The sequence below is a fragment of the Nelumbo lutea genome, chromosome 5 (assembly GCF_056320005.1).
Source record: "Nelumbo lutea isolate HS-2025 chromosome 5, American lotus-T2T, whole genome shotgun sequence".
Lineage (NCBI taxonomy): Eukaryota > Viridiplantae > Streptophyta > Magnoliopsida > Proteales > Nelumbonaceae > Nelumbo > Nelumbo lutea.
The window spans coordinates 22,409,726-22,481,814 of record NC_142688.1 but is presented as its reverse complement, the minus strand read 5'-3'; the positions used below and the strand labels follow the sequence as shown (position 1 = coordinate 22,481,814).

The 72,089-nt window shown below is 37.3% G+C and overlaps 3 protein-coding genes across 8 annotated transcripts in view; 1 reads left to right on the top strand and 2 right to left on the bottom strand.

Moving 5' to 3' along the window:
• The window catches only part of HB40 (homeobox protein 40), a 2,244-nt gene extending 1,754 nt beyond the window's left edge, over nucleotides 1-490 (top strand). The window contains exon 3 of the mRNA XM_088945970.1: nucleotides 209-490. Coding sequence (XP_088802096.1) covers nucleotides 209-427 — 219 coding nt within the window. The 3' untranslated portion in view covers nucleotides 428-490. The remainder of the gene's footprint in view (nucleotides 1-208) is intronic.
• A 2,235-nt stretch (nucleotides 491-2,725) lies between these two features.
• Nucleotides 2,726-12,379, bottom strand: LOC148850951 (PPPDE putative thiol peptidase family protein). Of its 4 annotated transcripts, XM_088944392.1 has the most exons (6): nucleotides 11,858-12,182; nucleotides 9,418-9,637; nucleotides 8,064-8,328; nucleotides 6,510-6,797; nucleotides 3,514-3,757; nucleotides 2,726-3,227 (listed from the first exon to the last, which is right to left on the bottom strand). In XM_088944392.1, the coding sequence occupies exons 3-6, from the start codon at nucleotides 8,269-8,271 to the stop codon at nucleotides 3,179-3,181; spliced, it is 789 nt and encodes a 262-aa protein (XP_088800518.1). In that variant the 5' UTR covers nucleotides 8,272-8,328; nucleotides 9,418-9,637; nucleotides 11,858-12,182; the 3' UTR covers nucleotides 2,726-3,178. The 4 variants fall into 4 exon arrangements, with proteins under 4 accessions (XP_088800518.1, XP_088800519.1, XP_088800520.1 ...); XM_088944393.1 differs by lacking the exon at nucleotides 9,418-9,637 and having other exon boundaries at nucleotides 11,858-12,379; XM_088944394.1 differs by lacking the exon at nucleotides 9,418-9,637 and having other exon boundaries at nucleotides 8,064-8,321; nucleotides 11,858-12,263.
• Nucleotides 12,380-29,472: 17,093 nt separating this feature from the next.
• Nucleotides 29,473-44,088, bottom strand: JAC1 (J-domain protein required for chloroplast accumulation response 1). 3 transcript variants are annotated; one of them, XM_088944261.1, is made up of 10 exons: nucleotides 42,900-44,082; nucleotides 40,746-41,686; nucleotides 40,269-40,654; nucleotides 40,030-40,141; nucleotides 39,514-39,578; nucleotides 39,200-39,262; nucleotides 39,035-39,112; nucleotides 30,876-31,052; nucleotides 30,080-30,140; nucleotides 29,473-29,718 (listed from the first exon to the last, which is right to left on the bottom strand). In XM_088944261.1, the coding sequence occupies exons 1-9, from the start codon at nucleotides 43,376-43,378 to the stop codon at nucleotides 30,117-30,119; spliced, it is 2,325 nt and encodes a 774-aa protein (XP_088800387.1). In that variant the 5' UTR covers nucleotides 43,379-44,082; the 3' UTR covers nucleotides 29,473-29,718; nucleotides 30,080-30,116. The 3 variants fall into 3 exon arrangements, with proteins under 3 accessions (XP_088800387.1, XP_088800386.1, XP_088800388.1); XM_088944260.1 differs by lacking the exon at nucleotides 30,080-30,140 and having other exon boundaries at nucleotides 42,900-44,079; XM_088944262.1 differs by lacking the exons at nucleotides 30,080-30,140; nucleotides 39,035-39,112; nucleotides 39,200-39,262 and having other exon boundaries at nucleotides 42,900-44,088.
• Nucleotides 44,089-72,089: the final 28,001 nt, after the last annotated feature.

Here is a 72,089-nt window from a genome sequence, read left to right as displayed (position 1 = left end):
AGAATCAGATTTTTTGCTTTTTGATTTCATTTGTACTACTAAATGCATTAAGTGTTGGATACTTGGTGGACCCACAGACAATAAATAAGATTAATTTAAATTATCCTTCAAGGGTATTCTCCCTACTTGCAATATATATTTCCTCTGGCTTCCATATAACAAAATGAAAGTTGCTTAGTTTAATAATTGAGAATTTTATTGGTTACAGGTACTAAAGCTCAAGGAGCAGCTTTCTGAGGCAGAGAAGGAGATACAAAGGCTCTCAGAGCGCTCAGATAGGGTCTCAAGCAGTAGCCCAAGTTCTTCTTTTTCTATGGAAGCAGACCCACCTTTTCTAGGAGAATTTGGAGTGGAGGGATTTGATAACCCTCTTTACATACCTGAGAATTATATTCATGGCATGGAATGGGGAAATCTGTATTTGTGATTGTTGATTTTATCATGTAGATATGTATTAACCCCTCTATTAATGTAAATTAATTATCTTCTACTTCTAGGCTTCCTTCCATGTCTTCTGCTCTTGTCACTGATCAATGCGACCAGATGAAATTCTTACTACTGGAGATGATTTATCTCTTTTCTAGCTTGGACCACATTCTGTGTAGAAATGGATCCAGCAGCAAGATACAACCCACTACTTAAATTTTGAAGAATATATGGAAAATGACTCTGGTGATCTAAGCTGTTAGAGTGAAAGGTCTCATAACAAATCTGTCTTTTATTGTACGTGGAAAACGGCATCCATGTCTTTTGCTGTGTGGTGGTCCTATCCGGAAAATAAGCCATCCTCACAACTAGCACCTGAGCAGCCAAAATTGGTGGACCCATAAATATATTCACCATCTATTTTGTCTTGATTCTTAAAAAAAAAAAAAACAAATGCAAATTGGAAAAAAAAACAAGAAAATGCAAAGAACCTTGCCTTTGCTTTCCATGTACAGAAGTTTCCTTATATCAACATCTCTCACCCCACCCACTTCCATTTCCCACCAGAACTGGAAAAGGGTTTATTGTGGCAGAACAGAAGCGTATCAGTTCTTGGGTGGGCCTCAATTGAAAATGCTCCTTCTCTAAGGAGATTCTGGTATTATTGTTAGCAGGACAGCAGACTATATGGCTATCTTCAGCTGAACCTTAAATTGTAGGGATTCATTCTTGATAGGATGATGTGTTGGCTGTTGGGGCGAGTCTCTCTCTATAGTATAGCCACCCAGGATTATTTTGTTTATAGGTCGCCTGGGAACAGACACGGAAGCTTTGGAAGAAATGGTATTCGTACATGGGTCTATAGTCGTTCATATGTGTGTGATGTGAAGAAGCCTAATATACCCATGACCCATCAATCCTACACAGAAAAAGTTCCAACCCAGCACCTTCCACTTACTGGTAACAGTCAGCTTTTGCAGACACCTTGTGCTGTTGGCACCTGGTGACTGAAGTTGTCGGAACAAACTCTGTTCAATTTACAGACTCTACAGGTAGAGTGAAGAAGAGAGAAGAGACAGTACTCAAATAGTACATCTACAAGATGAAAGCTTTGTCTTTACCCCAGAAGCCCAGAACCTGCTAGCTCACTCATGAGTAAGGTACGCTACGAGCTGGAGCGTGAAAGATCAATGTTCACACGCAGAAAGCATCCATTGAATTGTATGCACCAATTAACGGAAGTGCCATCAACCCAAAAATAAGATAATAATCAAGTGCCCCGTCTGTCATTATCCTCCATTGTATAACCAAAAAATAAAAATAAAACTGAATTTGCAAATGCTATGAGGTTAGATCCATACTAATTTCCTGAAAATTACTACTTTTTTTTTTATATATATAGACATAACTAACTGCAACTAAGGGTGTCAATTGCACTGGATTTGATCCAATCCAATTCAGTCCAATGTGAGTCCATTACAAATGTACCAGGTCCAATCCAATTCAATAAATATTTGACCATTTTGGGCTGGTCCACTTCAACGTCTGGACCGTCCAATCTGTTCAAGTTTATTTTAATTTAGATTAATTCTAATCAAAACCTGGTCCTTCGGCACCTATATTCTTATCTTGTATCAATGGACTAAATATTGGCTCAATCCAACCCAATCCAATATAAATCCGTTACGGATGGATCAAATCCAATCCAATCCAATAAATACTTTGGACCATTAAGTTTGGACTAATTCAATTCAATGTCTTATTGGTTCATCCAATCCGTCTAAATTGATTTTGATTTGGACGGATCCAATCTAAAACCAGTCCATTGACACCCCTATGCAAAGGTGGATTAAGTGATATTTTAGTGTTTGGGCACACATAAAATGGCTCTAAATATTTTCCATAAAGAATGAATACTAATTATAGAAGAACGACATACCTCATTTTCCTCAAATAATCCTCTCGTCAGATATTGAATATCTTCTTTTAGCAAAAAAAAAAAAAAAGAATTTGAATATCTTGGTTCATATCTTGCAACATTAGTATATTTACCTTCCATATTCAGGTTATGTTTTCCAAGTGAAACATCCGAAGATTATCATTCATTTTCTTAGACCATTTTTTTCATTTACATGCAACTCAAGACCGCATTTAAGTTGCATGGTGGGTAGACATATTTAAATGGTGTAAGGGAGTAGGAAGAGCATCTTTTAATTGGAACTGGAGCTTGACGGGACACTACCCTGCTTTCGACCAAAATACAAACTTTCTACCGCATTGTGAAAATAATCTGAGTATATTCATGAGAAACAACTATAGCATTCAATTAACACTAATCCTGCATCCAATTCAAACCACAACGTTCCATTGGTTCGTGACAAATATCAACAGGAAATTCAGTGACATAAAACAGCCTTTTGTGTCTCTAGGCTCCACTGAAACCTAGCTAGAACCAGTGCACCACCTTAAAATGAGCCTTAATCCAAGTGTAGTACCATATAGACAAAATTTCATACGGTAAGCAGGCAGGTCTGAACCATTGGCTTCACTTTGGCCTAAGAAACTCTGGATAACTAGACCTCTGGTCCATGAACAAGCCACATAGTAGACTGGATGAACGAGAGAGAAGGTTTCCCCAACAAATACATTGAAACTTGAAACAACTTTTCACAAGCACGAAAAAACCGGAGACATTGGGAAGCCAGTAGGAACTCAGGTAACAGAGTTGCCATCCGCCGTCTGGGTTCTCCTGCTAAGAAAATGGCTTGAGAACAAAGCTGCGATCCCTCTTGCTTCTTCTCCTGTTAAGAAAATAACTTGCACCTTAAGGGTTTTAACTTTTAAAAGTAGAATACCGTTTTACAAAGAAGAGAAGATTTGCCCCAAAAAATAGGAAAGAACATTGCAGAGAGAGAGAGAGAGGGAGGGAGAGAGAAATTTCCATCCTAAAACTTTGTGGAGAAACCAAACTACCAATAATAACTAGAAGCAATGGAAATCCTCCAATTGTTCCTAGTTATGAAAAGATGGTTGTAACCATTCTATCACTCCAGATGAGGAAAAAAAAGAAAGAAGCAGCCTTCTTACCTTTCCTTCAAGGAGCCATTGTTAGATCTTCTGAACTCCCATGGTGGAAGGCACCCTTTCAAGGGTGAATGTAGAAACAATGAAGAAGTAGACAACTGCTTCTGCCGCATTGAAATTGAAGACAAGCAACTGAAGGCACTTCTCAGCCGCCTCTTTTCACTGTCATCATATTCTTGATAATTGGGATCATGCCGAACAGCAGATACCTTGAGAGCCTCAGGGAGCAAGCAACTGCAAAGTGAACCTATGCACCAAGAGAAGAAAAAAAGGCTCAAATACCAAAATCATGACCGTTGGTACATATATGATTGTTTGAAACATAGCAGCGAACAAAGCAATATGAAAAACCAATAAACAATTCACCAACAGCATAGAAGTAAATGTAGCACGCATCAGACATTCGGCCCACTGTTTAGACTCACACTTGGGAGATTTCACCAGACATTCCAACCCCCAAAAGACAAGAGAAGGTAATACCAGTGTGTGTGCATGTGCGCGCACGCACACACACACACATTCTTTCTAATGTGTTTGTCAGCCATATGAAAGAATTCAATAGATCAAGTGGAAAGAATATTAGACAACAATGTGTACTACACAGAAAATTGTAGAGTTTAACATCTTAGTGAATGATTTTATAGTTACAATGTTATAGGGCCTCTATAGTGTAGAGAAGTAAACAGTCATAGTTCTAAACTTCTAGTATTAACAATAAAAGGAAAATAGACCAAGAGAAAAGAGGTTCAATAAATTTACAAATCCAAGGACTTTATATGTAGTAAGGTTAACTTGTAACATGATGATGCTCGAGTTAGAATCAGTAATAATGTTGGCTGTTAAAAAACTCTTAAAAAAGGGAGCATGAGGAAAGCAACATCTAATAATCTTTCCAAGTTTTATGAAATTTCATTGTTTTCTTTATCAATTTTATGAAACTTCATTGTTCCTGCAGTCTTAGATTATTCGTGTAATATAGTATTTACTTGTCCCCATGTTAATACCAACGTTCAGTCAATGCATAAGTTGAGAACTTGAGATATTTATACACTGTTTGCCTCTCTTTGGATGATTAGTGAAGTTTCATTGTTGATTCGAAGAATGTAGGTGGCATTGGAATGCTAGCTCCTTTCTTGCCATCAGAACTACCAATTTTTTACTTGAGACATTAAATAACCAAAACCCAACCAACCCAATCTCCAAGCCAAATAATGTAAACCATGGAGAATGTGATGTAGGATCACCACCTCTGATACCAATTGATGTAGGACTTGAATGACCAAAGAATTGAGTCTAGAAGGATTAGGATATATTTAGAGGTGATGTTAGGACTAAAAGCAGAGATTGATTAGGTTAGACTAGTGCAATTTTTTGGTTCCTGCATCAGAATGCCAAGTAACTCGACTAGTGCCAAACCTATGGACATTCTTGTCAATGCATCTATGAAAAGGAGAGCAATATGCCAGGGACACTTTAGTGAATAAAAATGCCTTGTGTTTTATCCATTTTCAAGTGTATGCATTGATCACTAGGGTTTCACTGCTTGAGTTTTTTCTTGATAGTCAAAAAAGAATTTTATTAATTAAGTTTGATCTGAATTAGAACAAGCAAAAAGTTGGAAAGTCCCAACAGCTCATGTTTACAACAAGAATGAGTTACACGTTTGCCTAAAATAATTGCTGCCTATTAACCCCTTGATTTGATAATGAATCCACCATCCCATTTTCAGTAGCACACAAACAGAGCCAATATTCAAACATGTAAACACCATAAGCCTTACCACTACAAGTAACTTTCCACCCAATCATATGTTGACAATGATTTTTCACAAGATCAACTAGAAGGTATTAGAATGGACCACTCTTTTCTACCATGAATGCACATACTTGCATGGCTCAAGCATACTTCACCAGAAACACTTACTATGACTTGATGAGAAAAGTGAATGGAGTCATAAAAATGGTTAAAAATGCACACAATCTGAGAAATATCATTTTCCCTCCCCCTGGCAAGAGAGCATCCAAAGAAAACCTGATAAATAAAAAACACAACCATACGAAATGGCATATGTTCATTTGGTGAGGAAAGACAATTGAATGTTTGAAAGTTTGTTATCCATTTCACAGGAGACAATTGAAACAGCATTTTCCTCTTCATGAGTCAAATATGGTTCTATGAGAAATCGGTAAAAAACTTTAAATGAAAATGCAAAACAATATGCTTACCTCCATTCGTGCATGGGACATGGGAATATTTCCCTGGTAGAGAAATTGGTCAGAAAACAGCGTTTATTTATAGGGACTTTTACGGTTCAGTCCACCTCAGAATCGGTCAATTTTCCCAATGTATTTATGCCTAGCTCCCCCTATAAACACTATCCTCCCCCCCCCTGATATTGACCCAAACTGTATGATTGTATTGTGATTGTATTATGAATTCTGAGATGGAGTGAACGATAAAAACCCCTTATTTATATAATTATATTAAATAAGAATTCCATGCGGCAAAATAGTTGTATAAAGACCGTCTATGCAAGTAGAATGCTCTAAAAGAGCAAGGGGAAGACAAAAGAAAATATGGTAAATATTATTTAAAGACTTGTAATTTGACAGAAAACATGGATCTTCATAGAGCATAATGGTGGGACAGGATTCCTGTACCTGATCCAAAATGGTCGGGGTTAAGGCTGAGTTGAGTTGAGTAGAGTATGCATCAAAACAGAATAATTTAGACACCTATACACTGTTGAAAATGTTCCATGGGTGAAGAAAATATTGGAACTTTGAAAGAAGAATGTATACTCAATAGAAATATAGAACACCATGCATGGGTAAATGCAAAATAGTCTAGGAGTTTGATCACCTGTGAAAACCAATAATATAAAAAGAGTTCAAATATGAAATGTTATAAATTAAAAGAATAGGCAGAACATTGTGTAAACATTGTCAATAATCTACAACAAAGTAGCTGGTGGTATGATAAGCAATTATATCAGATACCTATTCTTGCAAGTCGATTCACCCATTTGGGAATTGGGTTCCCAGTCAGCTTGTGGCAAACATCCTTACAGAAATGGTTGCAATTCTTAACAATCAAGTGATATGTATCGCCTTTGTAGTTTGCAGAGTGGCGCTCCATGAACTCCCTGACCTGAACCGGGTCCAAGCATGTTGTCCCCATGAATATTGACTTCCTAAATTTGAATCCTGGGCATTGCCGAGGCTCCACTTCAAAGACACCACTTGTTGGGTAATCATGGGCTCCAAAGGCATATTCTACACCATGAACTAAAAACATGCACGCAGGCAATCAGTAAGTTTGTAATTCATCTTAATGAGATTATTTGAAATGAGAAGATAAAAATTGTAGAATTTTCATGAAACAGAAAAATCCCATACTAGTCAGTCGATACTCATGGTGTGTGCAGTCACCTCAGATGCTATCAACTACTCAATTAGTCAACTAATGACTAATCAACTTAATCAGCTACAAAGTTATTTTAAAGGTTACACACACTTATTGCTTTAAGCATTTACGATGGCAGTATGGCACCATCAAAAAGTAAAAGTTAACTCTTTATTTATGCAAAACAAAGGTTGTAATTCCCTATCTTAGCCTATCCAGCTTCCCTTATTGCTTCTAAAACAAAAACTGTAAGCTAAATGTTCTATTCGACTCTTTTATTGCATATAATAACTTATATATCAAATTTTGTCAATATCTTCAATTTAGAATGTATCTTTTTTTGTAGCTGACTAGTCAGCACCTAGCATCAATTGGTCATTAAATCAACTAAGGAGGCCAAAACACCCAGTTATAACTTCACCACATGACAGCACGACCTGCAAATTGGTCATCTAGCATGTGTGCTACTTAATTGATTTCTTCAGCCACATGGAGTGAATTCGTGGGACCCAGACTGGAAATCACAAGAGAACACTTTAAATTGGTCAGGTGTTTGATTTACTTGTCCACAACAGCTTTTATGTTTCACTTATAGATGGGCCCTTCCCCAAAATAAACAGTGTTCATATACCCAAACTCAAACATGTAGAAATTTAATGGGAATGATGATAATAATAAGACAAGCACACAGACAAACAAATGATGAGTATAGGAACAATGAAAAAAATATATAATTTGTGTAAATTTTATTATAGGAACAAAATATAATTTACTATAACCATATTCATAAAATTCTAAAATTGTAACATGACTCCCCAAGTCAACTTCCTGACTCCAAGTCCACTCTGATCCTGGACATGTGGAGATGAGACAAATCTCAGCAGAAACACATGCATTTTTAGTGCTTTATAAAGAACAATAGTCAAACTTTGCTAATGCAGCTGGTCCTCACTAATTGTGCTTATAAAATGGCATGAAAGATAACCAGTAACCAGGGGAGAAAATGCAGTTAGTATAATCGTTTCAAAAATCTACAGTAGATTAAGGTCACTCAAGGCTCAAATATGATCAAGAATTTATGCTAAGGACTACAAGTATTGTAGGTCACACAATTAAAAAATTATACTAATCTAGAATGCAAGTAATACCTTCCACACCAGAGTGAAAGATCCCAAGGCCTGCCCAGTAGACGTAGCCATTCATGGGTGTCAAGTCATAAACATTGAGGTAAACAGGGATGTCACCTGGACCATAGCCTGCTGACTTCACTTTTGGGAACATGCAGAAGCGAGTGGCTGCCTTGCCTCGCAGACGAAGAGGCATGATGGATTTCCAGCCTTTTGATCCTGATTTCATATTTTTCTTTCAAGGCTGAAACCAGGATATGGTCAATGCATGGTTCTGATCTGCATACTTTTGGGGAAAAAACAAAAAAAAAGAAAAGAAAAAATATTAGCCTTATGCAAACCACAACGAGAAACTCCACCACGGGAAAGGGGAAGACAAAATATAAGTATGTTTTATCAAACTTAAGGGGGCTAAGTATGCAAACCACACAAGAAATACAACCACATGAAGGACATTCCTGCAGTCCCCCTTATCCATTTTGACAAAATTATATTAGGCACCCACTACATACAACTCAACTCAACCTAAAGCCTTGCCCCAACTATATGGGAGTGGCTAGGCATCCACTATATATAAAAAAAAAGAAAAAACAATACAAATGTGACATAGATACATAATTTATGATTTGGTGAATAACAAGAGGTTGATATTCCCATCTTAATTTCAACGTAAAGGTATCTATATACAAGGTAGAACTGTATTGCTTGAATCCTAGGAAATTAATAACAGTTAACCATCCAAGCATTTAGTAAGAGTTAGCCTGAAAGTCTCTCAAGAAAAGCTGCAGACCTAGCTCTGTTTTTATCATTTGGAAGGTCAACACTTGATTTTTTGCAAGAGGATAACTCATATGTCTTGGACATAGTTTTACTTCTACTTTTTTGTAAATATTTACTTGAGATGATTTTTCCTTGTGACATCTAAAATGGCTGTGCTTTCATTTGGCAGCAAAGACACCTAAAGATGCAACTTTATTTATCATGGTGTTCTTTGTTGTTAATTATGGTTGAGTATGGACAAGAATTGTGTTAAAATGCACGAGGAAAAATAAGAATCTGTTTAGGCACTTGCCATGCAAAATTTCCTCAACCATAACCAGATAAAAACATGTCAACAGCAAGTCATTTGACTGTATGCTATAAACCCCCATGCAAATGAACTGTCTATTACTCTATTTAGCTGAAAAATACTATAGAATGCATTACAACCCTATTATCATATCCATGTTCACACCATTGGAGTACATTCGTAAAACTCAAAACCACAGAAAGGGCATAAGGATTCAACTAAAAATATTTTTTAATCTAAAAATTCAATTCAAATTTACATAAAATAAAGATTAACAAATTAATGAGCATAGCTGAATCCCCATACCCTAGCAAGATAGTTCTTTGTCTTCTGTAGTAGATTAAAACATTTACATTATCATATATGCTTTTCACCCTCCACATCGAGTTTGAATGAATTGGTACTTGACTCTTCGCTGACTTCTCCTAAACCTTTCATTCACATTATGGTCCAAGGAGATTGGCTTTCCGTTTCATAACCTTGATGCACAGAAGTAACTTCATGGTTGCTAATTTATTTATTTTTCCTGAAAGGTGTGCTTTCATGACAGTTATGTCTCCATCAATTTAGAATCTTCTCAACAAATTGTCCAAACTAACCAATTTAACATCTATCAAGGAAAAGGACAGTTGCCTTAGCCCATAAACATGATGTAACAATTATTCAGAAAAGTGAATTTACAGAATTCAGCAGGTGATCAGAAAAAAAGGTGAAACAACTAGAGATGCTACCCACGGAAATCTCCTTATAAGTTATGACATGACCTCCTTGTCTTAAAGAGTTGCCTATAACAAGTGTGTTTTCTTCCCTTACCATGTTTCAACATCTTTTAAGTTGGTATCATCTTAAGTTTCTGAAGCTGTAGCCTATTTTCTACCTCAATACTAATGTCCTTTCTCTCCTTTATATTGACACAGGATTCACTAACTGTATGTACCAAAAGTATTTTTCTAGTTGGATCCATCTCCATGAACCCTATCTTTGTCCTCCAGCAACAGCAAGAGGAATGCTCTGTTACCATATTAATTGGTTTAGTCAGATCTTTGGGGGGTCTACACTGTTTTGTCAACAGGAATTCCTGTCGACATCATCAAGAATTATATTCAAATAGATGAAAGCCATTCCAGATGTCAGAGTTGACCAACCATTGCAAGATTGACTGGCTCATGCTTATTAAAAATTACTTGATAAGGGTATCTCTGCACCTCATTTTGCATTACGAACTTAACCATTTTATAGACGTTCATTGATCTCTTGTCATAAAGCAAATCAACTTTGATTTTACCTCCCAGAAAATGCAGATTAACCTTCAACACCATTAAGAATCAGTTTCATCTTGGCAAATTATTATCAGTTACTCTTATCTCAGTCATTGTTCCCCAATAAATAGCGTTTTTCCAGCTCCCCCACCCAGCAAGGTTCTCCACAAAGGAATTACTGATCACAGAACCCAATTGAATAATTCATTCTCTGAGTTTCCAAGGAAACAGCTTCCTTTACAACATGTCATAACAGACATGAACCATCAGGGAAGCAACCAACATATGATTGGAGTTTCCTTTGATCACATTCTCCAAAGTTATTTCACCAATGAATACATGTATAGTGTGGGAGTTATTTCCCCAATTTATCAGACAAGAAAATTTTCAGGACTCTTTGCCAATGCCACCACTAACTTTGAAGCTTGATCTCAAACCACTTAAAAATTTCCTACCGTCTGTTACGCATTGGTAAGACTAATGTTTAAAAATGAACATACAGTGTAGAACTGCAGATCTTATGGAAAGAACCAATGAAATTCTGGAGTTATTGCAATGATGTAATTTTTATTCCTAATAATTAGTAACGCAAACATCTTTGGGTTTCGTCAACAAAATCACAGTGAAAAGAAAACCCTAGATCCAAAGAGGAAGCAAGAAACAAACAGTCAACCAAGCACTAAAGTACCACAACAGGAAAGCAGAAATAATCAAAGAGCATAAATAACAAAACGTTAGAATAGTTAAACGATAAAGAAAGTAAACAGAAGATATTTTTAGTAGATACCGTCCTTTTTTGCCTGCTGAAGGTGGATTTTTAGTTAGAAATTCACTCTGTCTAAATTGTTCCAGATCACTATGTGTAAATGAAATATTACTTCACAACCACAAATCTTCTTACGATAGGATACAATTTCTCATAAGTGAACTTTGAAAGGTTTCTAAATCTATCAGAAGCTAGCCTTGTTTCGCACTGCCAAACTAAAAAGTCTAGTTCAAAAAGAAGTAAAAGAATAAATGCCTAGCATTACTCCAAATGACAATGCCAAATCTTGCATTTTGCAAAGAAGCTAAAGAACTGGCCTGAAACATGCAATGTCGTATAACCCGGCATCACCAAAATTAAGGAAAGGCAAAAACAACCCAACATTAAGTAAAAAATAGAAATGTGAGTGATAGGAGAAGCACTGAGAAACTCACTTATCCCGAAATTAAATACATGACATGTTAGAAAGAATAAACAACCGAATCATGCTTCAAAACAACAGATCGAACAGATCAGAGACACTAGGAGAAGTTGATAAACAAAAAACCACTTACCTTACCCAAATACAAGAACATAAAAGGGTAAATTTAACAGAAAATTATAAAGAACAGAGTAAAGAGCCGGTGGAATTGTAGCAATGCCGCAAGAAACAGGGAGAAAGATTAAAGAAAAACAACAAGAATCCATTAAAGAAAATGGAAAACAAGAGACACCCACTTACCTGTCAGTAGAAAACGCCCATCATTGCGGCAAAGCACACGAATACCACCTTGAGCAAGCATGCAAAACCATCTTTCACAGCTGAAAACCCAAGTGAGAGCGGTGTAACTGTGCTTGCTACCCACACATTTCTGACAAAAACCGGAAACCAGATTCCAGAAACCACAACCCTTGCAGCTCAAAACAGGGAAAAGAAAACTTCCAGGAAATTGGAAGCCAAGCTACATACAGAATCTCTCTCTCTCCCTCTGTATCTGTATCTGTATCTGAGTTTGTTCTCGTGTATCATCAACTTTCGTTTATTCACTGCTTAATCACAGACTAAAGCCTTTTCTTGAAAGAGCTTTCCTTGGATTTTCAATTTAATTATTCATACTAATTCTATATGGGAGAAAGAAATTGTGTTTATTTGTTTATAAACATTATTTTATACATTTTTATTTCGAGAACCCCACCAGTAAATTTTTTAACGATGCACGGATCCTTCCCTTTCCCTCTTCTCTCTCTCCGCTAAAGTAAATCTGATTTTACTCTCTCTCTCCTTCTTTTACTTTATCCGTCCTTCCACGTGATAGAATGTTAGAAACCTCCTTGACCACCTCAAATGGCTATTGTGCCCCCATTTCTAGTGTAATTAACTAAAATACCCTCTTTTCCCTATCTGGGGTCGTTAATATCTGTCAAATCCCTACTGAAAAGACAGACAAAGCCCTGTCTATTGATGTGTGCACTACCAAAAATGGGGCGTGCCCCAATCAAATGCCCCTCTGCTTACAAATAACTATCGTCACCCTCCAACCCCTCAATTGGTGGAGGAAGCATGGCTGCACATCAATGATCAATAAATCAAAAAGGGAAAAGGAGAATGAACCCATTTATTTTCCTAATCAAACAAAGTGCCATACTGGTCGATTCCACCGAGAATTGTATGAGTTTCATCAAAGAGGTAGAATAATGACGATGGGTCCCACATCCAAATTGATCTATTTGTCATTCATGATTCATGAAGCAAGTATTTAGCAAAATTGATGGCACATTCTGTCAATAATAAATCAGATGTATATATAATAATAAATTCAGAAACAAGGATGGTCAACATCAAATGCTTGCATAAAGAGTGTACCCACACATTTAATGTTGCCTTGGATTCTTCCTTATTAAGGTATACAAATCAAAAGGGGCCCACCTCCCACTTGGGGTTTTATCAACCTCCATATTATTGTTTTTAATTAGCCATTTATGAACATGGAGATGTAAAAGAATGCAGAGGAAGATCTGGAAGTTGCTTTCAGTTGTGACAACAAGTAATCAGAATGGTGTTTGGAAATCGGAATGGCTAAAAATTTTAGCATTGGCATTTTCTCCTTTAATCAGCAACCCAACATCATAAATATCGTCACAATATTTGATGACCTGTTTGGTAAAAACAATGTCGAAGGGTTTTAAAGCGTCACTGTCATTTATTTTCCAATTATGATGTGCTCAGGATGCATGTGATAAGTCATTAGAATTAGTCTGGTATTTGCTGTTCAATATGCCATATTGCAGTATAGGCATGATATGGTAAAAACAATAGTTGAGATCGTCAGTGGGCGTCCCTCAAAAAACAGAGTACAAGATTAAATTCACATTATAGCTAGCCCGTGCTTATACCGTTCGAACAGCCTCTGCAATTTTGCATTGGGAATGTCTTTCCATGACATAAAATACATAACTACGAAGATATTCTCAATGCAAGGCCATAAAGACTATTAGAACAGGCCTTGCATTGACCCAACCCGAATTCAGACTCTCAAACTTAGTGGACCTCATGTGCACCCTCCTCAATCCCCGCACCTGAGTGTTCCTGTAGACTCAGTTTGGAAGGAGTATAAATACAAATATGTTGAGTGCAAAATTATGTATTTATATTGTATATATTTATATTTGCACTCCTTCCAAATTGAAGGGTAATGTGTAATATTTAATAATATAAAAATGATAAAAAAATAAGGATTTATTGTAGAGCCATTTAAGGAAAAGTACAAGCCGCTAGAATTGTCCATATTTTGAATTCTAATTATATATCTGTATAAAAATATTAATACATTCATCACTAAATAATGTTTGATACAAAAAATAAAATGACATTTATCTTGTCAAATTAGTTGTTTGTTTACATGAAATGACCCAAAAGATAAAATGAGAAAAAATAGACTAAAATGGTTTGGACACATAGAGAGAAGACAATCTCTACAAAACCATTAAGAACAAGTTATTTTGCTACAAGTTGGAGAGTCTAGAAAGACCCAAAAGGACATGAGTTGAAATAGTAAAAATTAAATTTACCGCCAATACTTCAATAATTGAAATGACACATGGTAGAATAGGATTTGTGTAGCCAACCCTGTATGTGGAAGTGAGAGTGACTTCAGGAATTCAGGGAGTGTTGAACTCCTAGGGTTGTCTATACAAGTCTATTCCCATTTAGAAGAGTGCATGCAATACTAAGTCTAAAACGGATAGGGTCAGAAATGAATTTATTCAAGGGAACCCGGGAATAGATCCTATAATAAAAGATAGTAGATCAAGATAGTCTGATCACATGGATAGACAAAACCTATAAGATAGTAGATCTGCATACATTTGTTGCAAGTCGAAAGGGCTAAAAGGGTTAGGATAGACCAAAAATGACATGGATGGAAGTGTAGAAATTGTTTAAGTGCTCTCAATTTAACAATGGACATTGCAATAAAAACAAATTGGTGAAATAAGCATTTCCATTGTTGATTTTGATGAAATGAGGATTACCCAGCATGACTCCCCCTAGCTTCCTCCAATTCTTTTACATGACCAATTCATACATTGGAAACACCACACATCACAGTTCTGCCAAACACCTTTCTAGATTGACAAAAGAACTTCTAGTCTTATATCATAGAAGGTGAAGAAAAACCAAATCAATCCCAACTTCTTTCGAAAAACTGAATAAAAACGCACAGGAGAAAAAAGGGTTCTTTGCTTGAACAAACAATAAACATTCTACGATATATAGCCACACTCTGGTAGCTCTGTCCTTCATGCATGTCATCTATAATGATATCGAACAGGCAATGGAACTACCCACCCAAAAGAGAAATAGTAAAGCGTGTACCTCTTCCAGGTTCAAAGAAAATATTGATACGGTTCTGTATCAATTTTCATGTATCGCTCAATTCAAAGGAATTATACTCCCTGATTCAAAGAAAATATTTTTGGGAAGTTATTTATCTGGATAAATGTTTTGTAGGAAATACTTGAAATATTTATCAGGGTAAATGCATTTATTCATATTCTTTTATTTTGCCGATAAATAAGATAATGACTGTTTTAGCCATAAAAAATTATTATTAAAATGAGCAATTTTGTCCCGTTCAATTATTGGCAACTTTTCCCTAGGTAATAAAGTTACTTATCCACGTAGGAGATGAGTATCACCGGTAAGCCTTCATCTTAAGCTTCTAGGACTATAGGCATAGACTATACTACATATATATGCTGCAATGGTAAAATGACTGGTTTCTTTGGTTAAAATAATTTCTAAGGGTCCACCTCAAATTTGAGGGAATGGCCATTCCCTCCCCCTCCCTTAGGAATGAGATACTCTTTCAACTTATTTTAATTTTAATTATGATTCTCATCTGAACCAAACAAGTTATAGGAATAGACCATACCAATTCTGATTCTAATGAATTTTGATTCTTGATGAAGGAAGATTTGGCCCGACCTCGTAATTATGCAACACGTGGCAAAAGCGACAGTTCGGCACTACAACGCGCCTAAGACGTGAGCACCAAAGGGAGGAACCAGCGGTCTGAGCTCCCTACCAGCGGTCCGAGCTCACTACCAGCAGTCTGAACTCCCTACTAGGAGCCTGAACTCTCCCTTAGGCCCCGAGCCAAACCCAAAGGGCAGTAACCCGAACTGGCCTGCCCTATGGCAGTTCGGGACACACCTCTCCGAATTGGCCTGCCCTATGGCAGTTCAAGACATACCTCCGAATTCAAGACTTCACCTCGCTCACCACTCCAGCACTTCGCCTCCAGGACGCCAAACTGAACAACCGTACCATGCCTAACACCGAGGAAGTTTGTATCCAAGGGCGGCGCACCTAACTGACTTGAGATCTGACGCTTGATAGCCGCACTTCAAACGGCCACCTACCACCGCCACTTGCCACTGCCAGATTACAGAGACGGCTCCGACAAGGAGCAGTGGCGGTTCTATCCCAACAAAAGGGATGACACCCGAACTAGCAGAAGCACAGAAGTAATCATACCTGACCTGACAAAAGCCTCGGAGTGAGTGCGCGAAGTGGTTATAAAAGGCCCCCTACCCCCAACAACAAGGTATGCAAACTTTGCACCATCTGGTTTTATCTTGTCTTTGAGAGAATACTAACTTGAGCTTCGGAGCAATCTCACCGGGTTCCCCCCCAGAGTTCCCTCATCTTCTCCGTTTCAGGCTTCCCGTTGCTCCAATCAAAGGCAAGGTCGTTGACAGTTAGGACCGGCCGAATCATGCACCATTAATTTTGATTTCAGCTACAAATCAAATAGACTTTAAAAGAAAGAAAAAAAAAACAATTGATTCATTTCTGACTCAAATTGCAATTTCACTTAGCTTATGATAGATATATATAGATAGATACTACAAAGTATTTTGGAAATGATACTAACTTGAGAACATGTAACTATGTAAGAGAACAATGATGTTTCACAATAATTTTATAATTCTTGTATACAATTAAAAACAAAATGAAATAAGTGGATTTATTTGCTTACTTTTTTAAATTTCAAGAGTCATAGTAACATGTATGTTGGGTACCTGCAAATCAAGTGCAGATTTGGACATAACCCTAACAGGTCTGAGACGTAAAGAATCCAATTACAGAATTTAATGTTTGGTGGACCCAAACCCTGCAAGTGGGGTCAGGTATGTGGGTAAATAGGTATCTCTCATCTCAGAGAAGAAATAAAATAAAATAAAGCACCCAGAGTCAACTAAAGAAACACTTACGATATGGACAGCTATTCTTAGCCCTAGCCTTATTTCTTCTCTTTTAAATTTTGAATCCCTCTTAAGCATTGTTATAGGCACTCTTGAGAAGAGAATGAAGAGATTGAAGGTGGGACCCAAACAGAAGTCAGTTGGTCAGTGTTAGTAGAGACTCTAGGGTGGGCCCTGGGGACAACGCAGAGTGCACGTGAGGCCACTGGCCATGTCATGAAGAGCCTCCGGTTGTGCGTAGGGGCCAACCCTGTGCTTCAACTTTGGGAATGATGTCGATGGACTAGCTGGACTGTGACATTCAGTAGGTGGTTTAGGTTGTTGGCCTCGTAATGAAATAAAATCAGTCCTCACAAGATTGCGCCTCACAACCTCCCATAGCACATCCTATTGTGTATTGAGAATATCTTCCGATGATATATCAGAAATGATGATATCATCATTTAGAGACATTCTCAATACCGGCAGGGATGTGATGTGGGATGTCGTGAGATACAGTATTGTGGGGAACTGATTTGAACTCCCTTCTAATACATTTGGTCATGCCTCTAATTAAAAGTATTAAACTACTTGATATCTAATCTAAGTATCAGTGCTTATAATTACATGTTTAATAAATCAAACAACCCCTTAAGTTTTAAAACTTTCAGACTTTAATCCCACTTTAGGTATATGCTGTTTGGACTTAAGATTCAGTTTGGAAGGAGTACAAATATAAATATAAACAGTATAAGATTTTGTACTCTATAAAATTGCATTTATACTCCTTCCAAACTGAGCCTAATGAAAAAAAAATGAAGCTTCTTTTTCTAAAATATATGATTAGAATTCAACATCAAGACCGAATTTTCAAACGAAAAATAAACGTGGCCTATCATTGACTTATCTTTTACCAAAAAAAGTATATCAGTGACGTATAAGGTTGGACCATTCAACCCATCAGCCGTATTTAAATGTTGGCCTATTTTTTCTTAAATATGTTGATAGACAAAAAACCATTACCTTTAGTTGAAACAAAATATTGACCCAACTAGTTGAATTGGTGAATCATTCAACTCATTCACAAGCCACAATTCAAAAAATTTGGGTGGAAATAATTTGATGATGGATATAACCCTAAATAAAATAGATTGATAAAACAAGATTCATGTAGCCGATCCGATGTAATTGGGATAAGGTTTAGATGATGATAATAATGATGTTAGAGATATTTTAAAAATAAAAGAAAAAAGAAAAAAAAGAGAGCCTCAAATATCAAAGAAAATTCAAGAGAGAGAAATGACGGCAATGAGTGATGGCCATTGTAGCAAGGATCGCAGCCCTCTCTCCTTATCTCTCTTCTTTTTCTTTTCCTACTTTTCTCTTTTTATTTCTCGTGAAGCTTGTAGTTTAACCAAAATATTTCCAATTTGTTAGTCCCTCCAAACTTTGTTTTGAAAAAATTAGGAAAGAAAAACCTTATACTTCACGATTCTAACACTTAGCCCCCACTATTAGCATTCCTTTAATTCCACAAACAGATTCTTAGGCTTAGTTTGAAAGGAGTATAAATACAAATATATAGAGTGCAAAACTTTATATTTTATATTATTTTATATGTATTTATACTATATATTTATGTTTGTATTCTTTTCAAAAAGAGACATATGTAATTGTTACATGCAGGATTAAACATTTTTAAAATCCCAAAATACCCTTATGTTATTTTATGAGACTATTTTGCTCTTTCAACTTAGTTCTTTCTCTTATCCAAAATCTCATCTTCGGCAGCAGGGGTTTGAAAACACAATAGTCCATGCTTTAGTATGCTTACTTCAGTTTATTGAGTCTAAGATGGACAATTTAATAATTTTACCTTCACAGTCAACCAGCCCGTTAATGAAATAGGGGAAAAAATAAACCACAAATGGCAATGTCGTAGTTAAAGAAAAATTTATGTCCAAAGTACATCAATAGCAAGTATGCGAATGCGAGTAAGAATCTCAAGAAAGGGACCGGGGGGGATTGACATGACAAGACATGAACTTTTGCAAGGGGACCCACGCTCGTGCCCATGGGATCCAGAAACGGCCTCGGCGTCTTGCTTGCAGTTAGTCTGCTGCTGTTACAAAACAACAGAACTCAGCCGAAAGACAAATGGAGCTTTATGGGGCCATCATCTCAAGTTCGTGGTAGTTGTTCTGTGATGTTTCCAGCGTTCACCATTCAGTTGGTTTGACTGAAGAACAGCTTCAGGTTTACAAATTTACCTACATAACGGGCCATAAAGGAAAACCATTTCCCAAGAACCGTTTCTTTGCGTCTCACTCTTTTTATTTCATCTCTTTTTCTTGGGAATCATTTGGTCAGTGTTATTCAAATTAGGGTCAACAACTCAACATTGATGTTGATGTTGATTTTGATGTTGATGTTGATGTTGGGTAAATAGTGAATTCAACTCTCAACTCAAGTTATTAGGCTCTATTCATTTGCCGGTATTTTAACGGATAAATTTGGTCAATCAGGTAATTGGAGTTCAAATCAGTCTCTCACAACGTCCCACCGTGGGAGATGTTCTCAATACATGACGGGGATGTATTGTGGGACGTTGTGGGGGCTGATTTGGTCTCAGGTAATTGACCATGATTCTCTCATTCATATGTTATTATACTGGTCCCATTATAAGTAAAAGTTTTGAATTTTTGGCCTAAAAAACATTCAGGCAATCCATTCCTTTTCACATTTAAGGCCAAAAAACATTAACTTGATCAGCGATCCACTGACCCAAATGATAAAACTGTCAAACCATTCAACCTAAATAACGGTTTTTTAACTGTTTTTTATTTTAATTTTTTTATTTTCTAATTTGAAATGAACTATCCATTCAAATAAGACAGTAGAACTACCAATTCAAAAACTGATGGTCAAAATGGTTCCAGTTCCCAGTCAGTTTTCAAAACATTGTTTTTGCATAGAAAACATTTGCCCAATAAACTCACTTATAATCATAAGTAAAAACGAATGGAGATTAGTGAGTGTCAGAGTCTCTTACCACATACTGGTATTGATACCGTTTGAAATAAATCAATCTAATGGTTAAAATTAAAAGGGATGTATATGTATGTGGTGGGTCTTTTCAATTTTTCATTGAATGCTGCTCCATAAACAAAGAGATAGAGATAAAAAGCGGAGTTTGTCCTTCCAAAGCATAACAGTCCACGCCTGCGTTTGTGGGAGAACACAACAGATGACTGTAGTAATGATACCTTTTTATCTCAACTCGTGCTAACAGAATTCGAGATCAGAAACTCCCAATCCAACTGTCTATCCTTTTAATAAGGTAAACACGTATAGCCCAATCCAAGGAAGAAAGAGATTTGGTCTCTTACTCTCTCTTAGGGCAACCTTATTGTAAAAGTGTAGATAGATTTAAAAAAAAAAAAAAAAAAACTTCAAAGGGATTGATCCTGATAAGTTAAAAACAGTGTTTGAAGCAAGCTTAGATTAAGGGGTGTTTTACAATATAAATGTTTTTTCTTTTATTTTCTTTTGAAATTATAACATCAAATAAAAGAAGAAAAATGTTGAATATGTGTGTTTTCTTTTAATGTTAGAAAGCAAAAACAAGTTGATTTTGTTTTAAAAAAAACGAAGCATGTTTATGAAACCATCAAAATATTAATTTTGAAACAAATCAAATAAAATTTGTAGTATAAAAAATAGAAACTATATAATTTATGGGAGTCTAAATTGACTGAAGACAAAATCATAAACACTGAGCTCGAGCTGGAGAACCTATCACAAGTGAGCATACCAGTGTTCAACTCATGATAGATTGTACAGCACGGCATGCATGATTTTGTCATGAGTCTATCTATTCCCAATTTATGGAACATGATATTAAATAATCAAATGAAAATATGTTCTTTAGATCTTAAATTCAAGAACATGTTTTCAATTTGTGTTTTGAAAACAAGAAAACACATATATAATCAAGAACATGATTTCTGTATTTTTTTTTTCTTTTAAGAACCAATTTGCTTTTAAACCAATTGGTTTTGTTTTGTTTTGAAACTCACAACAACAAATAAATAAAGAAACAATTTATATTGGAGAACACCATCATGGCAACAGGGTAGTAGCTAAACTACCAGCCAAACTCAGACCTGATTCCCCCCTAACAAAAGGCCCATTGATAGGATAAAGGTTGGAATAAATCGGACATGGGGCTATTTGGAGATTTAAATTTTGAATAAAGAAGAAGACAAAGAAAAAAAGGAGAGAAATGTGTTTAGATATGCTGAGAAAAACATTAAGCGTGTGTTTGAAACATCCGTACATATAAAACAGACTTTCCTTTATATGACACCTAAGTATTAAAAACAAATTCATCATTGCTTTTTTTTAGTTTTTTCAAGCAAATCAAATACGAAATATTTAGTTAATAAACATTCACGATTCCAAACACATACTAAATATGAGATTTTGGTTCAAACCTCCATAGCGTAGAACCTGAAACATTTACATTTGAGATGAGCTTGAGAAGATTGATGCAAGTAGAATCAACTTGAGGCCGGGGGATGAACGAAAAATCAGAAACATGAAATGGGATAATGGGAATATGTAAGAAACATATATAGTATTCCATGTAAGCAAGAACAGTAAGGGATCAAATTGCTTGATTATTTTAGAGATGGGGTGGACAAATTTGTACTCTTGTTTGGCTTGGTGAAGTGATTTGTGATTTGTGATTCAAATAAATAAATATAATAACAAAAACTGGAGGAAGATGCCGAAGTATATATATAGAGAACAGAGCGCCATGATTTCCTGGTACGGCAAATCAGAAACGACAATGTTAAGCTTAACCTCTTGCGAACTTTTATGTGCTGGCATATTGATTTTAATACTGCATTCGTTGTCGTCTGGGTCTCCTCATGCCTCGTTTGGCTCAAGCTGCGGGCCGTGTGCTTTGTACTATTGTGATTGTGGGTTACATTTTTTCTTAAAAAAAAAAAAAAAACGAAACAGAGCAGACAATCTTTTGGCTCAAGTGTATGAAATGAAACAGAAGTAAAAATGGGTTCAGAATTGAGAATTCAGATTTTTGCCACTAGCCAAACGCTGAATGGGTTGATTGTCACGAGGTTAACAGTCCAAGATTTTGATTTTGGAAGTAGGATAGCGATTTAATAAGGGCCCCTCACACGAGGGGGGAAGGGGGAAGGGAGCTTTCTGACAGAGAAGAATGGAATCTACTTCATACCTACTAGATTCCCGTCAGCTGTCACCAATCAACCGGTGAATATTTCTCCCTCGTGCAGGGAACTTCTTATCTCTGCAATTTTATTTGTATTTATAAATAAAAATATTGTAAATCTTGGTCCATTTTTACTGCAGTTCTTATTTTACTGTTTCAGGTTTCATTTTACTCCATCTGTGCTATAAATACAAATAAAAAAACTCTTAATGCTCACTTTGAAAGAGTATAAATATAAATATGTAGAGTGCAAAATCTTGTATTTTATATGCATTTGCACTGTACAGTATACATATTTGTATTTGTACTCCTTCTAAATTGACCATAAAAAATGATTTTGCTCTCTTATAACGTGAACTTTGTTTTAATTTCCACTATTGAATTGTTTTGTATATGACAAGAAAAATGAAGGTTTTTAAGAAGTGATAGCTGAGATACTTGGTTTCCAAGGTGGTGTTCTTTTTTTTATTTTTTGAGAGGGGGAAAATTGGTCAATAGGATTTTGATTCCCCAAGAAATCCATTCTCTTTTATCAAATTTATGTAGAGATCAGGGAAAATTTATTTTCTCGCCATCTTCTAGGTGGTGAATAACTTTTCCACCTACTGCCAACACTTGAATGGGAAAAAAATGTTTTTAATAATAGATTTTTATGGTTAAAATGGCCATTGCCGTATTTACATGAGAAATAAAGAATATGAGTAAATGCATTTACCCGGATAAGTCTTTCTTAGATGATACTTAACTGGATAAGTGCATTTACCTGATTAAATAACTTAACGAAAAACAAACGGGGCCCAAACATTTTATTCTTTTTTGGGTGAAAACTTTGTATTCACTTCATGGGGAAACAAACATAACCTAATGAAAAACGCTAATCACATAGTGTGTGTCTGTGTGTGTTTTACTTGTAACTCTCTTTCTTAGTTTCTTAAGGGTGTCAAATATGTTGAGTCAACATAACTTTTGGTTGGTATGCAAGATAGACATAAGAGAAAGGGAAATTTTGGATTTTAATTCAACTAAAGGCCTCTACCCCCAAAAAAGAGAGACTGGCTTATTGGAGTCCACTTGTACCCATCATTTATTTAACTCAATAGACGCTTTCTATTGGTTAAATTTGCTCGTAATGTGTCTTAATCAGGGGTAATCATGTCAAAGCGACCATACATTTATCAGAGCCGTAAATGGATACCCAATTACCTGGACATCCTGCATACCCAGCCCGGATCCAATTGGTGGATACATTACATTGTAATAAACATCACACAAGCAAAGATAAAAAATAATCAACAGGCCCGATATCCTCAAGTGGGTATTGGTGCATATCATTGGTTTTTTTATTTTTTATTTAACTCTGTTGGTATTAGTAGGTATTAGAAGGTCCACCTAATATTTTAAAGTTTTAAATGTTTCAAAATCTTTCGTATCGGTGTATTTATACATATTTGAAATTTTGAATACACGGATATGAATTTTCAATATTTTAATCCTTGCATACAAGTGTAACGAATTTCAAAATAAAAAATAAAGCTCCATTTGGATCAACTTTTGTTTTTTAAGATTTGTGTTGGGAAAAATAAATTTAAACCAAAAAGTATTTTGAGCATTTAGTAAGAGTTTCTTTTGAAAACATTACAATCTGAAGCTAAAACATTTTTAAGTCCCAGAGCCCAAATCCTGAACTTTATCCTAACACAACATTAAGGCTATGTGTGGTTGCAGTGTAAATTCATTTGAACTGATTCAAAACTATGGTAGTGTAAATGATTTGGTTGCAAGTTTTGATTTATTTTTGTTTCAAGTTTTACCTTACTTTGTTTGGTTGCATTAAAAATAAAGTAAAATAAAATGTAAAGCAGAATAAAGTAAAACCCAAAACAAAAATTAAACCAAAGTATGCATTTTTTTTCACTAATGTAAATAAAATTGCACTGCAACCAAACACGACATAAGTTTGCCTGCCCTTCCCCTTGAATTCATATGTTCGATCAGCATCATTGTATTGCTCATCGGGTATAAACTATAAACTCACTTATATCAAAACCAAACACAAACCTGACAACAAGTTGAACCAGCCAATGGATTTCAGCCCATTTACATCGGCCCGCTCCAGGTTCGACCCATTGGTGCTCATTGACATTCCTACAAAGCTACAAAGCTGGGTATGGGTATGGATTTAGATTTCAATATTAGAAACCAATACATTGGAAGGAATTATCATCAGCCATTGGAGAATCATGGAGCATAGAATAGAACTGCTGCGCCAAAAGAAAATGATCAAAAGGATTCAAACTATTTTTTTATAGGCATCATTGGAGCCTTCGGTAGAGCTGTCGTATCCTTGAAGCAAAGGATTCAAGATTTAATGTTGCTAATGACTTATTTAAATATGAGATCATGTACTTGATATTAAATAGTTCGGTAAAAGTAGGATCCAGTAAGGATCAATGTGGGATCATTCGAGACCATTCTCTCCTCTAAGCCAAACACTCCATCAATCACGAATCACCCCCTTTATTTTATTTTATTTTATTTTTATTTTATATTATTTGCAGAATGTGCCGTAGAGGTAGTGGACCCCATTAAAATCTCGTCTTTCATGCATCGATATGCAGGGCCCATTGCCTGTGGCGCATCGCACGTGCAGCTAAGCAGCGTGTAGCAAAGCTGTCTGCTACTGCTAACACAGATTTATCATAGCAGGAAGGAGATTGGCTTCTTTGCGTCTCTCAAGGCTTATTTGTTTGTATGTTAAATTGAAATTCAAATCAGATGCAAATTGTGCATTTTTAGTCTTATTTATATTAATTGGCGATATAGATTGTGCTACAGGGGTGTCAATTGAACTGGATTTGGTCCAATCCGGTCCAGTTCAATGTGAGTCCATTTCAAATGGACCTGGTTCAATCCAGTCTAATGAACATTTTGAATCATTTTGGAACAGTTCAGAGACTGTCTAATCTGTTCAAATTCCTGTTAATTTAGATTGGTTTCAACTCAAACCTAGTCCATTGGCACCTTGTGTTCTTATTTTTTATCAATGAACTAGATATTGGCTCAACCCAATATAAATTCATTATGGATAGACCAAGTCCAATCTAATATGTCATATTGGTCCATCCAAATGGATTATGATTTGGACAGAGTCCAACCCAAAACCAGTCCATTGACACCCCTAATTGTGCACATCCTCTTCTTCTCACATCCATTCTCTCCCAAATAAAACGGGAATCACAAATTGTTTTGCTCCCCATTTTTCTCCTTCAAGCAAACAAAGCAAAGCAAAGCAAAATCTGAATCAGAAGTGAATGAGAACTTACACTTTGTCGTTTACTCGTTTGTATTTCCATGCCTTCCCATCAAATACAGATGAAATTTGGACTGCTGACAGTCGGAGGCTAAGGAGAAATGGGAAAGGGATGGAAAAAGAATTTTATTTTTTATTGTCCTCAAGTATTTGTTAAAGAAAATATTTATTGAATACATCCATTAAGGGTAAAAAGAAAACAAGCTTAAAACACTCACCACAAAAGACCTTCCTAACCCAATGTAGATGGAGCTTGTCAGTAGGGCTGCAATTCAACGACGCTGGGTTCGGGCCCATTGAAAATTTAACAAAACGCCAACTCGACCCGACCCAAATTGCATCCCTAAGCTACGATCAAGTCCGGGTTTGACATCAATCATCATAATGATCAAGGAAAATTCGTTGGATCAAATGATACCCTACAGAATACAGATCGTCAATCTCTCATTCTTTGTTAGTTTTTTTTTTTTTTTTTTTTGGGTAAAGAATCTAAGGATCGTCAATCTCCTGCTGTCCCTTGGTGGATCCAAGCTTTGATCTCAGATTGCAGGAGACGGATGAATGATAGGTTCAGTTACCTTCAGATACGTTTCTCGCTCTTGTAACAGGGGTAGTTCACACCCTAGCCCGTCAGTTTTTTAACTTTACTGTTTGTACTGAATGGATATTGAACCCTCCTAACCTGATTTAACCAAACATATCTTGGACGAATTTAATTGATTTTGTTGGTTGAATAATGGAATTAGCCTAAAGGTTTTCAAAAAAGAAAGAAAAGTTGCTTTATGTGGCATACGGGTGTAATATAACTGCATAAAGACGGTCAGCACTCAGCACCGATGGAGTTCAAACTCATTTTTGGGCCAAGATTCAGGGACAGGATCCAATTGATTAATTGGGCCTCATGTTCTCAGACAGGCAGCCGACAATGGTTATGACCCATTCAGACATACATTCCACAGTTTTATGCTTTTCTTTTTCTCTATTGCCTTTCCTCTGAACAATGTGAACCACTGAGAATAGAAAATAAAACAAGACTCGCATATCATCTGAAGGGGAAATACTCCCGGTGGAAGAACGGAAGTACTTCCATATCAGCTTCACAATTATGCTTACGAAACAAAAACTAAAAGATCACGGAGTAGTAGGGGTGGCAATTTTTCACCAAACCTACCCATTTACTTGGCAGGTTGTGTGATCAACCCGTCACCCAACCCGCCCATTTAAATGGGTTGGGTTGTGGATAACCATTGGGTTAACCATTATAAAAATTAGTATTAATTTCTCAACATTTTTTTATTTTCTTCATTTGAATTAAATAATTTATAATAAATACATTAATTTTCTATTAATTATTGACTAAATTTAGTTTTGTCTTGAATCAACACACTTCACCCAACATAAATCCAAATCAATTCGACCCAAGTCCAAACCAGTTCAACGCAGTCTGACCCGGTCCAACATATACTAATCCAGGTCAACCTGAATCCGAAATAGACCTTGGACAGGATGGCTCGGTACCGCTTGCTTTGCCCGATTTGGGTCGTCCGGTCCAACCACTATTCACATAGTCTGGCTCGACCCGGTACAAACTGATCCAAGCCGACCTGAATCCAAAACGGGTCAAACCGAGTGGGGTTCGAACCCTAAACCACCCTGCTCGCTTCGTCTGCTTTGGATCGTCCAGTTTAGTTCATATCCGTTGAACCCGACCCAAATCTGGTATGGTCTGATTTACTTCTTTTGACCCGCTTTGGGCCAATCGGTTCGGCCCCAAACCCATGCACAAAACTAATATGAGCCAACCCAAGTCAATCCACCATTGACTGAACTGGTCTGGTCTGGTCTGATCGGATTGAACCGGCCTAATTGAGGTCTAGCTCGACCAAACTAAACCAGTACCGATCCGATCAGGTTTTTGTTCAACCAAACTGAACCAGTTTGGGTGGGGTCTAGTCCGACCGAACTGATCTGGATCTAAACAGTTCAACCACTCCTGAACTTGATGTGATTACCTCGAAGACAATACAATTAGATAATTCAAGTTGGTCTTACCGGTTTGAACTTGTGGTTTGTCAAATCCGAAACCCGAACATAGTTAAATGGCTTTGCTGCTTGTATAAAAATAACATGCATGTAATGTGATTCGAACCGGGTGGGGTCCGAACCCTAAACCACCTTGCTCGCTTCGTCTGCTTTGGATCGTCCAGTTTAGTTCATATCCGTTGAATTCGACCTGAATCCAGTATGGTTTGATTTACTTCTTTTGATCCGCTTTGGGCCAATCGGTTTGACCCCAAACCCATGCACAAAACTGATATGAGCCAACCCAAGTCAATCCACCATTGACTGAACTGGTCTGGTCTAGTCCGACCGGATTGAATCAGCCCGATCGGGGTCTAGCTCGACCGAACTGAACTAGTACAGGTCTGATCAGGTTTTTGTTCGACCAGACTAAACCGGTTTGGGTGGGGTCTAGTCCAACCGAACTGATCCGGATCTAAACATTTCAACCACTCCTGAACTTGATGTGATTACCTCGAAGACAATCCAATTAGATAGTTCAAGTTGGTCTGACCGGTTTGAACCTATGTGGTTTGTCAAATCCAAAACATGAACATAGTTAAATGGCTTTGTTGCTTGTATAAAAATAACATGCATGTAATGTGATTTGAACCTTCACCACTTGAGTAAATAGTAACTACTATTACCACTAAGCTATGACTAATTTGTTAAAAATGAATTAGTTTTTTGTTTTAAGTACATAAATATAAGATTAATGGGTTTGGGTGGATTGGATTGGGTTAAAGTGGGTTTGGATTGAATCCAACCCATTTAATTTTATATAACTGGGTCATTAACGGGTTGGCAGTTAGATGGGTTGGGTTGAAACTCAACCCAAACCAAAGCCAACCCAACCCGCCCAATAGCCACCAGTACCTAGTAGAAGCATGAAAGTAAGTCTATCTCCAACGATCAAACAAAATCATTTAATAGGAGTACTAGTATGTATTTCGGGCACTAAGTAAAAAGATAGTCCCACTGAACCCTAAGCTCTAAACAAGTCATAGAATTCAGTAAAGTGAGTTGCATCAACATGTGCCCATTAGCCGCACGTTTAGATGCAATTAGTACAACTTATAGGGTGTCAAAAGGGGATTAAATGGAAAAAACAGGGTGTCAAATGGCTCTAACTGACAAGTTCTGATCAGTCGCAGCACTTGCAATCACCCAATCAAACATGGACAAGTCAATGACTGAAAACAAAAAGGCAGATCACATGGTGTTTTGAATTTAAACAAAGGGGATATTGTGTCTGCAATGGTGGTCATAGCAGATGTGATCTCCCAAATGATACCTTGTATAGTGTTTTGATTGCACCTACTAATTGAGACTACATTTTTTATTGCAATGCAGCTTTGGTCCTCATAGCTCATAAGAGCAAGGTGATATACGGTAGACTTGTAGTTAGCAGCTTAATGGGGTTATGGTGGTAGTGATGCATGTTCTGTTGGGTTTGTGTCTTACTTTTCAACCATTAGATTGGATAACAGTGGGTGTGGTCCCCCTTTAGGTATATATTAATTAAACCTGTTCATGGGCCAGGCTTAAGCTTGGCTTTTGCCAAACTTTGCCCAGCTCGAAGCCCAAGCCCAACACAGTGTAAAGTCAGGCCCAAAGGCTGGCCTGTGAACAGGTCTAATTTCAATATATGTATGAGAGAGAGAGAGAGAGTATGTGTGTGTGTGTGTGTGTGTGCTCTTCTAGAAGGAGACATTGAGAGAAAAAAGGTGTTCTTGGTGTAAGAGTGAATTCTTTTTTCTATTTGGGTCCTTGGGTTGAGATAGAAAAGAAAAAACAGGTGAATGAAGGTTAAAGGTTGGTTTGGGTTACAAATCACAATGCACCCCCATGCATTTGTACTAGTGCAAATAAAATTGCACTGCAACCAAACACAGCCTTATTATCAAAAAATCCAACTCCATACAGTTGGGATAAGGCTTGGATGGTGATGATCAAAAAAGTAAAGTACACTACAATATATGAAAGCTTTCAAGAATCAATCATATATAGCTATATACAGTAGTTATATTATGCAACAAATCAATCAATTTACCAAGAGGGAAATAGGTACACTTTTAACCATACTAACAGACCTTGAAAAATACAGTCACCACCACTGAGTGAGAGTGAACACCAGAGTTTTGTTTTGTAGATTAGAGGTAGATGGCCAGTGAAGATTCCACAATCAGAACGATCCAAGTGAGTTAAAATGATTCCATGCTTCCTGTAGTGACAATTAGAATCACCTTTGTTATTCATGAGTCATTATTCAACTTTTACCACTTTAAGCAAAATGTTAAGATAGTATCCAGTCTACCCCTCCCAAGACCCCAGATAGCTGGGACTAACATTGGGTAATGATCTTTTTATTCTTTTCTCACTATCAATAGAATTCTCAATGTTACCAATAAATAAAAAAAAAAAAATTAAAAGCCAGTGTGGAGTTTCAGGACCTGCCATCCAATGGAGAACAGCAAAAATAAAAAATAAAAAGAACAGGTGCAAATTGACTCAATGCTAAACCATCCAATCAGTGTATTCCTAAAAATGGTTGACATTTTTTTTTTCTTTTTTCTCTTTTTTACCTTCAATAGAGAGTGGTAGATCAGATTGTTATAATCATCAGATCATGATGACCTTCATTTCCTAGAAAGAACCCACCAGATGGTGCATCAGAAACACTTACATCTATGCTTCCACTAGTATGCTTAAAACAGCAATTATAATTTACACACATTCAATCAAGAGAATTATGCTTTACCTTGTATCTCTGTTAATAAAGGTATCTTTGTACTCTTTGACAGGCATAGGAGAGTTTAAAATATAGTATCATGAATGCTTTTATAGTGACACCTTGGAATTTAGAAGTGAATAGTAAATCTGGAAGATAGAATGCAGATTAGTGTAATTTATGAATTTGGATATTCTATGAACTTGGGAACTAAAGGATCTGGACAACCTTGTGCTTGGTAATGTTATGCGGGCGAAAAATATCAACAGCCTAAACTGATTTGTATACTTTTTAGACACGCATCTTATTAGTTTGTTGGGGGTACCCTGATCTATGGCTTTGCTTGTGAAAAAAAAAAAAAAAATCATTGCCTCTATAATCACAGAATGGAGCAAATATGTGATGCACCATGTCACCCAAATCATCCAGCCACCATCTGTTAGGGTACTCTAATTGATCAGCTTGTTTGTGCAGAAAATCTCCCAAAGGGAGTCCCAGTGCAAGAATGCTTGTACCCCCCAATTGAAAGAAAACTGAGTGAGCATGGATGAATTTCCATTTCCCTGCGATATCACTGCCTAATTGAGATACAGCAAAGAAATCATTGGCCCTGATACTTGTGCTATCCGAGGTTAAACTATTCTGCTTACCTGAAGGATGTCAAAGACTTTTTTAGCAATATATTTTTTATGCAATGCAGCTCCCTTCTGCTGTAGTTTATCAGGGTGTAGACAAAGTAATGCTTTTTGATAGGCTCGCTTCACAGCATTTCCTTCAATTATATCGACAAGGGGAACAGGCTTCCATCCGCTCTCTGGCCAAAGAACCTGTGCATATATCATTTGAGAGAAAAATAACTGTTAGAACATATTCTCTCCTGAACTACGTTAACAATGTGAAATTATTCCACCTACTTTATGGTATAATGAAAGATACGAAAGAAAGCACATTAAAGTGCAGCTTTTATGGCCATGAATCAAGTTAAACTGAGCAGAAGAAACTAATTTTTCCTAAAAAATCCAGGAAAAAAAAAAAGACTCACTGGCTAAGAAACTAGTATTGGTAGAAAATGCAACGAGGAAATTTGTTCAGATTGAATATAGTGCAATGAAACCTATTGTGCAGGAATTGTGGTCCCCACCAACACAACAAAGAGTGAAATTGAATTTTGATGGGAGTTCAAGAAGTAACCCGGGCCCTTCAGGTATAGGAGGAGTTTTCAAAGATGAAAATGGCAGAATTGTGGCTTTGTTCTCAGGACCAATAGGAGTGGGGGACTCATTGAGAGCGGAGGTGATGGCCTTGCTTCAAGGTGTAAGATATGCAAAACAGTTGGGGTTACACCAAATTGAGATTGAGGGAGACTCTAAATTGTTGATCGAGTGGCTGCAATCTGGTAAGTTGGGAGCCTGGATTTATAGACAGCCCATAAGGGAAATCCACAATACAACAAGGGAGATCGGTGCATGCTTCAAATGGACAAGGAGATCAGCTAATTGTTTAGCTGACACGTTGGCTGTAAAGAGACTGGGCCGAATGGGCCCTAACAGCCTCTCCTGTAATATCTTTTATTTTATGTTGATGGGACACACTTAATGGGCCTGTTATTTATTCTTGTTTTATTTTTCTTTATGTAACTGCCAAGCTGGCCGCCCACTTAAGGGCATTCTTGTCATCATCAAATTTTTAGATCTTAATAAAATAGGGTTAGAGGAGAATGGAGAATGATTCGACTCCTTCTCTTACCTCTTCTCTTCACCATCTTCTTCTCCTGTACAGTTATTCAGACATGTTTTATTCTGCTAATCACTAAGTTTAATCTTGATATTAGAGGACTAATTTACATCTTGGTATCAAAGCGGGTTTAGTTCCTCTTCCTTCTTTTTCTTCGTTCCTGTACACTCTAAAATCAAGAGAGTGTATGGAGAGATAGGTTCTCTATAGTATAGAGAATCACTTGCCTAGTTGGTAGAAGGGTTTGGAAAGTTTAGTTTTGGCTAGATTTTGCCAAGAAGTGATGTTGTTCTACTGCTGCCCGAAACCCTAGCCGACTAGAGATTTTCGAGGTTACCAGGAAAGGTGAAGCTCAGGTGTGCCGCTCTGTGCTTGGAAGGTGTCTTGTGACTGCCAAAGGAGGGCGGTTCAGGTTTGGAAGAGTTTGGGTTAGTCTGGTAGGTGCCGCAGCATCTTCTCTCTTCCTCTCATCTGCTGGACGGAGCAAAACCCTAGTTTTTCAAGCACCCAAATTCTTGTTTGACTTCAAGTAAGTTTACATAGTCAAAATTTCTGTTCTTTGATTTCCGTTTGATTAATGGAGACATACGGAAGTGAGTTCAAGCAGGTGTCAGTTTTTGGACCTGCCTCAGTAGATTCCGTTTTGACTAGTGTTACCACAATTAAGCTAGATGGGACGAACTATCTTGCTTGGGCATAGTCTATAAAAATCTATGCTTGTAGTAGAGGAAAACTCGGGTATCTCACAGGCAGTAAGGTGAAACCCGAAGAGACAGACCCTGAATTTGAAAAATGGATGCAAGAGAACTATACCGTTATAGGATGGTTAGTCAACTCCATGCAACCCCATATAAGCCAGCACTATCTGTAGATGTCTTTGGCTAAGGAGATATGGGACAGTGTAACTGAGACCTATTCACAGAAATTGAATGTAGCCAGGGCGTATAAATTGAAAAGTGATGTGAAAAACCTGAGACAGGGGGAGAAGAGTGTAGCAATCTACTACTCTATACTAAAATCCCTATGGCAGGAAATTGATGTTATGGAGACAGTGGTATGGGAGAGTAAAAAGGATGCTGAAATGTATAGAAAGTTGGTAGAGAGAACTAGGGTGTTTGAGTTTCTCACTGGACTTAACCCTGAGTTTGATATTATCAGACAAAATATTTTGGCCAGAGATGAGGTTACTCTTTCATAGGCATATGCTATGATAAGTAGTGAGGAAAGTAGACGGCAGGTTCAGTTGCAGAGTCCACCTACAGAACATTTTGCACATGCGGGAATGAAACCAAAGGGCCCTACTAAGAAAAGAGAGAGGTGTGTGAATATTGCAAGAAACCATGGCATACAAAGGACACATGCTGGAAGCTTCATCCTGGACTTCTCCCTGATAGATTTAAGAACAATAATAACCCTAAGAAGGGCAGTCAGGTGGGAAAACCCAAGACTACTAATGCTGCTACAGTACCTGAAGGGAGAAGTAAGGAGAGTGAAGAGAAATCAACCATTGAGCAATTCGATGCAATGAAGTTGGATTTTGAGAAGTATGGGAGGCTCCTAAATCACCTGGAAGTTACAGTTTCTTCAGCTCACCCTTCCAACAGTACATCATCTTCATCGGCTTTTGCTCACTCAGGTACTCGTGCTTCTGCAAATCATGCTTCAATTTCAGGTAATCATAAAATCCCTTGGATTATCGATTCCAGTGCATCAGACCATATGATCAGTCTATCTAACATTTTTTGCTCATATCACTTTCTCTCTGGGAAAGAGAAAATATCCCTTGCCGATGGGTCCCTTGCCCCTATCTCTGGTAAAGGTGATATAAAGAACTCTGACACCCTGTTCTTATCTTCTATTCTTCATGTCCCTAAGCTTAACACAAACCTCTTATCTGTTAGTAGCTTAACAAAGTCCATGAATTGCAGCATAACCTTCTTTCCCACTCATTGTGTTTTTCAGGACCTGTAGTCTCAGAGGATGATTGGGAGTGGCCATGAGGCGAACGGAATATACTTGTTGGACACACCGAATCAAGCTTTGGGACCACCTCATGGAGTTTCCTTAGAGTCAGTCGTGTCAGAGTCTGTTAACAAAATTTTATTATGTCATTTTCGGTTTGGTCACTTGTCTTTTTCTGCTTTGAGTCATCTGTTCCCAGATATGTTTAAAGGAGTGTCTTTATCGAGTCTTCATTGTGAATCATGTGAGCTGGCAAAGCATTGTAGACATTCCTATTCAATTAGCAATAAAAGATCACTTTCTCCTTTCCATATTGTTCACCCTAATGTGTGGGGGCCATATCACATGCCAACCATGGGGGGTTACAGGTACTTTATCGTTTTTCTTGATGATTATTCGCGTTACACTTGGATTTATCTCATGAAATCCAGGGATGAAGCACCAGCTATTGTGAAAAATTTTCATGAACTCATCCTCACCCAGTTTAATACTTGTATCAAAATATTCCGCTCTGACAATGCTAAGGAGTATTTTGAGAGAACCCTCTCCACCTATCTTGAAACTTTTGGGGTTATTCATCAAATTTCTTGTTCCTACACTCCAGAACAAAACAGGGTGGCGGAAAGAAAGAACAGGCATGTGGTTGAGGTTGCCAGATCCCTCTTGTTTGCATCCCATGTTCCTGTAAAGTTTTGGGGAGATGTTGTTCTTACTGCTACCTTTCTAATCAACCGTATGCCCTCCTAGGTCCTTGGCTTTAAAACTCCTTTTAGTCTTCTCTTCCCGGATGAGGATCTCTTTTCTCTTCCTCTCTGTGTGTTTGGATGTACTTGCTATGTGCATATTCATAGTCACCAAAGGCACAAGTTTGAACCTAAGGCTCATAAGTGTGTGTTTCTGGGATATGCTTCCACACAGAAGGGTTATTGCTGTTTTGATCCAGTTCGTGGCACCCGTTTTGTATCTCGGGATGTCACCTTTGCCGAGTTGACTCCCTTATTTACTATTCCTCCTAAGGGGGATAAATTTGATGAGCCCTTTGCTATGTCTCCAGCTGTTCCCCTTCCCATCCCTTGTGAGTCCGATCATGGGGTGTCCACCTCTTCCACTGGACCTACCTCTGATATCCCTGCTCCTCCTCCTGCTTCTGCTCCTGCTCTCCAAAGGTGGTACCAAAGGCAGAGATTCAGACATGTGCAGGTTGTTTCCACTCCTTCAGAAGAGCATCTTGCCACTCCCATCATTCCTGAGGAAACAGGTCAGCCCTCTACCGATCCATCTCTAACTGTTCCAGACCTTGACCTTCCTATTGCTCTTCGCAAGGGAAAGCGGAAGTGTACAACCCACTGTATCTCCAAACACTTATCTTATAGCCTTCTCTCCCCTTCCTACTACTCCTTTCTTGCCTCTGTTTCTTCCCATGTGATACCCAGGTCTGTACCGGAAGCATTATCTCAAGCTAAATGGAAGGATGCTATGATGACTGAACTTGATGCATTGCATAAGAACCATACCTGGGATATTGTGGACTTGCCAGAAGGGAAGGAACCAGTGGGTTGTAAATGGGTGTTTACCATTAAATATCACTCTGATGGCTCTGCTGAGAGGTTTAAGGCTCGGTTGGTTGCTAAGGGTTACACCCAAATGTATGGCATTGACTATCTTGAGACATTTGCTCATATAGCTAAGATGACTTCAGTCAGGGTTTTACTTTCTCTAGCAACTACTTTTGACTGACCCCTACACCAGTTTGACGTTAAAAATGCCTTCTTGAATGGAGACCTGCATGAAGAGGTCTATGTGTCTCTACCTCCAGGAGTTTATGGGAAAGAAATGAAAGGCAAGGTGTGTAAACTACACAAATCTATTTATGGTCTCAAACAATCTCCTCGGGCTTGGTTTGAGAGATTTTGGGCTGCTCTTGTCTCCTTTGGCTACATTCAAACACAATCTGATCATACACTGTTCTTGAAGAGAAATGACTCTCTGGTGACTTTCTTTATTGTTTATGTTGATGACATTGTGGTCACGGGTAATGACATTGAAGAGGCCAGTAAACTAAAACGATTTCTCAACTCTGAATTTGAAATCAAAGACTTGGGAGATCTTCGGTATTTCTTGGGCATTGAAGTTGCTCGATCTAAGGATGGTATCTTCATATCTCAGCGCAAATATGTCCTTGATCTTCTTGCTGAAACTGGTAAACTTGGAGCTAAACCTATCTCCACTCCCATTGATAATAATCATAAGATTTCTGCCACAGATGGTGAACCTTTGTCTAATGAGTGTTTCAGAGATTGCTTTGGAAGTTGCTATACATTTGCATGACTCGACCAGATATTTCCTATGCAGTAAGTGTTATTAGTCAGTTTATGCATTCTCCCAGAGATACTCATCTAGCTACTGCAGAAAGGGTTCTGTGCTACTTGAAAGGTACTCTAGGGAAAGGTGTTCTATTTGCTAAGCATGGTCACATGAAGCTAAAAGCCTTTACTAATGCAGATTGGGCAGGATGTATTGATGACAGAAGGTCCACCTCTGGTTATTGTGCTCTAGTTGCTGGGAATATTGTGTCTTAGAGGAGTAAAAAACAATCAGTAGTTGCTAGATACTCAGCTGAAGCAGAATACAGGGCAATGGCTCATGGTGTGTCAGAATTACTATGGCTACAATCCCTTCTAGAGGAATTGGGGGTGGACTACGAGAAACCAATGATGCTCTATTTTGACAACCAAGCTGCTATCAACATTGCACATAATCCTGTTCAACATGACAGAACTAAGCACATTGAGGTTGATAGGCATTTCATAAGGGAAAGAGTTTCTTTAGGAGAAGTTTGTTTACCATTCATCACATCAAAAGAGCAACTAGCTGATATCTTGACCAAGGGAGTTCCAAGGGGGAAATTGACACACTATATAAGCAAGTTGGGCATGATTGACATCTATGCTCAGCTTGAGGGGGAGTGTAAAGAGACTGGGCCGAATGGGCCCTAACAGCCTCTCTTGTAATATCTTTTATTTTATGTTGATGGGCCACACTTAATGGGCCTGTTATTTATTCTTGTTTTATTTTTCTTTATGTAACTGCCAAGCTAGCCGCCCACTTAAGGGCATTCTTGTCATCATCAAATTTTTAGATCTTAATAAAATAGGGTTAGAGGAGAATGGAGAATGATTCGACTCCTTCTCTTACCTCTTCTCTTCGCCATCTTCTTCTCCTGTACAGTTATTCAGACCTGTTTTATTCTGCTAATCACTAAGTTTAATCTTGATATTAGAGGATTAATTTACATCTTTGGCTAAACAAGGGACTGTGAGGGAGAATATGTTCTGGGCAGCTTTGTAAGAAAGATAATTGGGGCTCAACACCTACTTAGGGGTTGACAGCTGTATTTAAATCTGGAAAGTTATTTTAAAGTTATTTAATGAAGTTACCGTTTCCAATCAAAATATATATATATATATATAGTGCAAACATAAACTATGAATGGCACATATGACACAACTAGGAGATTTAGAACTGCCATTTTATTTGTTCCAATGAATTAGTCCCAATACTAGAAAATGGAAATTTTAGATCAACTTTAACCACTTGAATTCTAACACTCGTAGTCACTGCACTTCTAACTACTGACCATCCAAGAGAAGGGAATAGATCGGAAGGTTCCAATCATTCAACCAGGTCACTTTTTGGCTTGAGGAAATCTGATAGGTGGAACCTTCATTATTACAGCAGTTATCTCTGAAGTGGGTTTGCTTGCTAGTTGGATCATTTAATGAAGTTTAAAATGGCCCAAAAAAACTTGTGCATGGCAACAACTCAAAGGGAGTCACTATGTTCCTATCCCCATCCCTTATCATGGAGCTCTCACTTGACTTGATCAGAGAATCTTTTTCCATATACACGTGCGCATATATGCATATGCATCTGTGTATGCTAAAAATGTATAATCTATAGATTTAGGTTTATTTCAGCATAACTTATTTTCTTTTTTCTTATCATTAAAATGTTATGTATACATTTTATATGTTTGATTGTTTACTTTTCTTTTAATTTTAGTTCTTTTAAATTTATCAGACTGGAACAAACTGGATTCCAACCTGATAGGAAGGCCTGTTCAACTCACCACCCAGTAGGAAAACAGCTCATTGACAAATTTAGCTCCCTTAACATATGTGGACCCTATACATGAAGCCTCACACTGTAGCCTTGTATTTCATGAACTTCTGGTGGATCCCCTAAATTTCCTAAAGGAAATTAAAGAAAAAAAAAAACTCAATTCTTATTTGACCATTTATGCACAAGAATTCAACAACATGATTTGTTTTTTTTTTTTTTTAAAGTGGACATAAGCCAACAATTTCATAATAACCACCAACCAATTACCAAACCACGTTTACTCGTCTCATCTAGAAAAGTAGAACTACAATGTAATGAAGTATACCAAGCTTATTCTTTTATTTACACTCTAATATGCAATTTCATAAAGTTTGAAATATTTATCGATTACATTATCTTAAGCAACGCCAATGGGTGACAAGTGTACACCACAGACCCCACCAAAAGCCTAATTTAGAAGAGCTCCCCAATCTAGGGGTGATCATAAAAAACCAAAAAGGGAAAAAAAACCAAACCAAACCGATGAAGTTGAACTGAAAGTTTCGGCTAACCAAACCAACCACTGTGTGTGTATAATGCATTTCTAGTATTTTATTATACGTTTATATATTTATTTATAATATATATTATAAATATAAAAACAAAAAAAACAAAAAACCAATGAACCGAACCAATCAACCAGGTTAACTGATTGGCTTCAGTTCGGTTTCAGTTCTTGATTTTCCAAAAACCAGTGGTACCAGTTCAGTTTGGAAAATAGACCCACAGTTCAGTTAACCGAACCATGAGCACCCCTACCCCAGTCCCCACTGAAGTAAAGAAGTTAGTAGTCTGATGTCAAAATTCCTTAGAAGCTTTCAGTAATGCTTGGGACCAAAATAAACACTGTAAAAGGACTTCGTGCACAAAATAAAATGTAAGAAAAGACAAGAACATTCACAGAAGTTTGACAACAGAGATATAGTTAACAGATTTTGGCCTAGAAGCATACATATTGTAGGGTTGATAACAGTGAACGAATATTTCCTTCTTTCCCATTTGACCACTCTTGTATTCTAGCATCTGAAACCTGCATAAATCAAGTAATACCATCTAGTAAACAACCTATTACATCCTTTATTTATTTAAAGAAGATTATAATGTATTTCTGCATTACTTGGATCTCTTCTTGATATTCAACAAGTTGTTGTTTGCTCTTGTCAAGAGACAAATCTTCTTCCTGTTCATAGAATCAAGCTAATTAACTATTCAGTCGATGAAAATTCATCGGAAGGCAAGTCACTAGCATTGTTCTTGCCCTGTGTTTCAGCAATGGAATATAAAACGTCAAGATTTCCCCTATTAATATTTAGATAAAATCTGACAACATATTATTGCTATGAAATTTCAGGTTTTAACAGACAAAAAGATTAACCTATGGCAACCAGTGACAAAAGCTATATATCACTCTCGAATAGAAGATACACATACCAGACAGTTTCCATGGAGATATTCACAATGAGATTCCTCCATATGAGCAAGTGCGGCCTCAAAACCTGCAGGTATAGATTCTGAGAAAGCATATAGATGAATTAAGCAGTTTATGCCCTAATGATCAATCAAATAAATTAATACTTAAAGTTTCATAACCTCCTTTTGGAATAGGTAAACTCAAGGACTACGACAGTAATGTGCCTCTAATACATCAACCAATATTACAGGCTTACAGCTTTAAAATTTTGAGTCTTTGACACTATTCCTCAATGTAGGTTATAAAAGTGTACAAAGTATACCAAGGTTAACAATCATGAGAATGGAGTTTCAAGTCAAAGAGCAGCAACTTTGTGCAAAAAAGAAGGTGTACAAGGGCCATTCTTAATAGGTTTACAATCTTTTTTTGATAGGTACTTGATAGTTTTGAGACTAACATCAAGCTAAAAGACAAAATAACTATTCTTGAAAACAAAAATTTCTTGTATGTTAAAATTCTAAAGAAATGAAATTGACCTGATAATGATGCTGAGCTATTGTTCCTTTCAGAGGAAGTATGATGAAATTTATGAATGTCAGTGTCTATTTCAATGTCCGGATTCTCTGACTGTTTCAGAGCTTGATCCACCTGGAACAAATATTTGAATTCAATAACTTTCAGCTTCATTTGATTACAAATGAGAGTACAGAAAATGTTTTCTGACTGTAAATATAATTAATTCTAGTAGATCAAAATAGGACTTGGAGTTACATACCATGACAAAAGTTTCTGTTGATGGCTTTTCCTTGTTCCTTACCTTCACTTTCCCATCTGTCTTGGTTGCATGGTTACTTACTTTATCTTCTGCTTTACATGTATTGATTTCTTTCCATCTAGAGATCTGACCTTGCATGCCAATATCAGTTGTGGATTTTGAAGAAGCCTCATGACTGAAAATTTTCACAAATTCTTTGACTTTTCCCTTGACACTCTTTCCACCACGTTTTTCTTCTGAATCTATAGATGAATCTTGCAAGCTAGAGTTAGCGGCAATATTGAAGATGTTTCTTTTGCTATCATGTTTCTTTAGGATTTTCCCATCATCAACATTTACAGATGATGTAACGTTGGCTTTTGCTGCTCCTATCTCACTGACCGTTCCTACAAACAATAAAATAGATTTAGTGCTAAAAGAACTTTACAAGTACACCATTAGCAATAATATAATTGCACTAAATGTTACAGGCATTACCTTGTCCAGAAGAATTTTCATAGAGCAGGGGACATAATGGCACTAACTCAGGTTTGCAAGATTCATGTGCAGAACCATTTATCTCTTTCTCCATGTTCTGAAATGGACCAATTTCAGAAAGAGAACCATACAAACCTGAACCAGGTTCTATTTCCTTTTTTGCATTATGAGCAAAACTACCAGGAATTTCTGTGGTAATACTTTCAAGACTATCAAGGGGTTTTAATCCAAGTTTAACAGAAATTCTAAATGAATCTGTTCGATCTTTGATAAGTGTACCATCAAGTGAACCATTCTTTTGGTTTTCAAGTCCCATCTGAGAGGAGCTAGCCACTGTTGGCATTCTTTCCTCAGGAAGCAGAAATCCAACACCTTGCAAAATTGATGCAGATGATTCATTTATCATACTCTCACTTTTGTCACTGTCAACCAAGCTTGAGCTACTCTCATTGTTGCCCCTTTCGATTGAGCCTGAATTGCTTTCATTGTCACCTTTCTCTTTTGAGCTTGAACTACTTTCACCTTTCCCCTTCCTTTTTGGCATTGAACCATTTAGTCCCCTAAGTGGAGTAACTAATGGTACTCCTTTACTTGCCCATTTGTATATAGAGAAGTGAAATTGGCTGCTGTCGTTATTAAGTTGTGTACTACCCAAATCCTTTTCCTCGATGCCTCCCATGTCCTCATTATCAGACTTAGCAGCTTTCAATGACCCTTCTTTGTTAAAAGAGAACTCATATGATAAAGGGCTTTGGCGATAAGGTCGGGCATCATTTTTTGGGTTATCTTGGATTGCTTGATTTGAAACTCTTGGCATGAAAGCACTTTGGGGAGATGGAAGAGCAATACTCAAAGCACCATCATTGTTTCTCTGTGGACTACGACTGGGATTGGTGTTGAATGCTGGAAAGTCCATCCCTTCAACCAATCGTGAAGAGAGGCTGGAAATTTTATAAGTTGTAGTCAAGGAAAACTTCAAAACTAGAAATTTTTTGTAAATAAAGAAAGCAATGCATTATATAATTAGAAGGTAGCTAGCTGCGTAGAAATCCAGTTTAAAGAACTAAACAAAACATTAGCTCAGGCCTTGAGATAAAAAGTGGCATCTCAATCAGGAAAGTTAAATAAGGTAGACTGTAAAGAATTTTCATCGTTAAAAAAAATGAAATGCTTAGAGTTTTCTTCATAGAAAAATCAATTTGCTTATTTTGAAACACTTTTCCCATAAAAGATACTGATGCTAATGTTTACATATACAGTATACTATAACTCAACTCAGCTCAACTAAGCCTTGTCCTAACTGTATGGGGTTGGATACTCCATGTCCACAAGGGGTTGGCAAAAGCTTTAATGCTGGCTGCCAACCTAACACAACCCTCCTCCATCTGGCCTTGGGGCCAGGGCCAGCAGTCAAAGACAGGCTCACACTAGTGGAGTTTTAATGGTACTGACTTAAAATTCTGGAAAAAACAGATGAATTAATAATAACCACATACATTTTAGTTTTTACTATTGAAACTGTGTTCATGTTTCATCTGGTTCACAAACACGACCAGTGTTCTGTACCTTATTTGTAAGCTATTGCTGGTTCTGGAACAAGCAACCATGGTTCCAGAACCAACAAAATGGCTTTTTTTAACTCAACCATGGTTCTGTACAATCAAGAGTAGATAATGAAAGTACATGTACGCATGAATCATACAACCAATGCTCACATATAGTGGTTCAAAAAATGAACCATGAACAGAACAGCCTCTTTTGCATTGTGTGGTTCCAAAAAAAATGTCATTAAATAAAAAAAGATTGGTATGGTTCTGGAACCATACCACCCTTTTGAAGATATGATGTTAAACTTTTTAAGGTTGCAAATTGCAATAGTATCATCTTTTTTTCTTAGGAAAAAGCTGAGGGAGTTCACTATTATACCAAAGTGAATCCATATGCTATCTTTTCCTTTTCCATCTAACCACTCAAAAATTCAGATGCGTATCTTTATAGTTTAGCTTTTAAAATGCAAAATCGGTTACTACTGGGTTGCAATGAAATTGATTTGACATTGCAATATAGAAACGTGATGACTTATAGTTTCTGACTGTTGGAGGTGGTTTTGTGTTAACTTCAATTTAGCAGAAGAGACTATGTGGAGAGAAAAACCTGAGTTGTGCAGGGAAGGATGAAGCTTCAAAAGGATCAGATTTGGGTGGCAAGGGGCGGGCAGGACTCAGGATCCTAGAAGCCGGGGTGGAAGAGAAGGGATCCCGATCTGGCTTTCTAGGAGTGGAGCTTGAAGACCCGTCACCTCTGAATATGTCATCAAAGAAGTCATCACTTGGGTACCTCCTGCGGCTCGCAACGTCCTCGCCAAACACCGGTTTCTCACCCAGAGACCATGAATTGCGAGAGCCAAATGCGCCTTCCCCACCTCTTCTAAATGCATAGGAATCCAGAGTTTCACTAAAGCTGTACCGCGTCTCATGGACTGAAGAACGCCTCGGAGGGCCACCAAATACGTCATTAAAATCAACTTCTGAATTTGCCAATGGGATCTTTGGCGACGAGCCAAGGTTTCCAAACGATTTCCGTGGACTATTATGACCTAACACTTGATGATCTCTATAAGAAAATTTCTCCATTTTAATGCATCAGTTAAAAGAGTGAACCGGGCGAAATGAGATTGTTTCTTCTGATTAAGAGAAGCCTTGTGACGGAATTGAAATGAATAGAAGCTCTCTACCCCATTGAACAAACAACAATTCAGATCAAAATCTCGGAAGCAGAGAAAGGCGGGAAATAGACTTACAGCTGACGAAACCAAACAAGAGAACTGAAAAAAGAAAATACAAGAAAATAAATCGTTTCCACTTTCCACTACATCCAACTACTGAAAATGCTTTATCATCCGAAACATCGAACTAGTGATTGTTATAAGCTTTTGTACTGGATTCAAATTTCAAAGACCAAAACTCAGACAAAAACAAACACAACAGAGAGAGGGGGGTAGGGTGTCTGGGGTAGGACCGTAGGAGTTGGAAATTGGAATAGGATTGAGATGAACACAGAAGAAGTTTCAGAGAGGGAGATGAACAATAGAGATTTCATACTTAAGAAGCAAATGAGACAAAATTATATATTTAATAGAGAAAAATATATATATATTGAATTCACAAGAGAAGACGAAGATAGTGGGTTTAGTGAGACCGGAGCCACAAATTGGATTTTCGAACAGATAAGACGGCTTACGAACCATATAATTTTCCCGGGTATTCTAAATTCTCTTCTATATACTTTTCCTCTTGGCGCCCACTAATCCTTTCTCTTATTTGTTTGCTTCTTTCTTTGTTTTTTTTTTCCATCAAATTTGAAACCCAATGTAATAGACCTCCAATTGGCGTTGAACCAATCCCTATTCAGGTCAGTTCCAATGTCTAAGGGTTTACCTGAATCCCTGTTCATTTAATATTTGAATGTATATACATAATCTAATATTTATAAAAATAAATTATAATGAAGAAAATTATTGCTATGTCCAGACGAGGTGTATCATGTATGCCACACCATGCATGGCAGTATATTGCTATGTCCGCTTTCACATGAAGAAAATTACCGAATTGCCATTTTATCGCTAAAATTAAGACAAATCAAAATTCATCACATGAACAATAGAGATTGGTCAAAGGCTTTTCGGTATCACGTGTCATAAATTTTTAGGAGTCACATAATTTTTTAGTCTCACCGTACGGGCAAGAAACAAACTATCGATGATTCGCTCCAAGATGCACCCCGAAACACCTGTACAATCAAGATTTGAAAACTAATATTTCGGGAATCCCACTTTTTTTAATAAAAAAATCTATTTTAAGTTCCAAAAAACCAATGTTTGAAAAATAAACCTATAAAATAAAGTGTTTTGTGTGTTTCCAAGTAACTATACAATACTTCCGATATGCAATAGGGTATCCATACTTTGAACCTTGAGGGATAAATCTTGACTGTAAATTGATGCCAAATTCACGGGCAAGATGAGGTTTATAAAGGGGTTACTAATAAACTCATGGGGATTGTCATTCAGAATTCTGCATTGGGTATTTGGGTTACAGTGTACTTAACCCTAAAATTTTCTTCTTTTATTCTAACAGGATCTTTATGACCAAAAAAGTTGCCACAAATCAGCAAAACAAATGAAAGATAAAGCCCAAGGAAGATTACCTAATCTGCAGTTTGATTTGCCTCTCGAAACACTTGTTTGTAAGTGAGACCTCTGTTGAATTCGTTCTTCAGCTCCAGGCAACTTGAAATAATGTTCCTCATTGTCCATGGGTTTGAATGGTCTGATTGAGGCAAGAAATAATCAATTTCGAATCACCCTCCAAAATGATCGGAAAGTGCTTGAAGTTGAGAGCTATGGGCCTCCCACGGGACCCAAGTTTCTGCCACATTGATGTTGGTGATTCCTAGCTTATAAGCCTTTGCAAGCAACTGAACAAGCCCCGTACTCTAACCTTAGGAGGGCATTTTTAATCTCCAAACTCCATTGTTCCGTTCTCCCCGTTGTTATCTGGTATTATATATTTTCTCAAATAAAAAAGGTTAGACTATAATACCATGTCTTAACGGGTTCTGAGTTATGATCAGTGCCAACCAGCTGATACGCAGGGCTAGGAGTGAGAAGAAAACTAAAAGGTCGAATTGATAAAAAAAAAATCGATCAAAACCGAATAAAAAAAATTGATTGGTTTAGTTTCAGTTTGATGTTTTAAAATAATTGAAGGTACCAGTTCGATTTCAGTTAATCAATATAGAAAACCGATGATTAAACGAACCATTAAACCAAATTGATCAACCGATTAACCAATAGGTTTCTATTTGGTTTTGATTTTATAAAAGCACTTTTATATTGCAATGGCAATTGACAAGGATTAAAAAAAAATAGACGACGAGAAAATAAAAAATATGAAAAATATAACAATATAATGAGTAAATTACTGAAACCTCTCACTCAAGTTTATGACCATTAATATTTCCGTGACTCATGTTAGATGATTCTGACAAATGGGAGCAATTTACCCAACTTCAAGGGATATTTCTGCAACAATCATAAATTTCAGGGGAGCAATTTACCCTAATATAATATTAGGGTTGATTACATTGGTTCTGAATACAGGAAAAGCTCTATCCTCGCGCACAACGTAAGAAATATGGAGCAAGATGTCAGGACCGGAACCATAAATGTGACTCTATAAGATAAAATCAAGCATGGGTCCCTTCTTGCCTATAGGGTGAGGAATAAAAGAGTTCTGTAAAATAAGGCCCTGTTTGGTTTGCAGGAATGTTGAAATCACTGTTTTCAAAATCGGACTGGATCGGACGGTCAGATCATAAAAACCGGGAACCAGTCACCTGATTGGTTCCATTTTTCTCCAAAACCGTTTTTTCCTCCAAAACCGTTGATTTTGGTCAATAAACCGCTGAAAAGGCCAGTTAACCGTTAAACGGTTTTGACCGTTTTCCAATTTTTTAAAATTTTTTATTTTGTCAGAACGTATTAGCCGTTCGGGTCAAACAGTCGGACCGTTCAAACCGGTAACCGGACCCCTGACCGGTTCGGTCACCAGTTCGTTTTTAAAAACCATGGTTGAAATCATTTGGCTTTATGCATAAATGTTGAAATCATTAAATCCTAATTTCATTTGGTTTTCACTAAGAACATGTCTGGAATTTTGTAGGTAAATACTCGGTACATACTTTTAGGATCCCTGAGGAGATGAAACATGCTTCACCTACAATGTGGACTGTAAAACTCAGCTACTTTTTTCTGTATAAAGTAAACATATAAAATGGATGGTGTGTGTATGGTGGACATTCAGATAAAGCAAAACTTCTAGTTGACATGCTCAAGTAGATGCACTACGGCTCACCTAATACAAGACTATTGAAGTACATTACACCACATTACAGGGAACACTCATCTATATCCAGAAATACAAAACAACATGCTCATCCTTTTCTGTCCCTGCATAACTAAATGAAAACAAGAAATCAGTTATTACGGCAGAGAAATCAAAATTCATAGTGGAAATAAACCCAGTGGAAATGGGCAGACATAATTCACGGAGCTCTTGAAAGGTGAAATCAAACTGACCTACGTGTATACTTTTTGAATCGTGGGCCTTATATAAAAGAAGACAGAATTGTAAACCCATATTCACATGGTATGTGCATATCAGCCCAACCCATGGCGGGTTCGTCAAAGACAGTTATGTTATTATAGCCATCAGCCATAGACCCCCCATCTGAATCCCGAAAGATGATCAAATGGGTTCTGCAAGTATATAATATCAACATCAGAAAGGAGAACTCCGTAACCCAGCTGCAAGAACTCTCTCAAGATACGGAACTTCAAGCCTGACTGCCTGAGACAGCATATTGGGTGAAGAAAGGGGGAATCAATACCTTGCAATAGAACTCTGTAGCCCGTCCTTGCAATAGAATCAATACCTTCATCAGGGTCTCCTTTGTACACTAGGATGTCATTTGATTTGCAAAAATTTACAATCTCATCATCCAGAGCAACAGCCAAATAATTGGGTATGCTAATTTTCTGGATACTAGTGAAGAACCTATAATTGATTTTAATAGTTTGTTTCAAAAATTCTTTAAATCTTGATAGGTTCTATATGATGATCTGCACTTCGATAGGTTCTTAAAATTCTTGATCTTGAATTTAATTATTGATAGGTTCTATATGATGATCTACACTTTGAGATCATCAGAACCTTGATCTCAATTAATCTTTGAAATTCATTTATTCATCGTGATACTTTTTAAAGCTTTAATGCTAACCTTTACTGGTTCTAACAACAACACAAAAAAGTTCCTGTAACCAAGGAAGTGTAGGAGCTGAGAAGTTCATGGAGGTCTTTAGAGGGGGACCAATGAGCTCCACTAGCATCCACCAATCTGAAGCTTCAAGGAGACTAAGGGATGTAGAAAAAATTTGAAGATAGAAGCAAAGGACTTTCTGTTCAAAGAAATAAGGATGAAAGGTTCTTGCAGTGTTAAGATAAGGGAAGCTAAGAAGGCAATAGTCATGGTAGAAGGTATAGAGACGGTAAAGTGGCTTACTATGGTGTTGTTTGGCAAGTCACCTGCCAGCCAAAGGAAGATGTGAACTTTTGCATTAAGATCTTAGCAGCCTGAAGTCCATTTGGTTAAGGTGCGTCTTCCTGCGCAAAGATGCAAAGAAAAAATATGAAAAGCTCCATTTAGAGCTTCCTGAAAATAGCTCAAAACGGGCTTCACATGTCTTTTTGGGGAGACATCTTTTGGCAGCTAGATCTTTTTCCAACCAAACGGGAAAAGACCAAAATGTGGGATGTTGGGATTCTAAACAGCCAACAGCTCGCGTGGAAAAACACACCAATCAGGGCAGTACGTTTGTGTCTGAGGCAGCTTCCAAGGGTAAACAGACTTATTGGAAGGAGAGACTAGTAGAATCAGGGAGAAGATATGTGGTGGAATGTAGAAGAATGCCAAGGGATGCTTTTTTTGCTCTCTTGGAATACTTTACAAACGGAAGGAAGCTGATAAGAACACTTCTATTGAGCTTCTTCAAGGGAGCTCTTCCTCCTGAAATGGAATAGTAGAGAGAAGAAGAAGAAGAGAGGTTGAAGAAGAAAAAGTGATTCGGATATTTTCCATGCATTCATAGGGCTTTTCATGCTATTTATATTGAATCAAAACAGGTTACTGTCAAGCTACCTCCATGCACATGGGACTGTCGAGTTAGTTATGCTGATGCGGCCTCCTGGTGTAGACGAACTTGATGGGCTGGACTACACGGAATACTCTTCCTGAGTTGCTGCCTTTGGTGATCAGACATGGAGGCTGCTGGGCCTGGGCTTTGGTTGTTGTTTGCATACTGTTGTGCTGGTCCAGGATCCTAACAACCCCACCCGCTTCAGAATCAACCTTGTCCTCAAGATTGAAGTCAGGGAATTGTAGCTGCAGTCTTGAGATGTCCTCCCATGTTGCATCTTCAACAGGAAGGTTCTTCCACTTAACCAGAGATTGTTGGACCTTCTTTAAAACCAGGTACCACCCATTTGAAGCCATGCACAGACACGGGTTCCAGCAAGAGAGACCCTTCGTTTGAAAACTGAGGTAGAGAACTGTCAACTCTGGATGAAGGGGATAGGCATGGTTTCAGCAAATTCACATGGAACACTGGGTGCAATTTGGAACCAACCGGTAGATCCAACCTATAGGCCACCTGTCCACCCTCTCAGCTACCTTAAATGGTCCAAAGTAGCATGGTGCTAGTTTCTGCTGGGGTTGAGATGCCACAGAAATTTGCCTATATGGCTGAAGCTTAAAGTAAACAAGGGCTCCAACCTGAAACTCCAATTCTCTCTGTTTTTTTTTCATCATAGGATAGCTTCATGCGATGTTGGGCTTCCTGCAGGTGTAACTTCAGGTCCTTGAGCACCTTGTCTCTAGTGGAGAGCTGTTCTTCTACTTCAGCTACAACAATAGATCCCTTATCATAGGATAACACAATGGGAGGACCGCACCCATAAAGGATTTTAAATGGAGTAGTACCTGCCGATACCTGGAAGGAGGTGTTATACCAGAATTCAGCCCATGGGAGCCATGTAGTCCACTATTCAGGCCTGTCACCTATGAAACACCGTAAATAGGTTTCCAGACAGCGGTTGACCACTTCAGACTGTCCATCAGTTTGAAGATGGTAACTAGTTGCGTGCAACATTCAAACCCCTTGAGCTTGAAGTAAGCTTCCCAGTAATGACTCATGAACAATGGGTCCCTATCAGTGAGTATAGAGTTGGGGGTGCCATGTAGCTTGGCTACCTCCTGAACATAGGCTCTGGCCACCATCATGCTGTATACGGATGTGGGAGAGCTACAAAATGGGCATACTTGCTCAATCTGTCCACCTCAACTGGTATAACAAATTCCCCTTGAAACTTGGGTAGCCCAGTGATAAAATCCATGGTTATTTCGTTCCAAACCCTGTCCGGTATGGGGAGAAGTTGTAACAGGCCTGCAGGAAGTTGAGTACTATGTTTTTGTTGCTGGCAGATGGAGCATTGGGCCACATACTATTGGACCATGGACTTCATTCCTCTCCAATAATAATGATTGGACAGCCTCTTCTAGGTATGCAATACTCTGGAATGACCCCCTAATGCAGAGTCATGGAAAAATACGTAGCAAATCCCCATAATGAACATAGGGTGATGCCACAACTAACCTCCTCTTGTAAAATAAAGTAGAATCCATATGGTATACCCAGGCACTGAAGCTGGATATAGTTCCCACTTGGAGCAGATCTGTGACAGAATTGGGTCTCGATGAGCCTCTGCCTTTATCTGATATAGCAGAGGATAAGTAGGTTGGGAGAGACTCAATGAGTGTAATTTCGCACCTCGGGACAGGGTGTTAGCCACTGAGTTAGCTGAATCCGGTTTATACTCTATATTGGAAATCATACCCCAATAGTTCGTAAGCCCATCGCTGCTATTCCGGGTTGAGAATACGCTGATCCAACAGATGTCAGATGCTTCCGTGGTCTGTCCTGACTGTGAACCTTCAGCCCAACAAGTAAAGCCCGCCACTTTTGGATGGCAAGCACAGTAGCCATCAACTCCTTTTCATAATTGGACTTGGACTGGACCTGCTGTGACAAAGCCTTGCTGAAATAAGCGACCAGCTGACCTCCTTGCATCAATACAGCACCCACACCATGACCTGAAGCATCAGTTTCAATAATTAAACTCTCTAGAAAAATCTGGCAGAATTGAAGTGTGTGTGTGTGTGTGTGTGTGTGTGTGGGGGGGGGGGGGGGGGGGGGGGGGAGAGGTAACCACCTGTTCAAGGGACTGAAACGCTTGCTCAACTTGGGGGTTCCACTCAAACGTATCCTTCTTCAATGGTTGTGTTAAAGGCACTGCAAGGGTGCCATATCCCTGAATAAACCGCCTGTAGTAGGCCAATCAGATCCAAAAACCCATGTAAGGACTTCAGAGATGTGGGCCCCGGCCTAGTTAACCATGCACTTGACTTTTTCTTCTGCGTCTGTATAGACTCTTCCGCCCTCTATGATGTGGCCTAAGTACTGGAAATGGGTCTGACCGAAAGAGCACTTGCTGGTTTTCGCATAAAGCTGGTGCTTACATAGAAGAGTTCGAGTGTTGTGAAGGTGCTCCATATGATCCTGCCACGATGGACTGTAGACTAACTTGAAGTTACTGCTGTTAGCAGGACTTCTAGGAAGAAGAGAAAATCAGAAATCGATAGGAAGAAGAAGAGAGAAGAAGAGAAAAGAGAATAGAAGAAGAACAAGAGAGGAATGGGCGAAAATCACTTACTGCCGCCCTAAGCAGTATTATTTATATGTTTAACATAACATTAGGTAAAAGGACAAAACTGCCCTGCTACCTATAACAGTACAAGAAAACAAGCATAAAGCCAAAAATAAGAAATAAAAGACTGAACTTATGGGACCACACATAAAAATATCAGGTCTGGTCCATTGTATCACTACACCCCCCCTCAAAGTAGGAATAGATATTCATCATTCCCAACTTGCACAAATCTGATTCCAATTCGACTTTGGTGACTGCTTTGGTGAAGAGATCAGCAAGCTAATATCAGAGGTGACATAGGGCAAGCAAACATCTTGAGAAGCAACTTTCTCGTGGATGAAATGATGGTCAACCTCAATATGTTTCGTTCTGTCATGCTGGATGGGATTATGAGCAATATTGATAGCAGCTTAGTTATCACAATACAACTTCAGTGGTTTCTCATACTCAATCCCTAGTTCCTCAAGAAGGAATCTCAGCCATAATACTTCAGTTACACCATGGGCCATGGACCTGTACTCTGCCTAACACTTGAACGGGCAACAACATTTCGCCTCTCGCTACGCCATGACACAATGTTACCTCCAACAAAAGCACAATACCCTGAAGTCGATCTTCTACCATCAATACATCCAGCCCAATCAACATCAGTATACACCTCGATTTTCATTAGACCATTATTTTTAAAGAGTATTCCATGACTTGGACATTTCTTCAAGTAAGCATGGATTCTTTCCACAACCAATAGATGAGTGGTTCTAGGAGAATGCATGTATCGGCTGACAACACTAATTGCATGGGAGATGTCAGGACAAGTGAGACATAGATAAAGGAGCTTTCTGACTAGTCATTGGTACATTGCTTTGTCCTCAAGAGGCTCACCCCCTTCGACACTTATCTTATGATTCAATTCAATAGGTGTGTTTGCTAGTTTAACCCCTAGTTTCCCAGTGTCCTCGAGGAGATCAAGGACATATTTCCTCTATGAAATGAAGATACCATGTCTAGAGAGGGCCACTTCAATTTTCCAAGAAATATCGCAGATCACCAAGGTCTTTTACTTCAAATTCCTCATTAAGTAATTTGAGAGAATCAATCTCATCAACATCACAACCAGCAACAATGTCGTCAACATACACTATAAGAAGGGTGAGAGAAGCACCATTTCTCTTAATGAATAGAGTGTGATCGGAGTGGGCCTATACATAGCCAAACCATTCAAGAGCCAATCTAAATATGTCAAACCAGGCTCTTGGAGATTGCTTTAAATCATATAGAGCCTTTTGCAATTTGCAAATTTTCTTCCCTATAGCTTCATCATAAAACCCAGGAGGTAGCTCCATATACACCTCTTCCTGCAAGTCTCCATTGAGGAAAACATTATTGGCATCTAGTTGGAACAGAGGCCATGAAAAATTTGTTGCAAGGGATAGTAGAACTCTAATGGTGTTCATCTTGGCAACAGGTGCAAAGGTTTCTAGGTAGTCAATGCCATAAGTCTGAGTATACCCCTTTGCAACCAGTCGAGCCTTATACCTTTCAACTGAGCCATCTGCATTATGCTTCACAGTGAACACCCATCTGCACCCAACTAGTTTCTTCCCTTCTGTCTTGTCAATTAGCTCCCAGGTCTTATTTTTAATGAGAGCACCCATATATTCCTCCATTGCATTCTTCCACTCAGGTACTGCAAGAGCTTCCTAGATAGACCTAGGAATGCGTATAGCAGAGATAGATGCCAAGGACCTATAGGATTGTGAAAGATGATCATAGGTGATAAACTGAGATATGCAATGGGCAGTAGATGAAGTGCACAGACGCTTTCCCTTGCAGACTGCAATGGGAAGATCAAGATCATCTAGAGGGGGTAGGGGATCAGAAGGTGAGGGTGATGTATCAATAGGCAAGGAGGGAGAAATAACCAAATCTGGAACTGCCGAGGAGAGAGGAATTGGCCTGGATTGATTATGAGCACCAAAATCAACATGCCTCCACCTCCTATGGTAAACTCTCAACTCCCTACACCTCTGACTAATACCCTCATTACACAACTCTCCTTCAAGAATATGAATAGGTAGAGAAACTTCAGGACAAGGACTATCCTTCTCATTATTCTCCCCCTAAGAAGCAACACCTGGATAATAAGGGACATCCTAAAAAAAGGTAACATCCATGGACACAAACCAAGAGCCAAGACTAGGATCATAGCAGAAATATCTCTTTTGATTCTGTGCATAACCAAGGAATATACATTTAGCAACTTTAGGATCAAACTTAGTAATGCAATCCATTAGTCTTTTCAGCATTGTTTCATTTGTCAATCTTTAATGCTTAAATTTATTTCATTCCCTCACTTTGATCATTCTGTTGTTAGCTTTCTTTTGGGTAATTCTCATCTCTCATTCTTTGTGCTTTGGCAAGTGTGCATGTGTGCTATATATTCCAATAAAATTTGAAGCCCAATTTTTTTTTATTTTCCTTGAAACATTGGTGAAGTAGAGGCTGGTTTAGCTAGGCGTGTGTGGGGTGCCTAACACCTTCCCACACTGAACCTTGGTCCCTGAACCCTAAGAATCTCTATTCCAATCAGGTTATGACTCACCAAGAAAACATTTGTTTTTCTTGAAAAATCTCAGATTTTCCTAAATTCCCATTTTACAAAAATTTAGGTGGCAACTCCATCATCTCCCTCCGGTTTGAGTAGCCACACCCGTAATAGTTTTCACATCTTGTTAATAAAATCACACTTCAATTACCAAAAAAAGACACTAAAAAGAAAGGAAAGCCTCACAATAAATGTGTAGGCCCATTTCTTTCGCAATTGAAGGGGCTTACAACATATTTTACCAGATTTAAGTCCTAATTAAGCCTAACTTGTAAGAATCTAGTCCAATCAATTTAAAAAAAATGGCTTGAGCACTACAACCTCAAGTTATTCTTGAGCCCATAGTGCTCAAGGAGGCATTGTTAAGTCCTTAATTTTGCTGGACTAGGAGCAGGTTATTAAGATACTCCCACTCACGGCTTAAAAGAAGGAAAAAAGGGCTTTCTTTCCAACTTGATCTTTTAAGCCCAATCATTCCTATGGGTGGGCTGAAATAATTTATGGAAAAAAGGGGTATGGAATCCATTTTAATGAACAGCATACCCTAAATTAATTGGGCCTTATTTATAATGCAGTAGGCATTTAATGGGCCTACAGTAGAACCCATTTAATGGGACAAACCCTAAAAGAATTAATTTTTTTATTAATTAATAATCTTATGAGGTGTCCCACTTATTTATAAACGGGATGCCACTTGTCCTATCCTAACAAGAGAGCTATTTTCCCTCCTTTAGCCACTTGAAGTGGGGTGACACATGTCACCCTAGGAAGAGAAGACTCTTTTCCCTCCTCTAGCCACTTTAAGTGGTGTGACCATGTCACCCTAGGAAGGAGTTATTTTCCCTCCTTTAACCACTTTAAGTGGGGTGACATATGTTACCCTAGGAGGGAAGAGGTTTCCTTTCCTCCTTAACCCATTTTAAGTGGGGTGACACACTTGGCACCTTAAGAAGAGAGGGGTGGGGGGAGTTACCTAACCACCTCCCTCTATATAAACCCCTCTACTTGTAGGAGGAGGGAGGGTTAATGCCATTTTTGGCTAATGATATTCTATTAATAGAATTTCCAACAACAAGAGACAAACAAGAGGGAGGAGAAAGAGGAGAAGATTGTGGTGTGAAGAAAAAGAAGAAAATGAGAAAGTGGACGGTAGGGATTGAAGTTTTCCTCCACCTCTTCACTATGGTACTCCTACAACTTCCTTCATGAGAAGTATGTATTTTCTTCTTCTTTCACCCTTTGTTTCTTTATTGTTATTTTTTTTCTCTTTCTCTCCTTGTCTCACATTTAATCATACGTGAGGGAGACAACCATCTACAGCCTTGTTCATTAAACTTGGCTGATTATGGTTCCTCACATCATATTAACCTATAAAATCATTACTTTATGTGAGGGAGAACCATCTACAGCCTTGTTCATGAAATTTAACTGATTATGGTTTTCCTCACAACATACTAACCTATAAAATCATTACTTTGTGTGAGGAGATAAAACCATCTACAACCTAGTTAAAAAAAAAAAAAACAACTTGCCTGATTATGGTTCCCCAGACCATGATAATGCACATAACCATTATTTAAATGGCCATCTACAAACTTATTCATGAAATATAGCTACTTATAATCCCTATTTTCTTGTTATACATATAAAAAAGTTTACTTATTTATTTATATGTGCTAGTTTTATCTCAAATAAAAAGGGAATATATACCAGAATTTTCAAAGGAAAATTCTGTAGGAAAATCCGACTTAGTTTAGTCTATTCACTTGTACATTTTAGCTATAATTAAGAGGTTTTTTTTGCCCTTAGTAGAGATGTAAATAAAGGAACATCTACATGATTTCCTGAATGGGACTTATCCAAATATCAAAAAGCCCAGCTATTAGTCTAATTAGGTGAATTATGTTGTGTGAAAAATTATACTAAAAAAATTTTCCACTAACATGGTCTTAGCTTGCTGGCTGTGATAGCTTGGTCTTTGTAAGTAGTATATGTATTAGGCAGCTGATGAGTTTTTTGTGACAATCATTTTCATGTTACAGAAAGAAACCACACAAAACATACCCGTAGAAACATAGGTATCCAAGTACAAGGTTTCCCATGGTACCTGTCAAAATTTTTTAGAAACTTCTAGTTTCCAAAATTCTCACCATGGCAGTCATTCCCCCCATTCTAAGTGTATATTCCATTGAGTCCAAGGAAATCTATACACTAATAGGAAAAGCAAAAGATATCCAATTCCACAACCAAGAATAATGCTCAAAAGTTAGACAAGCTATCAAGTTCAAGAACTATATGCACAACTGAAGAAAAAAGGCAAACAATTAAACAAATTCCAGAAATTAACAGGACTATAAATTGACATCAGATTATCCAAGAAAGGCTATCAAATATTTCAATCTGAAAGCAGCCATGATCAAGAAATAAAAATGCCATGATGTAATATGTAAACAACTAAATATAACCTAAATTTAAACAATACGTAAACAATTGATGAAATCACATAGATTCAGACAAAAAGTAGTAGTTCAAAACAATCATAAAAAAATTGGCTGTTATCCACCCAGTGCACAAGTTATTTATCCCTTAAAAAAAAAAGAAGAGAAATTAATCAACATACACATAGATCATCATTAGCATCTAATCCTTGTACCAACCATGTGGGGTTGACTACATGAATCCTGTTTCACCATTCCATTCTGTTCGGTGCCATATCTATTGTTAAATTATGAGCACTTATAATCATTTTCTACTACATGCTCATTTTTTAGGTGTTGTTTCTTGACTGCCCATTTAGGGGCGGGGGGACTTGAGCCAAGCTGATCCAAATATCCAGCTATTCAAGCTTAGCTCACTGAAAAAAAAAACACACACACACAAAGCTTAAGTTTGATCTCAAGCTCAATTCAAGTTAAAGATTGAGTTGGAATTCGGCTTGAACTTGCCTGTGAGCCACTAGGTTGAATAGTTTTTCTGGTCCAATTGGAGTGGACGACTCCCTTAGGGTTGAGGTAATGGCAGTCATGGAAGGGGTAAAAAGAGCAAGGGACCTGAATATCAATAAGTTGGTCATAGAAGGTGATTCTGAGATAGTAATGGGCTGGTTAAAGGAAGACAAGATTGGGCTTTGGGACTACAACAATGAGAAGAGGAAGTTTAAGTGGTTGACTAAGGACATTGATGTAAAATGAATTTCGGTAAAGAGAAGTGCCAACTCCTTCGTTGACAGTTTAGCTAGGAAAGGGGTGCATAGGAATTCTATTTTCTGGGCTCAATTGTAACTGTTTTTTCTCTTCTGATCCCTAGGGGAGCTAAGATATTTTATCTACCCTCCATTGTAATTTAATCTCTTATTAATGAAATACTTCCTGTTATCGATAAAAAAAATAGCTCGTGAAAATCTCAATCTGTGTCCACCCCTATTGCCCAAGATTCCTCTCCAATAACATTGTTGGCCTTAAAATGTTTTATAGAATTTTCCTTTTAGCCTAATATGGACAGTGTGGGAAGAAAGGAACGCAAGGATTTTCCAAGAGAAGGAGAGAAGCCCACAAGAACTGAAGGAGTGTGTCTTGTATGGAGCCATCTTGTGGATGAAATCTCTGGATCTTTTTCATCAATTTTCCTTTGATGATCTTTGGAAGAGTTGGACAGTAGTGGCAAGCTCCTCCTTCCTTAAGAAGAGGTTGTGTTTGAGTTGGGAACTCCCCCTGAAGTGTGGTTATATTATACTCGGGCCCCTTAGGAGTGGGGAACTCCACTAGGGTAGAATTATAAGCTGCCCTTCAAGGGGTTCAGTTTGTAGTGCAGCTAGGAGTGGAACATCTAATAATAGGAGATTCCAAGGTGGTTGTGGGGTGGTTACAAAAACCAAAGTCGGTGGTGTTGTGTTTTAGGAATGAAATTAACAAATTCAAGTCGCTAATAAGAAGTCTGTGTATTGAATATTGAAGAATTTGGGAGATCAGAAGAAAATAAAGACAAGATTGCCAAAAAGATTGAGGAACTAAACCAAAAAGAGGCCCAAAGAGAGTGTAGTTTGGAAGACAGATCTGAAAAGTGGAAATTGAAAGTGCAGCTAGAGGAAATTCTAAGGAAGGAAGAAATCTCTTGGAGGCAAAAATCAAGGTGCAAGTGGTTAATAGACGGAGATGGAAATTCAAATTTTTTTCATTCTTTGGCAAATGGGAGAAGAAAGAAGAATATTATCTCAAGTGTGGTGAGTGATGGTTGGATTTTAAATTCAGAGGAAATTGAAAAATGCTTTGTGGATCATTTTAAACCTATCTTTGCCACCCTAGAAGAAAGATCTATGGATTTAGATGAACTTGAGTTGGGACAAGGTGTTGGCTCATAAAGCTGCATTCATGGAAAGATCCTTCAGTGAAGATGAGGTCCACAAAATAGTCTTCAATATGGAAAGGTCAAAAGGCCCGGGGCCTGATGGTTTCTCAATGGATTTCTTTCAGGATTGCTAGGAAATCATAAAGGATGACTTCATGGTTGTATTCACAGAATTTCATCATAGAGGGAAAATCTCACCGGGAGCAAATGCTACTTTCCTAGCATTAATTCCCAAGAAAAAAGATGCTAGAACCCCCAAGGATTACAGACCTATAAGTTTTACTGGTAGCCTTTACAAAATCATTGCAGAAGTGTTGGCAAAAAGGTTAAAGGATGCTTTACCCTTAGTATTTTCCCAAAACCAAGGGGCCTTTGTTGCAGGGAGACAAATTGTGGACCAAATCCTAATTGCAAATGAGTGTGTGGCATCAAAGATAAAGCAGGGAGGGCAGGGCATTATTTGTAAACTGGACTTGGAGAAAGCATATGATATGGTGGATTGGCCTTTCCTCTTATGTTTGTTAGAGAAAAGTGGTTTGGGAGAAAGATGGAGAAAATGGATCAAAGGTTGTCTTAGTTCGGTGCATTTCTCTATCCTAATCAATGTAGTGGTAAAAGATTTTGTACCAGCAAAAAGAGGAATTAGGCAAGGAGATCCTCTCTCTCCCTTCTTATTCACCTTTGTGGCTGAGGTTCTAAGTAGGCAAATCATAAAGGCTGAACTAGAAGGTCTTATCAAAGGTTGGAGGGTAGGGAGATCTAAGGTGGTGGTAACTCACCTGCAATCTGTAGATGATATTATCACCTTCTGTGAGGAGGCTGATGATTATAGCTTGAGGAATTTGAAAATGCTAGTGGAAGAATTTCGAAGGACCTCGAAGTTAAAGATTAAATGGGAAAAAAGTGCATGATAGGAGTTAATATGGAGGAGGGTGAAATCCAACCAGTGGCACAACTACTTGGGTGTGAGGTGAAAAGGTGGCCATTGGAGTACCTTGGTTTGCCTTTGGGTGGCAACCCAAAACATGAGAGGGCTTTTAGAAATCTGTCATAGAAAGATTCACCAAGAAATTAGCCATGTGGAAAAGAAATTACATCTCTTTGTGGGGAAGGATTACCTTGATTAAGTCCACCTGAGCAAACTTGCCCACTTACTTCTTGTCCACCTTTAGGAACTTAGTGAAGAGGACTAGGGTTGGGAATTTAGTGAAGAGGAATACAGCCCTACTAGGAAAATGGTTATGGAGGTTACCCCGTGAGGAAGATAGACTATGGCACAGGGTCATTGAAAGCATTCGTGGCACAACAGCTAATGGTTGGGATGCAAAAGTAGCAGGTAATTCAGCTTCCAACTCCCCTTGGAAAGCAAGCAATGACATCTTACCTTTGTTTTCTAACTTCACTCGTCTTGATGTTGGGTGTGGGGATAAAGCCTTATTCTAGGAAGACCTTTGGCTTGGAAACCAACTTCTTAGCTTGCAATTCCCTAATCTCTACTCTCTGTCAAACCTAAAGGCTGAACCAATAGCAAGGGTAGCTACACCCTCAGAATCTGGGTTAAACTGGGATTTAGGGTTTAGAAGGGAGTTGAGAGATAATGAGTTTGATTCTCTCCTTGTCCTTTTTTCAAAGTTGGAAGTGGCCTACCTGGACCAAGGTAGCCATGAGAATAGAATTTGGCATCCAGCATCAGATCGTTTATTCTCCTATTCTTCTTTCTTCAACTTACTTGCTCAATCGGCCAGCCGGAGGGGGCTTTCCTATAAGAGAAATTTGGTGTCCTAAAGTACAAGCTCTTTGTTGGGAAATGTTTCTAGGTAAGGTAAACACCTCCGCTAAGAATTTAATTTTTCCATAGAAGATCCTCTGATTTCTATGGCAACTCTGATTTCTATCTCAATCCAAACTTAATCAAAAACTCTATGGCAAGGACTGAAGCTTACAGAACTGGGGGCAAGAGAACTGGAAATTGAAGGAGACTCACCTCTGATTATAACACAGGCAAAGCAAATTGAGTCGGCACCTTAGAAGCTAAGATTCACCTTTGGACAGATTAACCAACTTGCAAAGAGATTAACTCTTCTTTCAATTGGGTTAAAAGGGAAGCTAATGGGTTGGCAGATGTATTAGCCAAACAGATTGGGAAGTATTGTAAACTACTTTGCTATGTAAAGTATTGTATCTTAATTTCAGAAGTCTGTGTATTAGAATATGTTGGGTGGGAAGATCAACAAATACTATGGCTGATAGCTTAGCCAAGCAAGGGGCAAACAAGGAACAATTGTATTGGGCATCTCTGTAGTACGCTTTTGTTTTTAATGCCTTGGAGAGGTCACAGCTCGAGCCTCTCCATGGGACACTTGTACCTATCTATACACTTTCTAATAAAATTTCTTCATTTATCAAAAAAAAAAAATCATTTTAGCCTAAGTAGCATTCACCTTCACATAAAACCCAAGATGCACCCCTCCATTTTACCCATCCTGCTCTATCTCTATGGGTGACATCCCCCTCAGGATCTAAAGTGTACCCTGATTTTCAACCCTATTATCATTAAATTTACATTGTATATATCCTATTTTAGTCATACTTAGTTTAAAACCTCTTGTTTATAAGGTATTTGTCCATAAACCTAATTTTGTATTTAATCCTTCATTAATTTCATCGATTAATATTTCCATCAACAAACAATAAAAACAATGGTGTCTCCTCCTAAATATGTAATATGATTAGTCAATTCATCCATGACTAGTGCAAATAAATAAGTAGTAAGTGTTAAACATTGGCGAAGACCCACCATAATTATGAAATTTAATGTCTCTCCCACAAGTGTTCCAACATTATTTATTGGGTCTTCATTTATATAATTAATTAGGTCCACAATTAATTATTGGGTCTTATCATATGCTTTATCTAGATCAACGAATACCATATGAAGATCTCACTTCTTCTCCCTCAGCCTTTCTACAATCATCTCAATAGAAAGATGGCTTCAATGGTTGATCTCCTTGTCATTAAACCCAAATTGGAATTTCAATATACCTTTTTCATGTTGTAACCTTGTTCAATTATTCTCACCCTAATTATTTTAGCATGGCTCATGAGTTTAATCCTACTACAATTGTTACAACTTTGTTTGTTTCTTTGTTTTAAATATAGGCATCATAGTGCCCCTTCTCCATTCATTTGGCATCTTTTTTGCTTTCATTATATCATTAAATAGTTCATTTAGCCATAATAACCCTGACTCACCCATACCTCTTCTACCATCATATCCTAACACCTTTTCCTTCATCTTGTTTAATGCCTCCTTCACTTTGGTGATTCTAATTTTATGGAGGTATACGTTATTTTTAGTACTATTATAGTTACTAAATACCCACCTTCATTAGAAGTTAGCACCCTTTACATGTTCTCATTGAGTAATTTTCCATCTTTCCTTAGTTTCCTCATCTTTTATCAAGACAAGACTCTTTAGTCTACCTCTTTGATTCCTCTAACATCATTTAAATCTCTAGCATTTCTAGTTTTCTTTCTCTCATCTCTGCTAGTTTATAAATTCCATTTTCTCCCACTTCTTTTTGATAAATTCCATTTTCTCCCACTTTTTTTTGATAAATTCCATTTTCTCCCACTTTAATGCCCAATTTATGATAGAGTTCATATGCCTTAAGTTTTTAGCTTCATTCACTTTATTTTTAACTTCTTTCTTAAGGCTATTATAGTTTTCCAAGTTTTCTACATTTCCTCAGCCTTCACCAAAACCTTTTGGTACTCCACCTTTGATGCCTCTAACATAACCTAAGATGGTGTTTGATAATGGCTGAACTAGGACTTCATTTCATGCTAAAAAAATCCAAATTTGAAGATTAAAGTTCTGAGCAATGAATACCATCCTTATTGCTACATGCTGAGAACATAATGTTAGGGTGACAACTTTACTCCAGGGTGTTTATTAGATGTCAATGATAACCCTGGATATATGGGTTTTTCAAATTGGCAATTTTTCAAAAATTCAGCATTCAGCCCCTAGCTTAATGACTAGCAAACACTACCGTAGTCTACACATTGTTTTCTCTCCCCTCCATACCTAATTTATATTTTTATAGTAAGATAAAACTTTAGTAAAAGAAAAAAATGCAACGGTACAAAAGGTAACCTTGAAGAGATACTACTAAAAGTGGAAAATTACATCAAACACAAACAACTACAACAAAACTAAACATCATCTTTAACAATGCCCAGTTTTGGCCATAGACCAAAACTGGACCCTTCACCAACATGGCAAGTTCTCAATTAAGTCCTTTTTTAAGGCCCTAACTGCTGAAGAGTATAAAACTCCCCAATTTCCTAGCAAGAAGATTTAGGTTTCCCACATTCCCCCTAGAGTATAAATTTTTTTGTGTGGGAAGCATGCTTTTGAGAAAAGATAATTTTTATTGCAAAATAAGAGAGTACATGATGAAATGAACAGCAGAAATAGAGAGCAAAGGAGCTCCCCTCAGAAATTACAAAGAGAGATGCTGATCACTATACAAATAGTTTAAATGTGCACCAAATTTTGCAAGGCCATCTGTTATTAAATTCAATTCCCTAGGAATCAATCAATCCACAACAGATTTGTAATCATTAGAGCAAAGAAGTCACTTGTTGCTTCAGTAAGATAATGGGCCAAACACTAAGACACACCACCCTTCTCTCTTAGCGACTTGATTGTGTTTGCAGAATCACCTGGTTAGGACTGAGATGCCCAAGTCTCTGGTTATGTGAATTCCAATGACAACTTCCATCACCTCAGATTTTATGAAGACAACTATCCTAATCGGTCCACTAAATGCCCAGCAAATATTGCCCTCCCTAACCCCCATTACTCCTATTCTAACAACACACATGTTACCAGCAGCACTTCATCAAAGATTAATTTCAGCACCCACTCCAATCTAAAGGAAATGTGTTGGGAAAAATATTACTAAGAGGGGAAGTATAACACTATACACATTTCTATGTAGTTCATTCAAAGAAATTCATTTGAAAGTCTCAGAATTAATAGTGCACAAATTACATTGGTAAAAATATGGGAAGTTAAGTCTTTAAGATATTTGTCGTTATTATCAAATATCTGGCTATTGCTTTCCTCCTATTCCACCCACACCACCACATGAGCTATTATTGTTTCCCAATAGACTTTTCCTCTCCTACCAAGGCCTCAGGCCTCTCCCTTGCCATTGCAAGAAAAAGTCAGCAATATGTTCAAGGGAAACCCAACCAAAATCAACCAAATTTAAGAAATGACACCAAACTTTTTTAGTTCCAGAGCAATGAAAGAGAAGATGCCCAACTGATTCCCATCCTGTAGACAAACAATGCAAGTGTGAAGAGAATAAACACTTGTGACTTTATCCAAAAGAACAAAGGCAAGTTATTTCTTTCTCCACTGAATTGCAGTTTATGTCTTAGTGATGGAGAATCTACGGATCACCTCATTCTCCAATGTTAGGACACTAGAAAAAGTTCGCACCATTTCCTCAACCAAATTGGGTATTGTTGGGTTATTCTTGAGCTAATTACAAAACTTCTTGTGACAATGACAAGGCAAAGGACTTAGCAAAAGAGGTAATATCTTTTGGCAAACAATTAGTCATGTTCTTGTGATATGATGAGTGTGAGAACTGGGAAGAAAAAAATACCAGGTATTTGAAAATATGGCCAAATCTTAGTTGGACTCGATTTCTCACAATTACTCACAAATGCTTTTTGTGGGTTACCAAGTCAAAGTCTTTTGAAGTATCTCAGTTAATGAGTTGCATAGAAATGTGGTTAACTTGGCATTCCCCTCTCTTATGCCCCAAACTCTCCCTTTGGTCCCAAGTAACCTGGAGGAAGAGGTGATGAGTCTTAATTTCAATAGAAGTGTTTTCGGTAATCTAAGTGTTGCTGAAATTGAAGGAGTAATTATAAATTGGGATGGTAGCATCTATTGGACTTTTAGTCGACCTATTGCAGCTATTTCCATGTTACCTGCAGCACTTCCATCAAAGTTAATTTCAGCACCCTCTCCAATCTAAAGGAGATGTCCCATAGGCAATTATTACTAAGAGAGGAAATAGAACACTATACACATTTCTATGTAGTTCATTCAAAGAACTTCCTTTGAAAGTCTCAAAATTAGTAGCCCACAAATTACATTAGTGAAAAATATGGGAAGTTAAGTCTTTGAGAGATTGACCCTTATTATCAAATATGTGGCTATTGCTTTCCTCACATTCCCCCCACATCACCGCATGAGCTATTATTGTTTCCCAATAGACTTTTCCTCTCCAACCAAGGCCTCAGGCCTCTCCCTTGCCATTGTGAGAAAAAGTCAGCAATACGTTCAAGGGAAACCCAACCACAACCAACCAAGTTTAAGAAATGATACCAAACTTTCCTAGTGCCAGAGCAACGAAGGAGAAGATGCCCAGATGATTCCCATCCTAGAGACAAAGAATGCAAGTGTGAAGAGAATAAACACTTGTGACTTTATCCGAAACAACAAAGGCAAGTTATTTCTTTCTCCACTGACTTGCATTTTATGTCTTAGTGATGGGGAATCTATGGATCACCTCATTCTCCATTGTCAGGAAACTAAAAAAAGTTGGCACCATTTCCTCAACCAAATTGGGTATTGTTGGGTTATTCTTGAGCTAATTACAAAACTTCTTGTGACAATGACAAGGCAAAGGACTTAGCAAAAGAGGTAATATCTTTTGGCAAACAATTAGTTATGTTCTTGTGATATGATGAGTGAGGGAACTGGGAAGAAAGAAATACCAGGTATTTGAAAATATGGCCAAATCTTAGTTGGACTCGATTTCTCACAATTACTCACAAATGCTTTTTGTGGGTTACCAAGGCGAAGTCTTTTGAAGTATCTCAGTTAATGAGTTGCATAGAAATGTGGTGAACTTGGCATTCACCTCTCTTATGCCCCGGACTCTCCCTTGGGTCCCAAGTAACCTGGAGGAAGAGGTGATGAGTCTTAATTTCAATAGAAGTGTTTTCGGTAATCTGAGTGTTGCTGAAATTGAAGGAGTAATTATAAATTGGGATGGTAGCATCTATTGGACTTTTAGTCGACCAGTTGGGATTGCCAACTCTGCAAGGTCTGAAACCCATTTGCTCTCACTAATGTTAGAGATTTGGCCATCTTTCGTCTAAGCATTGGAGGAAACAAGCAAACACTATCAAATGTCCAGGTGAGGAAGAAGGTGACCCTTGGAAACCGGCACATTATCAAATTGAAACCAGGGATACTCTGAATTCTGTGGTTATAATTTTGTAATGGATTCCAAAGTAACAAAGCACAACTGCAAAGGGCCTAGCCAAATCTAGTTCTCGTTTGGAATTTCTTTATAATGATAGATCTCTTCCTATGTAGCTTTGTGGTTGTTTGTTTCTGTTTCCCTACTGTACATCATCTCGTGTGTTCTTCTTAGCGAAATATAGTTAACTTCCTTTCAAGTTTAGAAGTTCTGCTAAACACAAGATAAATATGATAGAGACTCGAAAGGAAACTGCATTTCAGAGAGATATTTATAAGACGAATAGGTTTCCTTGTTAAGAATAAGGAGTAAAGTAAAGCACGAAGGAAAACATTAGTAGTTAGGATAAGTTTACTTCCACGCTATAAAAAAGGAAAATCTGAGAAATGTATTCAAGAAGCCAACAAAAGAAAACCACAGGATGCCCTACTGCGTCAGAAACTTCCAAAAAAGATCCCATATGTAAATTGGAAAGGCATCCATTCATTCGTTACGCAATAATTCTAAACTACTTTCAAATAAACCAGCAATTAAAAGCAATAAATTCAAAATAAAGCGCAGGAAACAAAGAAATATTACCTCGATTCAGATCACACTATCGTCCTGAAAGAAGATACTCCCACTGACGAGAAAATTGATTGAAATACAGAAAACCAGATCCAATTTAAAACTGTCTAATCGGATATCTCGACAAGAATATGATGACGGGGAGAGAGAAAGAGAGAGCAAATATCCAGGAAATGAGGAAACCAGGAACCCTAGACGTAGAGAGAAATCTTGCCTCTCTTGCTGTCTTGTCTTCCCTCCCCACTTGAGAGGAGAAGAGAAGGTAAACAAAATAAATGAAAAAAAGAAGCATTCGAGTGTCATCTTGGCCTGGAATATCTTTATTGCAACCCCTCGCCCATGTTCGGCCTCGAGCCGTTGCCCAGAAAAGCTCGAATTCATCAAGAATTTAGTGCATTGGCAACATTTTCTTAGCGGTGCGCGGGTAGTTATGAAATGAAGAGAAGTTCAATCCCTGGAGCTGGAGATCATGTTCGGATTTCGGAACCCATTTGATTGATTGGAATGCTCTAAATTTCTTAAATGTCGATAGAAAAACCTGCATCGAAAATAGAAACATTCCATTGGTAGGGCTGCTGGTTGCAAACGGATCGGATCGAAACGGTTAGTAAATTTGGTTTGATTCGTTTATATATCGAATCTTACTGCCGGATTACACGGGATTTGAATCGGATTTGGGTTGCAAACGGACGTTGTTGACATCCGGAGGTTGACACGTGCTATGCTCTTTGGCTCGAGTGACGGGCAAAGTCTAATTTTCTGTCGTATTTTTTCCCCTTCTCCCTCTCTTCTGTCTTTCTTGTTTCTCAATTCATCTCTCTATCTCGATTTTCTCTCACCTTCTCTCTTTACCCTCTCCTTCACGTCTCTATCAATTCTCCTCCACTTCTCTCTATCGATTCTCCACGTCAAATCTCTGCCTCTATCGATTCTTGTTTTTTAATGAAATACTAGCGGGGAACCCCTGCTTCGCAGGGGCTAGATAGAAAAAATGCCATCAAAAGATACAATAATAAATTAAATTATTTTTGTTAAATAAAATAACTATAATTATATTATTTATACAAATAATAACTTAAACTTTAAATTTTGATACTATAATCTTAATAAAAATAATAGAAAATATTAATTTATTTATATTTGAGTATGTCAAATATATTTAATTAATATTATCTTATTTATTATCTATCAAATTTACTACTTCAAACATACATATAGATAAAATTATAAATAAATAAAAAAAAACTATATATGCATATATAATAAAAATACACATGAAGCCATTTTCATGTGGAATACTCATTAATAGATTTGGGCATAAAAGTGTCCATCACAATTTTTATTTCTTACCCATTTTGGAAGGAGTACAATTACCAATATGTATAGTGCAAAGCATTGTATTTTATATTATTTTGTATATATTTGTACTCTATATGTACATATTTGTATTTGTAATGTTTCCAAATTGAGCCTTACTTTTTTGTCGCTGTGCAACCATTATAGTAAATTTGTTAAAGTGTCTTGTCTTTCATGCTCTGTAGGTAGGGCTATCAATGGGGCGGGTCTGACCTAATAATATAATAACTATAATTATATTATTTATACAAATAATAACTTAAACTTTAAATTTTGATACTATATTCTTAATAAAAATAATAGAAAATATTAATTTATTTATATTTGAGTATGTCAAATGTATTTAATTAATATTGTCTTATTTATTATCTATCAAATTTACTACTTCAAACATACATATAGATAAAATTATAAAAAAAAAACTATATATTCATATATAATAAAAATACACATGAAGCAATTTTCATGTGGAATACTCATTAATAGATTTGGGCATAAAAGTGCCCATCACAATTTTTATTTCTTACCCATTTTGGAAGGAGTACAATTACCAATATGTATAGTGCAAAGCATTGTATTTTATATTATTTTGTATAAATTTGTACTCTATATATACATATTTGTATTTGTAATGTTTCCAAATTGAGCCTTTCTTTTTTGTCGCTCTGCAACCATTATAGTAAATTTGTTAAAGTGTCTTGTCTTTCATGCTCTGTAGGTAGGGCTATCAATGGGGCAGGTCTGACCTAATAGACCCAAACTAATTGGATTTGTGCTGGTTCCAGGAATCGGACCCAATTGGTTAGTTTTAGGTCCTTATATAGTGTCCCGAATATAATCGGTTCAGAGCCGATTCCACCCTATCCTGAACTAATTCAGATCCAACCCAAGCTATATACATAATAATACATATGCATATATATATATATATATATATATGTATGTATAAATCGGGTTAAAAGGGCTCATCCCAATTGTCTCGAGAACTGGTCGGTTCGATTTTGGGTTTAAAAATTATAAACCCTATCAGGTCCTCGAGGTCATCAATATTTGGTAAGGGTATATCTGATCCGATCCATTAAGAAAACCCAACTAATCCGAATTCGAATATATTATTAGATATCTTATTCCAATATGATTCAATTAGAATTGTAATAAAAACTTGATGATGTAATATAAATAATATATTATATTATATATATAATATAATAATATATTAAAATATATAATATAATATATGATATATATTCATATAAGTAATGTATAGAATATACATATATAATATGTAAATAGTATATAATATACAATATTTCATAACTCTCGAATTGGGTCATGGCAAATCAAATCAATTTATATTCGAATTCGACCCATGCAGGATTTTATTTGCCCTGTGTTGGCATGTTCAGCATACTAAGGCCATGTTTGGGAGTGTTTATGTTAAAAATAAGTGCTTTGAATAAATGCTTAAAAACAAGTGCTTATTTGAATAAGCACTTATTTGCAATTGGCACCCAACTTTTTCAAGTGCGTATTTTAAAAAATAATCACTTATTTCATATTTTATGTTTGGTGGTCTATTTCTCCAATAAGCACTTAAATAAGTATTTTTTTACTATTTTGTCCTTCATTTTCTTTCAAATTGCACGAAAGTACTTTTATAAAAGTACTTGTATGAAAGTATTTTTATAAATGCACTTTTGCGGAAGTACTTTGTAAAAGTACATTTATAAAATTCATGTAGGGATAGTTTTATAAGTGGTATTTTAAAATTCAACTAGAGATTATTTTGGAAGAAAAAAATGAATAAGTGCTTATTGTAAGCACTTAAATGAAAGTTGGAAATTTGGGCTTAAAAAATATGCCCTAATTTTTAAAATATGCACTTAAAAATAGCTTCAAATATTTTTAAAAATACAAAAATAATAATTATAATATTCAAATTACGAATAATTTTATGTTTTTACAAAAATACATTAGGAAATTATGTACTAACAATAAATTAGGGTTTTCTGGATTATTTAATTTAAATGTTATTCAAATAATAAAAAATTAACAGTAAAAAATAAAATATTATTTAAATATTTCAAGAACTAAATATCTTAAATAACAAAATACTAAAAATAAAATGATTATATAACAAAATATTTAATATTATATGATAACTTTAATAGAAATAAAATTCAAATATCACAAATTTTAAATATTTTATATATTATTTAAATGTTTTAATTAATGATATGTAACATAACTATATTTTAAATAGTTAAAATAATGAAAATATTTAATAAATTTTATTTTTTCTTAAAAATAGAAAAAATAATTATAACATAATATTCAAATTAATAATAATTTAATATTTTACAAAATTAATAACAAAATTATGTAATCCTTCCCCATGTAAAATTTCTCCTAAACTAACTCCCCCACACTGGACGAGTGAACCCGCGAATTAGAGTCGTCCATGTTGATCAAGAGAAGGAATGCATAACATTAACGTTCCAAGTCTCGTTAGACGGGTTCAACTGGCCGCAAAATGACAAAATGGAGATCAAAACCCCTAATAAACCTCATTTTTGGCTTTCCCTTGGAGACCGAACCCTACCCACACACGGGCAATCATAAACAGTGAATGACCCGAACCAACGGCGACAGCGAGAGCTCCAGTGGTACCTTTCTCTCTTCCTCCTCTTGTTGTTGTTGTTATTATATTATAATAAGAGGCTTTTAGTGTCAACAGAAACCACCACACATGGAACTGCAGCAACCACCGGCGGGAACAGGTGGACAAAAAGGTCTGATCCGAAGTCCGATCTGAACAAGGTGCGGCTATTTGGGCTTCTCGTTTTCTTCTTAATATTTTTGATGCTCCGATTTCTTACAAACAAAGAAATAATCTCATACTTTTGAGCAAAAAATGTCAATTATATCTCTCTCCTACTTGTTCAATGTATTAGACGGGTAAACACATTTTGATGTTCTGATTTCTTAAAAACAAACAAATGAGGATTGATTATGTTTTCATGTTGTCTAATCCGGGATTGATTAGGTTATCACTTTTTATGCTCCCGTTCTCAGTAGAAGAATTTAAAATCCTCCTAACATAATCAAAAGTTTATCAATCAATTCTTTCTCAAATCAAATAAAAATAAAAGTTTATCACATTATTAATTAAAAATTCTCTCATGCAAGAAGTTTGAAACTTCAACTGTATATATCTCCAGAATTTAAAATCCTCGTAACATAATCAAAAGTCTATCAATCAATTCTTTCTCAAATCAAATAAAAAATAAAGTTTATCACCTTATTAATTAAAAATTCCCTCATACAAGAAGCTTGAAACTTCAAACCGTAAATATCTCCACATTTACCTAAAAAGTTGCAGAATATATTTTTATTAGTTGAAAATATCGTGTAAATATCCCCCCCTTTAACTGAATGTTTTTTTTTTTTTTGTAGCTAGATTGAATATTAATAACCATTTGTTGGAACGACAGTAACAGGGACTGTGAAGGAGATAAACTATAGACCCATGGGTGCAGAGAACGCGGGTCTACCAAAATCAGTATTTTTCAGCAAATAATTTCTAGTAATTAAAATTTTCAATTTACCAAAATTACAAAAAAATATAGTTTAGGTGTTGATGTTTAGTAAATAATATTCAATAATATCAGTAATTATCGAAAATACAAAAAATATTTTACAAATTAATTCAATTAATTAATTTATCCACGTTTTTTGTTTTTAGATGGTTTATAATATAGATTATATAAGAGGTGTTTTAGGATGAATTTTAAATGGAAGAGATTGTTTAAAACAAATTTTAGGATGGGTTAAGCGGATTGGTAAAATGAGAGAGAGAGAGAGAGAGAGAGAGAGATTTGGAGTGGCAGTCTAGTGAAAGGGCTATGAAAGGGTAAGGGAGAAAGGAGGCTATGAAAGGGTAAGGGAGAAAGGAGAGAGGTTTAAGGAGATAAAAGAGAAAGGGGAATGGGAGGAGAGGATTGCTGACATGGGACCTGATGGAGCGCAATCCGGCCGGACTTAGCTGTCAACGATTTTGCCTCTGACTGGAGCAACGGGGAGCCTGAAACGGAGAAGATGAGGGAACTCCGGGGGGAACCCGGTGTTATAACTCCGAAGCTCAAATTAGTATTCTCTCAAAGGCAAAGTAAAGACCAGATGGCGCAAAGTTCACATACCTTGTTGTTGGGGGTAGGGGGCCTTTTATAACCACTTCGTGCACTCACTCCGAGGCTTCTGTCAGGTCGGGTATGATTATCTCTGTTTCTGCCAGTTCGGGTGTCATCATTTCTGATGAGACAGAACCGCCACTGCGCCTCGTCGGAACCGTCTCTGTGACTGGAGATGGCGGTGTCAGGTGGCCATTTGAAGTGCGGTCGTCAAGCATCAGATCCCAAGTCAGTCAGGTGCGTCGCCCCTGGGTACGAGCTTCCTCAGTGTCAGTCATGGTACGGTTTGTTCAGTTTGGCGTCCTGGAGGCGAAGTGCTGGAGTGGTGAGTGAGGTGAAGTCTCGAGTTCAGAGGTATGTCCTGAACTGCCATAGGGCAGACCAATTCGGTGAGGTGTGTCCCAAACTATTTTAAGGCAGGCCAGTTCGGTGAGGCGTGTCCCGAACTGCTATAAGGCAGGCCAGTTCAGTGAGGTGTGTCCCGAACTGCTATAAGACAGGCCAGTTCGGTGAGGTGTGTTCCGAACCGCCATAGGGCAGGCCAGTTCGGGTTTTGCTTGGGGCCTAAGGGAGAGTTCGGGTTCCCAGTAGTGAGT

Coding starts and splice junctions, on each gene's coding strand:
- JAC1 (XM_088944260.1), bottom strand. CDS start 43,378: ATGGAGAAATTTTCTTATAGAGATCATCAAGTGTTAGGTCATAATAGT. Junction 41,687..42,899: donor TCCTTCCCTGCACAACTCAG/GTTTTTCTCTCC, acceptor TAAAATTTCCAG/CCTCTCTTCACGATTGGTTG. Junction 39,113..39,199: donor AATATCAAGAAGAGATCCAA/GTAATGCAGAAA, acceptor TGATTTATGCAG/GTTTCAGATGCTAGAATACA.
- LOC148850951 (XM_088944393.1), bottom strand. CDS start 8,271: ATGAAATCAGGATCAAAAGGCTGGAAATCCATCATGCCTCTTCGTCTG. Junction 3,758..6,509: donor GAATCGACTTGCAAGAATAG/GTATCTGATATA, acceptor CTTGGTGCATAG/GTTCACTTTGCAGTTGCTTG. Junction 3,228..3,513: donor AATGGCTCCTTGAAGGAAAG/GTAAGAAGGCTG, acceptor TTTTCTTAACAG/GAGAAGAAGCAAGAGGGATC.